This window comes from Bos javanicus, chromosome 11 (genome assembly GCF_032452875.1).
Source record: "Bos javanicus breed banteng chromosome 11, ARS-OSU_banteng_1.0, whole genome shotgun sequence".
Taxonomy (NCBI): domain Eukaryota; kingdom Metazoa; phylum Chordata; class Mammalia; order Artiodactyla; family Bovidae; genus Bos; species Bos javanicus.
In genome coordinates, this window is record NC_083878.1 from 48,196,556 (window position 1) to 48,260,049 (window position 63,494).

The 63,494-nt window shown below is 39.6% G+C and overlaps 1 protein-coding gene and 1 long non-coding RNA gene across 2 annotated transcripts; one reads left to right on the forward strand and one right to left on the reverse strand.

Moving 5' to 3' along the window:
* Positions 1–9,265: 9,265 nt before the first annotated feature.
* Positions 9,266–13,448, reverse strand: LOC133257125 (uncharacterized). The gene is made up of 2 exons (XR_009739419.1): positions 13,057–13,448; positions 9,266–9,454 (listed from the first exon to the last, which is right to left on the reverse strand). It is a non-coding gene; the product is annotated as an uncharacterized LOC133257125 (long non-coding RNA).
* Positions 13,449–13,507: 59 nt separating this feature from the next.
* Positions 13,508–53,716, forward strand: CHMP3 (charged multivesicular body protein 3). The gene is made up of 6 exons (XM_061432628.1): positions 13,508–13,723; positions 27,450–27,510; positions 36,361–36,540; positions 48,076–48,197; positions 51,656–51,770; positions 53,184–53,716. Exons 1-6 carry the CDS (start codon positions 13,679–13,681, stop codon positions 53,327–53,329), a joined length of 669 nt encoding a protein of 222 aa, XP_061288612.1. The 5' UTR covers positions 13,508–13,678; the 3' UTR covers positions 53,330–53,716.
* Positions 53,717–63,494: the final 9,778 nt, after the last annotated feature.

Consider the following 63,494-nt stretch of genomic DNA (forward strand, 5'->3'; position numbering starts at 1 on the left):
TGTTCATGAGGTTCATCTCTATTGTACGGAGCAGTCGTTTGTTCATCATTATTACTGCATAGTATTGATGAACATGCGACAATTTATACATTCCATTATGGGGGACATTTAGCTTATTTCCAGTCTTTTACAAGTATAAATAGTGCTGCTATGAACATCCTTTTATGTGACTTGGGTCACATTTCTGTTGAGGGTGAAATTTCTGGGTTATTGAGTGTCCCTCAGTTCAGTTTTGATAAACACTGACAGTTTTCTAAAGTGGTTCTACCAATTTACACCCTCCCCAGCAGTGTATGAGACTTACAGTCGTTCCACACTCTTGTTAAAATTTGATGTTACAATTTTTTTCATTCTTATAATTAGTGGGTTTTGTTTGCATTTCTCCAATGACAGCTGACACTTGACATATTGTCACGTGTTTATTGGTCATTTGAGTTACCTCTTTTGTGAAGTCCTTCTTCAAATCTTTTCCCCATTTTTCTATTGAGTTACTGTCTCATTGAATTATAGGAGTTATTTATATATTCTGTATGTAAGTCCTTTGTCAAATATACATATTACATATTTTCTCCCTGTCTGTAGCTGTCTCTTTAGGGGGCAGGATGGATTTTTTTTTTTAAAACATTTTTTCCCTTGGAAATTTTTAGCTATACACAAAAGTAAAGAGATTAATATAATAAAATCCCATGTACCCAATTTCAATAATCATCAACTCACAGCCAATCATTTTTCAGCTATATGACTATTAAAAATCATACTTTGTACTGCCTTAACCTGTCCTTTTATTTCCATTATTAATGCTTTAGGCCTTTATTACCTCCTTCAGTGTTCATTTGTTTATCCTTCCTATATTTATTGAAGTTGAACTAATAATAAAACCCAGTGAATGTATTTCTGTACTTACATTACCCGAGTTCTGTGCATACGGTGGCTCTGTTGATCACTCGCTTTTTTTTTGCTTAGCCTTCTCTGGTCCTCCTCTACCTGATTTTCCTTCCATTTCTCCTATCCTTTGTAATTTCCTTTCTGGGACCTCCTTCCTCCTTACCTCCTTCAGAGTTATTCTCCCAGGGTTCTTTTGCACTTCTCAATTCATTTGGGTGATTGCATTGATACTCATGTCCTTAACTCCCACTTATATACTGCTGACTTCTGAGTTTATGTCTCTAGTCCAGAACACTATTCAATACCAGATCTCCATACAGAGCTATCTTATGAGCAGTTCACTTGGGGAACCCACAAACATCCACAGCACACTTGTTGACTGTTGACCTCTTCACACCCTGTCACCAACCTATTCTCCCATTCTCCATTATACTAGAATTCTAGCTGAACAGATATCCAGCTATCAGTATCTCTCAGCTCCCACTGTAGTTAGGTGTGACCAATGTGAGTAATTCCTATCAATGCACTGTAAGCAAAAGCGATGCATGCCACTTCTGGATCTTGACTTAAAATATTGGGTATGTGTAGTATAACTAACTTTCTCCCCTACATCAGCTTGCCAGATATGGTGATGACTTGAAAGTCAGGTGTGACCAGTGCACGGCGCTACCTCACCAGCCTGAGTCCTTGCATGACCTCACAGAGCAGAGCTCCCTGACTATGGAGATTACTAGACCATTCCACAAACAAGTACACTTAATATTTAGATCATTGCGTTTCAGGTCTCTCTGTTATAGTAGACTAGCCTTTAACTATTACAGCATCTCAGTCATCTCATGTCATATCAATTACAGCATCTCAATCATATCGTATCAAAAATTTACTAATCTTCCTTCCACCTAAATATTCTGTGTCTTCGGTTCCAATACAAGTAAAGGCTCTTGCAGTTACGTTATCATTTTCCTCTCTCCATCCCTTCATTGAGTTTTCCTAAGTGCAATTCATATTATTTCTTAATAATGACACAGGACTTCTAGCTATGATGGAGGAATTGGTAATAGACTGGTCTTGCTGTAACTGTAAAGCCAGACCAAACTATATGAGCAATTGCTTTCAGGCAGTGGACAAACAGGCAGCACAAGACTGAAGATCCCTAAGAGAAGGGCAACTAACGGTAAGCTCCACAATTACCTAGCTCACTGCACAGAACAATTTCCTGATTGTAATACAGAGAGCTTGATCTCAGCAGAATACAGTTGTCGCACCAAGATTCAACCATGATGTTGCATGTGTCTGTAGTTCATTTTTTGTATTGCTGATTAGTATGCTATTGTATAAATATACCACAATTTACATATTTATTTGCTGATGGATATCTGTTCCGTTTTTGCTATTATGAATAAATCTGCTTTGAATATCGCTATTCAGTCATCTGATGGACATAAACATGTATGTTGAGTATATAACAAGGGATGGAGTTGCTCTAACATAAAGTTTTTACATCTTTAGCTTTAGTTGATACTGCTAAAGAATTTTCCAAACTAGTTGTACCAATGTACACTCTAGTCAGCTGTAGATATGAATTCTCATTTCGGGACTTCCCTGGCGATCCAGTGGTTAAGACACCACACTTCCACTGTGGGGGCATGGGTTTGATCCCTGGTTAGGGGACTACGATCCCGCATGCTGTGCTGTGCAGCCAAAAATGAGAAAAATTCTTGATTACTCCATATTGTTTTCCTGCACTTGATACTGTCAGTGTTTTTAATATTAATCATTCTTTTTCTCCCACTTTAATTGAGATATGTGATATATGACACTGTTTTAAGGTATACAGCATAATGATTTGACATTTATACATCATTAAATGATTAACACAATAAATTTAGTGAACATCCCTCATTGCATAGATACAAAATTAAAGAAATAAAAATGTCTTCTCTTGTGATAAGAATTCTTAACATGTACTCTCAACTTTCATATATAACACGTAGCAGTGTCAGTTATATTTATCGTGTTGTATATTACATCCCTTTGGAGAAGGCAATGGCACCCCACTCATGGGTGGAGGAGCCTGGTAGGCTGCAGTCCATGGGGTCACTGAGTCGTACACGACTGAGCGACTTCACTTTCACGTTTCACTTTCATGCATTGGAGAAGGAAATGGCAACCCACTCCAGTGTTCTTGCCTGGAGAATCCCAGGGACGGGGGAGCCTGGTGGGCTGCCGTCTATGGGGTCGCACAGAGTCGGACACTACTGAAGTGACTTAGCAGCAGCAGTTAGCGGTATTATTTTTGACTGGAAGTTGGTACCTTTTGAGTACTTGCATACAGTTCCTCCTTCCTCCATATCCTATCTCTGGAAACCACAAATATGATTTCTTTTTCTATGAGTTTGTTTGTTTGTTTTTGAAGTATAATTGATCTACAACACTATGATAATTCAGGGTGTACAACATGGTGATTCGATTTCTTTTTGCCAATTTTAAAAAGTCAAGGTGTAGTAGATACACAATATCATACAAGTTCAGTTCAGTTCAGTCGCTCAGTCATGTCCAACTATTTGCGACCCCATGAATTGCAGCACGCCAGGCCTCCCTGTCCATCACCAACTCCCAGAGTTCACTCAGACTCATGTCCATCGAGTCAGTGATGCCATCCAGCCATCTCATCTTCTGTCATCCCCTTCTCCTCCTGCCCCCAATCCCTCCCAGCATCAGTCTTTTCCAATGAATCAACTCTTCGCATTAGGTGGCCAAAGTACTGGAGTTTGACCTTCAGCATCAGTCCTTCCAAAGAAATCCCAGGGCTGATCTCCTTCAGAATGGACTGGTTGGATCTCCTTGAAGTCCAAGGGACTCTCAAGAGTCTTCTCCAACACCACAGTTCAAAAGCATCAATTCTTCGGCACTCAGCCTTCTTCACAGTCCAACTCTCACATCCATACATGACCACAGGAAAAACCATAGCCTTGACTAGACGGACCTTTGTTGGCAAAGTAATGTCTCTGCTTTTGAATATGCTATCTAGGTTGGTCCTAACTTTTCTTCCAAGGAGTAAGAGTCTTTTAATTTGATGGCTGCAGTCATCATCTGCAGTGATTTTGGAGCCCCAAAAAGTAAAGTCTGACACTGTTTCCCCATCTATTTCCCATGAAGTGATGGGACCAGATGCCATGATCTTTGTTTTCTGATTGTTCATACAAGTTACCGGTGTATGATACAGTGATTCACAATTTTATACTACATTAATATTACTATAAGGAGAAGGCACTGGCAACCCACTCTGGAAAATCCCATGGATGGAGGAGCCTGGTGGGCTGCAGTCCATGGGGTCGCTAAGAGTCAGACACAACTGAGCGACTTCACTTTCACGTTTCACTTTCATGCATTGAAGGAAATGGCAACCCATTCCAGTGTTCTTGCCTGGAGAATCCCAGGGACGGGGGAGCCTGGTGTTGCACAGAGTCGGACATGACTGATGTGACTTACCTGCAATATTACTATAAAACATTGACTATATTCCCTGTGTTGTGCAATATACCATTGTACCTTATTATATATATATAACAGTTTGTATTTCTTAATCCCTGTTCTTTTAATGCCCCTTTCCCCTCCCTCTCCACTGTAATAACCACTAGTTTGTTCTCTATATCTGTGAGTCTGCCTTCTTTTTTGTTATATTCACTAATTTGTTTGTGTTTTAGATTCCACATATAAGTGAGATCATACAGTATTTGTCTTTCTCTGTCTGGCTTATTTCACTTAGCATAATACCTTTCGAGTCCATCCATGTTTTCACAAATGGCAAAATTTTATTCTTTTTATGGTTGAGTGGTAGCCCATGTGTAATCTGCTGTTTAATTCATTCACTGAGGTTTATTCAGTGACTAAGGTTTTTATTTCTGTTGTTATATTTTCTTACGTCTAGAAATTCTTTGGTTCTTTTTCATTTTTATGGTCTCTTGTTTCTTTAAGTCCCTCTTTCATTTCTTTGAACATTTTAAGTATAGTATTTTTATTTTACATTTGAGAATTCTAATATCTGATGTGCTTTGGACTATAATTATGATTTCTTTTAAATTTACTCTTGGCCTCACATATTTGCATTTGGAAAATTTTGTTTATCTTAATATGTATGAGACACAGGTTTGATCCCTGGGTCAGGAAGATCCCTTGGAGTAGGAAATGGCAACCCACTCCAGTATTCCTGCCTGGAAAATTACAGGGACAGAGGAGCATGGTGGGCAACAGTCCATGGGATCACAAAGAGTTGGACATAAGACTGAATGACTAAGTATACAATCTGTAGGAATACTGCAGTGCCTGAATTTGGGGTATATTCTTTCAAAATGAGCTCAGAATGTTCTGACAGGTACTGATGATGCCGTCCACTAAAGAACAGTTTAAATTAATATCTAGGCTTGGGATTTCCAACACTGTGAGAATATAGTATGGCTTTAAATCCATATAAGGGCATATTTATAATGATGCTTTCTTAAGGAAGCCTTCTATTTTTATTTTTCCTTCAGAGCTGTGGCCTAAAACATTTCCTTCTTGGCTGCCTTTGCAAGCAGATAAGACTTTTTTCCTAGCCTATTCCTTCACTGAGGATAAGGTCATCATGGCTCCTAGCTTCGGGGTGGAGGGGTGTCTCAATTTTGCTTCACCATTTTATCCTGCCAAAGGCCTTGCCTTCTGTTCCTCTATCCAGTCATTAAAATCAAGCGTACTATTTGATTCCATTTACACAAAGTTCAAGAAGAGCTGAAACTAAATCTATAGAGATAGAAATCAGACTAATGACTCTCTTTTGGGAATGTTGACTAGAAACAGGGATGATGGAGCCTTCTAAGATTTGGAAATGTTTTAAATATTGATCTATGTAGTGATTCTGTAGGTTTACACATATGTACAAATGCACAGGACATACACTTATTTGAACACTTACTGTCTGTGTCATACTCTTTTTGCAGTACACAAACAGGGTTCTTGGTTTCTGTTATTGGCAGATATTGCTGATTTCCCTTATTTTTCTGAGAGACCAACCATGCACATAAAATAGTGCAGCTGTATGTTATTAAAACTATGTGGTTTGCAGTGAGTTTTTCAGAATTTCCAGTCCCCAAAACGTTGAATGTGTGAGCTGCATGCTCACACTTTCCGATTCTGATACTGTTTCTTGGAGACTTTAGTAAAGTATTGCTTAAAAATTCAGTTTGATTTTTCTTATGGTTTAAAATAGAACTTGTCCAGTTATATTTTTGATCTGCTTTGCTTTTATTTTTAGTTTTTTATTGGAGTATAGTTGATTTATAATGCCACTTTCTGCTATACATAAAAGTGAGTCAGTTATACATATACATATCAGTTCAGTTGTGTTCAACTCTTTGCGACCCTATGGACTGCAGTACACCAGGCTTCCCTGTCCATCACCAACTCCTGGAACTTGCTCAAACTCATGTCCGTAGAGTCAGTAATGCTATCCAACCATCTCATCCTTTGTTGTCCCCTTCTTCTCCAGTCTTTAATCTTTCCCAGCATCAGGGTCTTTTCCAATGAGTCAGTTGTTTGCATCAGGTGGCCAAAGTATACATATATCTACTCTTTTAAAGATTCTTTTCCCATACAGGTTATTACAGAGTATAAGTACAGTTTCCTGTCGTTCGATTTTTTTTTAAGTTCAGGCTTTGTCCCTGCTGCGCTGTGGAGAAATAAGAAAAGGCATGTAGTCTCCCATGAGAGGAGCTTTGGTGATAGAAATGGTGCTCTAGAGGGCAATACAGGGTGGCTGCAGTGATTACTGTGATTTCCCAGGGACGGTACTCGCTTTAAGCCAGAGCCAGTCATCAGATATGTACTTACCCTTCCCAAATGGGAACTACCCCTACTTTGGGGCACGATGGAAGATAGAGGTTTGTTGTTGTTGTTTAAAGAATTCAGCTAACCGGTTTGCCTCCACCCTCTATCACTTTATTTCTTCTTTCAAGTGTAGGACCCATGTGTATATGTGAAGATTGTTGAAGTTGAATTGTGCCCCTTCAAAAGATGACATTCTAAACCCCTAGTACCTCAGAATGTGACCTTATTTGGAAATAGGGTCATTGCAGATATAGTTAAGATGAGGTCATGCTGGATTAGGGTGAACCCTTCATACAGTAGGACTGCTGTGCTTACAAAGAGGAGAGTATCCCTGTGGACTGGATTGTGTCCTCCCCAAATCCATGATACATTGGAGCCCTAACCCCCTGTGTGATGGTATTTGGAGAAGGGTCCTTTGGGAGATGATTAGATTTAGATGAGGCCTTGAGGTGGGGACCTCATGACAGATTAGTACTCTTATAAGAGAAGGCAATAGTTATTAGTACTCTTATAAGAGAAGGCTATGTCTCTACCATGTGAGATCCTAGCAAGAAGGCCAAGCCAGGAAGAGCGCTCTCCCCAGGCTGGCACTTATCTTGGACTTTCAGCCTCTAGAATTACTAGAAAATAAATTTCTGTTCTTTGAGCCACCCAGTCTTTGGTATTTTGTTTTGGCACCCCAAGCTGACTAACACAAACACTACATAGTAACGGAGGCAGAGATTGGAGTGATGCAGTGGCAAGCTGAGGAAAGCCAGTGCTTGATGGCCATCACCAGAACCTGGAAAAGGGCAAGGAATGATCCTCCCCAGAGTCTCAGATGGAGCATGGCCCTATTGAATGGCCCTACTGATACCTTGCTTTTGGATTTCTGGCCCCAGAACTGTGAAAGAATAAATTTATCTTGTTTAAACCACCTGATTTATCATACTTTGTTAAAGTGGCCTCGTAGAATCTAATGAAAGTTGCTCAGTCATGTCCAGCTGTATGTGACCTTATGGACTGTAGCCTGCCAGGCTCCTCTGTCCATGGGATTCTCCAGGCGATACTAGAATGGGTTGCCATTTCCTACTTCAGGGGATCTTCTGAACCCAGGGATCGAACCCAGGTCCCCTGCATTGCAGGCAGATTCTTTACTGTCTGAGCTTGAAGGAAGCCCTAAAATAGGAGTCTTAATACTAGAGTCATTGTAAGGTTGGTGGAGGAAGGTTGGAAATGGGCAGGAGATGATTCAAAGTTTCTCTTTGCCTTATTTCAAGTCATAAACTGTGGTCAGGAGTCCCTCACACTGGAGGTTAGTCAGAAATTAAGAAATCCACTCCAAAATTATTATATAAGGTATGGGAGGGAATTCAGTTTCCCAAAGGTCAGTTTACAGCTAAAATTTTGAGAGTCCATCTGTTGTATAAAACAAGGTATATCTTGTTTTTATTAGGTCAACATTCCTCCTAGGAATTGGATTGTGACTTTCTTGCCCAAAGCATTTCATCAAACTGTCTACCTGGTGTATGAGGAACAGTTGTAAGCCAGGAAGCTCTCTAAGGTAGGAAATCTTACCGAAATAAGCAAGGACAAACTGGGGGAAGGAAGGAAACAGTACTTTCTATTTGTCATTTCAAATTTAGGGAAATTTTAAAGCACTGGGCATTGAGACACCTTTCAGAACATCTGTTTATAATATTTTTCAGGGATCAGGAGGAGAGTGCATATAAAACCTTAAAAATGTGTGTGAATAAATGTCTGTGTGAACATATGGAAGGGAGTGCAATCCTGTTAAACACTTGTGGTGCTTGGCAGGAGTAAAGAGCCAGAATGCCTGCTCACTTAGTTCTTCCCACCCCCTCAGATGTGAGTCTCAGCAGGTGGGAGGATCCGGTGCACGCTTCCTGAGGCCTGTGTAGGAAGGATAAATTACAGCCACAGCCACAGCACTGTTTGAAGTGTTAGTCACTCAATCATGTCCAACTCTTTGCAACTCCACGGTCTGTCCATAGAATTCTCCAGGCAAGAATACTGGAGGGGGTAGCCATTCCCTTCTCCAGGAAATCTTCCCGACCTAGGGATCGAACCCAGGTTTTCTGCATTGCAGGCAGATTCTTTACCATCTGAGCTAACAGGGTTGTCCAATGCCAAGGCAGTATCAGGAGACGAATAGAGAGTATATGTTGCTGTAAGAGTGGAGTCCTGAAAATGTGTGGAGGGTGCACAGTGCCCTTCCAGTCACTGAGTAGCAACCGTATTGATGTATTTTTAAGGCTCTGTCAGTAGCTATGGGTGGCGTATTTCCATAGGCTGCCACACGCCAAATCAAATGTCCTATACACTCTGACCTCTCTGTCCTTGAGGACCAACTTTATTTTTATTTACTTTTATTTCTTTGGCTCTGTTGGGTCTTGGTTGTGGCACATGGGGTCTTTAGTTGCAGCACATGAACTCCCAGATGCAGCATATAGGATCTAGTTTACTGAGCAGGGATTGAAACCAGGGCCCTTGCATTGGGAGTGAAGAGGCGATGACCAACTTTAGACAAGTGCATTTAGTAAATGAAATGCTTGTGATCCCAAACCCCCATCCAGTAACTGGGAAGGCTCTAGGCACATGCTGTTTCTTTTGCACTGGAAACTCTTCATCTCTCCGCTTGCTCATCCGTCAGGGCTCAGCTTATACAGGCATACCTTGGAGTTACTGCGAGTTGATTCCAGACCACCTCGATAAAGCGAATAATGCAAGAAAGCTTGTCACATGAATTTTTTGGTTTCCCAGTGTATATAAAAGTTATGTTTACACTACACTGTAGTCCATTAAATATGCAATGGCATTATGTCTAAAAAATGTACATATAAAAAATACTTTATTGCTAAAAAAGGCTAACCATCATCTGAGGCTTCAATAAGTTGTATTACTTTTGCAATAGTAACATCAAAGTTCACTGATCACAGATCATAACAAATATATAGTAATAGTGAAGAAGTTTGAAATGTTGCTAGAATTACCAAAATGTGACACAGAAACAATGTGAGCAAATGTCATTGAAAAAATGGTGCCAAGAGACTTGGTGATGCAAGGTTGCCACAAACTAACTGTTAAAAAAAAAAAAAGCAGTATCTGTGAGGCACAATAAAGCAAAATAGGCTCAGAGAAGGGTCACTATTCATCATGTGCTTCCTATAGTCAGAATTTTACACATTTGTGGTAATTCACTTGATTTTACTTATCACCATTATTTAGTACTTGTCCTTCTCATCAGATTGTATGGGGTTCTTTTCATTCATTGTTGTTTTCTTAGAGCCTATAGAGTGCTTAATATATAATAAGTATTTGGTAAATATCATTGACTAACTGGAGTCCAGTGTCCCCCCGCCTGAAAAATTGCCGCTTTATAGTTCATGCTCAAAAAAAAAAAAAAAAAGAAGAAGAGGGGTATGGTGAAGGAGACTTCAAAACATTTCCACAGATCTCTTATCTTCAGAGAGCTCCATCATACTAAAAAAAACCAGAAACAAAAAAAAAAAAAAAAGGAAGGGAGACAATTCAATGGAAAATGGGCAAAGGATACAAAGAGGCAATTCACAAAAAAGATTCAAATAGCCAAAAAATATACAAAAAGATGCTCATCTAGACTAGTAATCAGATAAATGAAAATTTAAAACAATATGCCCTTGAATTGGCAAACATATAAGTGATTAATAATATTCATAATATTCATTGTCAGCAAGCATTTAGGGAAAAGAGAACTCTAGTACACTGTTGGTAGCTCAAACTGTGCAACCTATACAGAGTATATAGTTAGTACTTTAAAACTTGTGCTTTAAACTGTGTCTATTGTTAAAGGGGAAAATTGGAACACATTGCGTTATACGATAGGGAAATGGTTAAATAAATAATAGTACATTCCTGCTTTGGAATCCCTTAGCTCTAGATATTAACATCAAAGAAAATCTATGCAAAATTTTTTAAAAACAAGATTGCAAAACAGTATGTAGGAGATGATCCCAAAGAAGTAAAACTATATTAAAAACATATTCTCCAAAGTAAAAGCCACAAAGAATTCACACCAATTATTTAAATAACTATAAATAATTTGAGAACTTTTTCCCTGAGAGAGTGTGGAAGTTCTACTTTTTACAATGAACATGTACTGCTATTTTTTAGAACATTATTGAAGTATGTTGATGTAAAGTGTACAAATTCAAGTGTCTGTTTTTACTGAAGTACAGTTGATTCACAGTGTGTGAGTTTCAGGTGTACAGAAAGTGATTCAGTTATATATCTTTTTCAGATTCTTTTCCATTTTTGGTTATTACAACATATTGAATATAGTCCCGTGTGCTATACAGTAGGTCCTGTTGTTTTATATACAGCAGTGTGTATCTCTTGCCCGTCCTCCTTTCCTTGTGGGAACCATGAGTTTGTTTTCTATGTCTGTGAGACTGTTTATTTTACAAACAAGTTCATTTGATTGTTTTTTAGATTCAGCACGTAAGTGATATTGTATGGTATCTGGCCTCTTCTGTCTGACTTACTTCACTTAGTATAATAATCTCTAGGTCCATCCATGTTGCTACAAATGGCATCATTTCATTCTTTTTTATGGCTCAGTAATACTCCATTGTATTATCCATATCTACAATATCTTCTTTATCCATTCATCTGTTAATGGACATTTAGGCTGGTTCCATGGTGAAGTGTCCAATTTTTAACAAAAGCATATATCTGTGATACTGTTGCCACAAGCAAGATAATGTCCATCACCTCCCCAAATATCCTTTATGTCCCTTTGTAATCTCTCCTTCTTGCCTCTTTTAAAAACAACCCCTGTCCCCTAGCAACCACTGATCTACTAGCACTAGAGTTTGCATTTTCTAGAATGTCATAGAAATGAAATCATACAGAATGTACTTTATTTCCTGGCTTCTTTCACTCAGCATAACTATTTTGAGATTCATCTACGTTGACGCAGATATCAAGTTTGTTCTATTTTTATTATCTACCACAACTGGTTTATCCATTTACTTGTTGATGGACCATTGGATTATTTCCATTTCTCAGCAAATACAAATAAGGATGCCAGTACAAGTCTTTGTAATCACATGTGCTTTTCCTCCTCTTGGATAAATAACTAGCAGTGGAAATGGCATGAGGCAGATATATGTTTATCATTTAAAGAACCTGCCAAAGTATTTTCAGAATGGTTGTACCATTTTACAGTCCCACCAGAGATGGGAGTATGGGGTTGAGGTCGTAAATAAGTGGATTCTTCACCATCATGAGACAAGGTAATGAGAATAACCAGCAGCTCACCAGTGTAGATTCAGAGATTGCCCAGCTAAAATGCAACTACTTCTTTCTAGTCACAGAGTCCTTTGAGAATTTTATTAAGGTTATATGGTTTATGTGGGCTTCCCAGGTAGTGCTAGTGTTAAAGAATCTGCCTACCAATGCAGGAGACATAAGAGACCCGAATTTGATCCCTTAGTCAGGAAGATCCCCTGGAGGAGGGCATGGCAACCAACTCCAGTATTCTTGCCTGGAGAATCCCACGGACAGAGGAGCCTGGCAGGTTATGGTCCATGGGGTCGCAAAGGGTCAGACATTACTGAAGTGACTTAGCACCCCCACGGTCTATGCAGACTGTTGCTGCTGCTAAGTCACTTCAGTCGTGTCCGACTCTGTGCATAGACGGCAGCCCACCAGGCTCCACCGTCCCTGGGATTCTCCAGGCAAGAACACTGGAGTGGGTTGCCATTTCCTTCTCCAGTGCATGAAAGTGAAAATTGAGAGTGAAGTCGCTTAGTCATGTCCGATTCTTCGCGACCCCATGGACTGCAGCCTACCAGGCTCCGCCGTCCCTGGGATTTTCCAGGCAAGAGTACTGGAGTGGGGTGCCATTGCCTTTTCCGATGCAGACTGCAGGACCACACAAACACACGCATACACACAGGCACAAGGCATGTAGGAATTATCCCCGTTGGAAATTGCCATGGCCTGAACAAAAGCTGTGACACTGGAGATGAAAGGGGAGGGCTGGAGTTCCTTAAAAAATTGAAAAGTTACAACTGTTGGGACTTGAAAGGAGAGGGGAGAAAGAATGATGCCCCGGTTTTAGTGACTAGGCCATGGTGGAGACAACAGAGGGGAGGAGCAGCTCTAGCGGGAGGAAGCGGTCGTTTCTGGCTCGCTGCATGTGAGGTGCTTACGATCTTAGGAAAGCGGTTATAAAAGTATCTTGCCTGGGCGGAGATACAGACTTCCGGACAGTAAGGAGATCAAACCAGTCAATCCTAAAGGAAATCAACCCTGAATATTCACCGGAAAGACTGAAGGTGAAGCTCCAATCCTTTCGCCACCTGATGTAAAGATCCGACTCTTTGGAAAAGACCCTGCTGCTGGGAAAGACTGCGGGCAGGAGAAACGGATGACAGTGGATGAGATGGTTGGATGGCATCACCCGACTCAACAGACGTGAGTCTGAGCAAAGTCCGGGAGATGGTGAAGGACAGGGAAGCCTGGCGTGCTGCAGTCCCTGGGGTCACAAAGTCAGACACGACTGAGCGACTGAAAAAACAGACTTCCGGGACAACAAAATACAGATTTAGGTGAGCAGGTGCAGCTGTTATCACCGGGTTCAGTCAGTAAGTTCGCATCCTTCGGAGGAATCACCTCTACGCCTCAGAAAAACACACCTAGCTCCTCACCTGGGTCCACAAGTCCCCTCCCCGAAAGTGCGCGATTGCGTCAACCTTTCTGACAAAACCTCCGCCCCGAGTCTGCGCATGAGTTCGGCGCATGCGCACCAGGCTCCCCGCGGCCGCTCCCTGCTCCTGGCGCCCAGACTCCTTGCCTCTCAGCGGCCCCGCCCAGGCGGCTGCCCGTGACCTGCCACGGCGCGGGGAACGGAAAGCCGGGAGGGGCGAGACGAGGTCAGTTCGCCATGGGGCTGTTTGGAAAAACCCAGGAGAAGCCGCCCAAAGAGCTGGTAAGGGCAGCGGCGGCGGCACCGGAGTGGGTGCGTTTGCGTGGGGATGCGGTGGAGTTGGTAAACGACTGGACACTTCCACCGCGGCTGGCTAGGTGCCGCTCGGCCCCCATTTCCGGGGCCTCCCACTCGACCGAGGGGCCGGAGGAAGTCTTTAAGGAAGCGGCTGTGGGGAAAGAGAACCCCGGAGTCCCATTTCCACAAGGGGGCCGAGGGCCGGGTGAAGGGGTTCCGTGGAATCGGCTAGGGGCGCGGAGGCAGCAGCGCCGGCCCGGCCTCTGGAACCCCTTCCCCGGCGCGCGGTGGTAGGTCCCGCGCGGAACCTTTAGCTGGCGCAGGCCCCGCCCCCTCCCGGCGGTCTGCGGACGGCGGGCGGACCTGCAGGGTCCCTAGCATCTTCCCTAGGAGCCCATCCCGAAGTCGAGAAGGTTCAGGCACCTGTCGTCCCTTCCTCGCAGCCGCGCCTTATTGAGAGGGAGACTCAGGGTCTCTTTCCTCTGCCCTTCAACGTTGACAACCAGACGCACAATGATAGCAGGGACCCTACTTTTGGAAGAGTGGTACCTTAGTAACTACATCTGGTGTAGAATTCTGAATCTCCCTGTCAACTTCCATCACTTCCCGATACTGTGGAGCGCTTTAAGAGTGCCCTGCCGAGTCCGGAGCCTAAGTTCGTATCCAGGTTCCGCACATAATCAGCTTTGTGATCTAGGGAAAGTTCATTTCTGCGTGCCTTAGTCTTGTGTGTTGAGTAGGAATGATAGTGTATCACTTTAGAGTCATAGAAGACGGAAGGACGTTAAGTTTTATTAGCTAGTAGTGTGCTGCTGCTGCTAAGTCGCTTCAGTCGTGTCCGAGTCTGTGCGACCCCATAGACGGCAGCCCACCAGGCATCCCAACTGGGATTTTCCAGGCAAGAATACTGGAGTGGGTTGTCATTTCCTTCTCCAATGCATGCATGCATGCTAAGTCGCTTCAGTCGTGGCCGACTCTGTGCGACCCCATTGACAGCGGCCCACCAGGCTCCTCTGTCCACGGAATTCTCTAGGCAAGAACAGTGGAGTGGGTTGCCATTTCTTTCTCCCAGCTAGTAGTGCTAGTTTCGGTAAATATGTTTGTTTTAGGCCGCCCCATGCGGCTTGCGGGATCTCAGTTCCCTGACCAGGGATCAAACCAAGTCCGTGGCAGTGAAATCCGGAACCCTAATCACCGGACCACCAGGGAACTCCCAGAGTAAATTCTACATCAAGGGTCCCCAACGTCTGGAATCTAATTCTTGATCTGAGGTGGAGCTGACCCACAGTACTCGTATTGCTCTTCATTGGTTCTGAAACCATCCTCATCCTCCTTCAGTGGAAAATTTGTCTCCCACGAAAACAGTCCCTGGTGCCAGAAAGACTGGGGACCGTTTTTGTACCTTACTTTCAAAGTGCAGACCAACAGCATCACCTGGCACCTTGTTAGAAATCTCAAGCCCCATCTGTTGAACCATAATTTGAATTCTGACAAGATCCCCGGTGATAAGTATGCATATTAAAGTTTGAGAAGCATTACAACACCCAGTACATACTTATTCATAATGGGAAAAAAAAAAAAATCTTTCATTTAATAGGTGATCTCACCTGTTCAGCTGTGTGTGTGTGTGTGTGTGTAAGTCGCTCAGTCGTGTCTGACTCTTTGTAACACCATGGACTGTAGCCGGCCAGACTCCTCTGTCCATGGGATTTTCCGGGCAACAATACTGGAGTGGGTTGTTTTTTCCTTCTCCAGGAGGTCTTCCCTTCCCAGAGATTGAATGTCTCCTGCGTTGCAGGCAGATTCTTTACAGTTTGTGCCACCAGGGAAGCCTGTTCAGCCCTAGCAGGCATATTTCAAACCATTGTCATGCATCAGGAGGTTGCTGGCACATCCTGTGTGTGTTGATGTTGATTGTATTCAATAATCATAGGTACTAAAACAGTGTTGTTGTTCAGTTGCCATGTCGTGTCCCACTCTTTGCAACCCCAAGGACTACAACGCCAGGCCTCCCTGTCCCTCACCATCTCCCAAAGTTTGCCTGAGTTAATGTCCATTGCATCGGTGATGCCATCCAGCCATCTCATCCTCTGATGCCCTCTTCTTCTGCCCTCAATCTTTCCCAGCATCAGGGACTTTCCCAATGACTCGGCTGTTCACATCAGGTGAAAGACCCTGATGCTGGGAAAGATTGGAAGGACTGATGCTGAAGCTGAAACTCCAATACTTTGGCCACCTCATGTGAAGAGTTGACTCATTTGAAAAGACCCTGATGCTGGGAAGGATTGGGGGCAGGAGGAGAAGGGGACGACAGAGGATGAGATGGCTGAGGACATCACTGACTCGATGGACGTGAGTCTGAGTGAACTCTGGGAGTTGGTGATGGACAGGGAGGCCTGGTGTGCTGCAATTCATGGGGTCACAAAGAGTCGGACACGACTGAGCGACTGAACTGAACATCAAAAATTCAGTTCTACAACAAGCATCTTAGAATACATACAAGCCACAAAATGTTCATTATATTATGCTATTCAGTTTGCAAAGTAATGTCATACTCTTACTTCATTTAAGCACCCTAGTTTCTGTTTTACCAGCAAGTAAAGCTGAGTAAGTTGCCCTAGGGAACTAATATTTACTGTTCTAGTATCTACTCCAGTCTAGTATCTGCTCTAGTATTTTGGTCAGTTCAGTTCAGTCACTCAGTCGTTTCCGACTCTTTGCGACCCCATGGATTACAGCACGCCAGGCCTCCCTGTCCATCACCAGCTCCCGGAGTTCACCCAAACTCAAGTCCATTGAGTCGGTGATGCCATCCAGCCATCTCATCCTCTGTTGTCCCCTTCTCCTCCTGCCCCCAATCCTTCCCAGCATCAGGGTCTTTTCCAATGAGTCAACTCTTCGCATGAGGTGGCCAAAGTACTGGAGTTTCAGCTTCAGCATCAGTCCTTCCAACGAACACCCAGGACTGATCTTCTTTAGGATGGACTGGTTGGATCTCCTTGCAGTTCAAGGGACTCTCAAGAGTCTTCTCCAACACCACGGTTCAAAAGCATCAATTCTTTGGTGCTCAGTTTCTTCACAGTCCAACTCTCACATCCATACATGACCACTGGAAAAGCCATAGCCTTGACTAGACCGACCTTTGTTGACAAAGTAATGTCTCTGCTTTTCAATATGCTATCTAGGTTGGTCATAACTTTCCTTCCAAGGAGTAAGCGTCTTTTAATTTCATGGTTGCAATCACCATCTGCAGTGATTTTGTTATCTTCAGTGTTTGGCCTTAGTTTTGCTGTTCATAAAATGAGAAGATTCTGGGGAAATAGTCTCATTACCATTTAAACTAGTGCAAACTGTGCAGTGAGATTGATAACTACTGATCTGAGCTGTGGCTGGATGATCTTGATTATTCCCATTTCTCTTACATAACTTTTTCTTTCACAAAATCCCTTTCCATTTTGTAAGTTAATGAAAAAATTTTGATGGGTTTAATGGACCTTTTTCTCTGACATTTAAAGACACATGTATAAAGTTTCTGTAGTTTTTTGATAAGTGTTTCTGATGACTGAATTTTTATGGCTCTTCTTCACAACACATGTTTTATGCAGTTAAATTCAACAGATATTTATCGAGCATTTCCTTTGTGTAAGACATTGCACAAGGATTTAGTGAATAAGAAAAGGTCTTTGACCTTCTAGAGTGTACAGTCTATAATGTGTATGCACATTAATATCACTGTGTTAGTTGTATATAATTATATTAGTTTAATATAATTAACATAGTGATTACAAAAGAGACTCAATGGACATGAGTTTGAGTAAACTCCAGGAGTTGGTGATGGATAGGGAGGCCTGGCGTGCTGCAGTCCATGGGGTTGCAAGAATCGGACACGACTGAGCGACTGGACTGAACTGAACTGATAGGGTTCTGTCTAGTTATACTACAGACGGGTGTAACTTACCCTAGGGGTCACAGAAGGCCTCCCAAAGTAACAATTAAGCTGAGACTTGAAGACCAAATTCAGAAAATATATTCTTTAACTACTTTTCTGACTATTGTTAACATTTGGGGAAAGCAAGATTTTCTGGTACTTGTGTGAAATTGTTGTTCCGTTAGTTGCCACCTTTTACATAGTTATTGAATTGTTCCAATTCATACTTCAATGCTTCTAATTATAGATATACTTTAAGTATAAACAAAGTAGGATTTATCATTTTTGGGTGTTAATAAAATGGACATTGTGCTTAATCAGCATTATTGGGAAGATTTGAATGTAGGGCATCCCAAAACTAGTTACTGTCCATTGTGATAAATATCTATTTGTTACATGATCAGTTGAGTATATTTGTGTGGGTCTAATTCTAGGCACTCTATTCTGTTCCATTGATCTGTGTGTCTATTCTTTAGACAACTACTCTGTCCCAAATATTGTGCCAAGTTGCTCAGTCATGTCTGACTCTTTGCACCCTAATGTGCTGTAGCCCACCAGATTCCTCTGTCCATGGGATTTTTCAGGCAAGAATACTAGAGTGGGTTGCCATTTCCTTCTCCAGGGCATCTTCCTAACCCAGGGGTTGAACCTCCATCTCCTGTGTCTCCTGGATTGCAGGTAGATTCTTGACCTATTGAGCCATCAGGGAAGCTCGAATACTGTAGCTTTATATTAAGTCTTGAAATTGGGTAATAGGGCATCTTCCAGCTTTGTTTCTCTTCACTTTTATCAGGGCATTTGCCTTTCCATATAAACTTTTAAATCAGTTTGTTGATATCTACAAAATAGACTTTGGTGATTTGATTGAGATTGCATTGTATCTACAAATGAAGTTGGAAAGAACTGATATCTTAATGTTCAGTCTTCTAATACATGAACATGGAATATCTCTCCATTTATTTATATGTTTTTTTTTCCTTTCATTAGTGTTTTGTGGTTTTCTACTGGTAGATCCTATACATATTGTTAATTTATACCCAAGTGTTTTATTGTTTTCTTTGGTGCTCTGCTAAATGTTTTTAAATTTTCTGATCACTTATTACTGTGTATTTGAAAGTGGTTAACTTTTGTGTATTAACCTTATGCCCTATGACCCTGCTGTATTTGCTTGTTAGTTCTTGGAGTCCCTGGTGATTTTTTTGGATATATGTATGTGTATGTATATATATATATCCAACCCAAAGAATCAACAGAAAATATCACTTTAATTGTTTTGTCCCAAATTTGTATACCTTTTATTTCCTTTTCTTATTGTGCTAGCTAGGACTTCATTACACATTGAATAGGATTAGACAGAAATTATATCCTTGCCTTGTTCCTGATATTAGCAGGGAAGGCTTCTAATTTCTTGCCCTTGGTTATATTGTTACCTATAGTTTGGGGTGGAGGAAGCTGCAGTTTTTAAAAGTTAAATTGAGGGATTTTCATTTTATTCAGGTTTATAATTCAGTTTAGTCACTCAGTTGTGTCAGACTCTTTGCAATCCCATGGACTGCAGTATGCCAGGCTTCCCTGTCAATCACCAACTCCTGGAGTTTACTCAAACTCCTGTCCATCGAGTTGGTGATGCCATCCAACGATCTCATCCTCTGTCATCCCCTTCTCCTCTGGCCTTCAGTCTTTTCCAGCATCAGGGTCTTTTCAAATGAGTCAGTTCTTCACATCAGGTGGCCAAAGTATTGGAGTTTCAGCTTCAGCATCAGTCCTTCCAATGAGTATTCTGGACTGATTTCCTTTAGGATGGACTGGTTGAATCTCCTTGCTGTCCAAGGGACTCTCAAGAGTCTTCTCCAACACCACAATTCAAAAGCATCAATTCTTCGGTGCTTAGGTTTCTTTATAGCCCAACTCTTACATCCATACATGACTACTGGAAAAACCAAAACTTTGACTAGATGGACCATTGTCAGCAAAGTAATGTTTCTGCTTTTTAAGGTGCTGTCTAGGTTGGTCATAACTTTTCTTTCAAGGAGCAAGCATCTTTTAATTTCATGGCTGCAGTCACTATTGGCAGTGATTTTGGAGCCCCCAAAATAGTCTGTCACTGTTCCCCTTGTTTCCCCATCTATTTGCCATGAAGTGATGGGACCAGATGCCATCATCTTCGTTTTCTGAATGTTGAACTTTAAGCCAGCTTTTCACTCTCTCCTTTCACTTTCTTCAAGACACTCTTTAGTTCTTCTTCACTTCGTGCCATAAGGGTGGTGTCATCTGCATATCTGAGGTTATTGATATTTCTCCCAGCAGTCTTAATTCCAGCTTGTGCTTCATCCAGCCCAGCGTTTCTCATGATGTACTCTGTATATATGTTAAATAAGCAGGATGGCAATATACAGCCTTGATGTACTCCTTTCCCGATTTGGAACCAGTCTGTTGTTCATGTTCAGTTCTAACTGTTGCTTCTTGACCTGCATACAGATTTCTCAGGAGGCAGGTAAGGTGGTCTGGTATTCCCATCTCTTGAAGAATTTTCCAGTTTGTTGTGATCCACACAGTCAAAGGCTTTGGCATAGTCAATAAAGCAGAAGTAGATGTTTTTCTGGAACTCTGTCATTTTTTCAATGATCCAGCAGATGTTGGCAATTTGATATCTGGTTCCTCTGCCTTTTCTAAATCCAGCTTGAACATCTGGAAGTTCACGGTTCACGTACTATTGAAGCCTGTGTTGGAGAATTTTGAGCAGTACTTTGCTAGCATGTGAGATGAGTGCAGTTGTGTGGTAGTTTGAGCATTCTTTGGCATTGCCTTTCTTTGGGATTGGAATGAAAACTGACCTTTTCCAATCCTGTGGCCACTGCTGAGTTTTCCAAATTTGCTGGCATATTGAGTGCAGCACTTTCACAGCATCATCTTTTAGGATTTGAAATAGCTTAACTGGAATTCCATCACCTCCACTAGCTTTGTTTGTAGTGATTCTTCCTAAGGCCCACTTGACTTCACATTCCAGGATGTCTGGCCTTAGGTGAGTGATCACACCATCATGATTATCTGGGTCATGAAGATCTTTTTCGTACAGTTCTTCTGTGTATTCTTGCCACGTCTTCTTAATATCTTCTGCTTTGCATGAAATGTTCCCTTGGTATCACTAATTTTCTTGAAGAAATCTCTAATCTTTCCCCTTCTATTGTTTTCCTCTATTTCTTTGCATTGATCAACGAGGAAGGCTTTCTTATCTCTCCTTGCTATTCTTTGGAACTGTGCATTCAAATGGGTATATCTTTCCTTTTCTCCTTTGCCTTTCACTTCTCTTCTATTCACAGCTATTTGTAAAGCCTCCTCAGACAACCATTTTGCCTTTTTGCATTTCTTTTTATTGGGGATGGTCCTGCCTCCTGTACAGTGTCACAAACATCCGTCCATAATTCTTCAGGGACTCTATCAGATCTAATCCCTTGAATCTGTTTTTCATTTCCAATGTATAATCGTAAGGGATTTGATTTAGGTCATACCTGAATGGTCTAGTGGATTTCCCTACTTTCTTCAGTTTAAGTCTGAATTTGGCAATAAGGAGTTCATGATCTGAGCCACAGTCAATTCCCAGTCTCTTTATAGTTTTTGCTGACTGTATAGAACTTCTCCATTTTTGGCTGCAAAGAATGTAGTCAGTCTGATTTTGGTATTGACCATCTGGTGATGTCCATGTGTAGAGTCTTCTCCTGTGTTATTGGAAGAGGGTGTTTGCTATGAGTGGTGCGTTCTCTTGGCAAAACTCTATTAGTCCTTGCCCTGCTTCATTCTGTACTCCAAGGCCAAATTTGCCTGTTATTCCAGGTAGCTCTTGACTTCTTACTTTTGCATTCCAGTCCCCTATAATGAAAAGGACATCTTTTTTGGGTGTTAGTTCTAGAAGTTCTTGTAGGTCCTCATAGAACCATTGAACTTCAACTTCTTCAGCATTACTCGTCGGGGCATAGACTTGGGTTGCTGTGGTATTGAATGGTTTGCCTTGGAAACAAACAGAGATCATTCACGGAGAGTTTTTATTGTGTATATAGAATATTGTCAAATGGTTTTTTCATGTCAGTGCATATGATTTTTCTTATCTATTGATGTGTAGTGGATTATGGTGGCCAATTTTTGAATGTTGAACCAGCCTTGCCTACCTAGAATAAATCACACTTGGTTATGGTTTATAATTCTTTTTATATAATTTTGCATTCAATTTGCTAACATTTTGTTGAGTATTTTTGCATTCATGATATATACTGGTCTGTAGTTTTCCCTTCTTGTAATGTCTTTATCTCGTTCTGATACTAGGATTATGCTAGCCTCGTAGAATGAGTTAAGAAGTATTCCCTCATATTTTCTTGAAGATTTTGTAGAGAACTGGTATTTCTTCCATAAGTCTGGTAGAATTCAGCAGTGAAACTGTCTGGGCCTGTTACTTTCTTTGTTGGCAAGTTATTAACTACTGATTCAATTGTTTTAATAATGATAGGCCTATTCAGATAATCTACTTCTCATATGGATTTTAGTAGGCTTTCAAGTAGTTGGTCCCTTTCATCTAATTTACTAAACTTGTGAGCATAGAATTGTTCATAATATTCTTTCATTTTTTATTCTCCATGGACTCATTAGCTGATGACCCCTTTTGTACTTCTGATATTGGTAAACTTGTCTTCTCTTTTTTTTTCTTTGTTAGTTTGGCTAAAGGCTTATTTATTTTACTGATCTGTTTAAAGAGCCCAAATTTTTGGCTTCATTGATTTTGTGTTACTCTCCTCTCTTCAATTTCATTGCTTCTCTTAATTTTTTAATTTCTTTTCTTCTGCTTGCTTGATGCTTAAACTTCTATTCTTTCTTTCGTTTCCTAAGGTGGAATCTTAGGTTATTGATGGTTAGATCTCTTGTTTTCTAATACATGCATTTAATGCCATAAATTAATTTCCTAATGCTTTTGCTGCATCCTGTACATTTTCATAAGTAGTATTTATTTTCACTTTCATTTAATTCAAAATGATTTTAGATTTCTATTGAGACTTTTTCCTTGACCCATCTGTTATTTATATTTATGGTGTTTAATCTCCAAATATTTGGGGATTTTTCTGGTACTGATTTCTAGCTTCATTCCATCATGGTCTCATAACACAGTTTGTATGATTTCTGTTTTTTTAAATTGTTGGAGTATGTGCATTATGGCCCAGAAAGAGGTCTGTCTTGAGAAGTGTTTGCCTGAAAGCTTGAGAAGTGTATGCATTCTGTTGTTAGAATATTCTGTAAATGTTAACTAGATCAAGTTGATTGATAGTTCTGATTAGGTCAGCTATATCCTTACTTATTTGCTCTCTGTTCCATCTGTCAAATTATATCAAGAGAGGTTTTGGTATATTGTAAATGTTGTGTTTATATGGAAATGTTGAATTACTCTTTTAAAAGTGTATCACAGTGATTTGATACCTGTCAATGTTCATTTATTTGGAGAAGGAAATGGCAACCCACTCCAGTGTTCTTGCCTGGAGAATCCCAGGGACGGGAGTAACCCCAGTGGGCTGCCGTCCCTGGGGTCACACAGTCGGACACGACTGAAGTGACTTAGCAGGAATGTTCATTTATAATCAGACATTTTTATTTCAGACATTTTTATTTTCTTTCTCCTTGAAAGGGGAATTTCTTTTTTTTTTTTTACATTGTACTTTCTCCCATAGATTTCTCCTAAAGTAATACTTCTATGCTTAAAATAATTTATTATACTTAGAACAAAAGTATGTACATACTTTTTATGATAAAAATACTCAGAAAACTAGGAATAGAAGGAAACTTTCCTAACATGATAAAGGTCATTTATAAAAATTTGCAGCTAACATGATACTTAGTTATACGTTATAAATTGTGAAAGATTGAAAACTTTTCCCATAAGATCAGGAGCAAGACAGAGATACCAGCTTTGCTACTACTAATCAACATTGCATTAGAAGCCCTAGCCAGTGCAGTTGGGCAAGAGAAAAAAATAAAAGGCATCCACACTTATAAGAAGTAAACCTGTTAATTTGTTGATAACATGATTCCACAAATAGAGCACTCTAAAGATTCCTGATGCACCAGAAAATTAGTTGTAGGTGATTCAACAGAGTTGCAGGTTTCAAGGTATTTTAAAAAATCAGTTGTGTTTTTTACACTCACAGTGAAAAATCTAAAAAAGGAAATTTTGAAATTTCATTTACAGTAGTATCCAAAAGGATAAAATACGAGGAATAAATGTAACCAAAGAAGCAAAACATTTATACACTGAAAATTGCAAAAAAGTTGCAAGAAGAAATCCCAAGTTTATAGATTGCAAGACTTAATGTTGTGAAAGTGTCAGTACTTCCAAAAGTGATCTGCAGATTCAGTGCAGTGCCTATCAAAATTCCAAATGTCTTTCTTGGAGAAATGGAGAAGTTGAGCTTCAAATTCATATGGAATACAACAAATTCCAAATAGCCAAAGCCATACTGCAAAAGAAAAACAAATTTGAAGGACTCATAGTTCATAACTACAAAACTTACTATAAAGCTACTGTAATTAAAATAGTGTGCAATTAGCATAAGGTTAGATATATAGATCAATCAGTAGAATAGGATTGAGACTCCAGAAGTAAAACCATACACCTGTGGCCAGTTGATTTTCTGTAAGAGTGCCAGGATCATTCAGTGAAAGATTGTCTCTTCAATAAAAGGTCTGTGACAAGTGGGTATCCACATGTAAAGAAATGAAGCTGAGCTCTTATCTCACTCCATACACAGAGATTAACTCAAAATGGATCAAAGACCTAAATTAAAGTCTTTGACCTAAAACTATAAAACTCTTAGAAAAAAATGTAAGGGTGAGTCTTCATGACCTCATATCTGACAGTGGATTCTTTTGTTATAACACCAGAAGCACAAGCAACAGAAGAAAGACAAATTGGAATTTCTCAGAATTAGTGCCTTTGTGCACCAAAGGACATTATCAAGAAAGTGGAAAAGATGACCTGTGGAATGGGAGAAAATATTTGCAAATTATATGTCCAGTGAGGATCTACTATCAGAATATATAAAAAATTCATACACTCAACAATAAAAAGGCAACTGAACTTAAAAATGGATAGAAGACATTAACAGACATTTCTCCATGGGAGATACATTGAAACAAATGGCCAACAAGCACATGAAAAGGTATTCAGCTTCATTGGTTATTAAGGAAATGCAAATCAAATTCACAGTGAGATACTCTTTCAATAGTTTCAGCCGATTTGCTGTAATTAAACAGTTGAAAAATAACAAGTGTTGACAAGGACATGGAGAAGTAGGAACCTTTGTACATTGCTTGTGGGAATGTAAAATGGTGAAGCCCCTTTGAAAAAGAGTTTTGGAGTTTCTCAAAAATATAAAATAGAATTAACGTTTTTTGTTCAGTCACCCAGTCATGTCCGACTCTTTTGCGACCCCATGGACTGCAGCATGCCAGGCCTCCCTGTTCCTCACCATCTCCAGAAGTTTGTCCAAGTTCATGTCCATTGCATGGGTGATGCCATCCAACCATCTCGTTCTTGGATGCCCTCTTCTCCTTCTGTCCTTGGTCTTCCCCAGCATCAGGGACTTTTCCAGTGAGTCGGCTGTTTGCCTCAGGTGACCAAAATTATCACGTGACCCAGCAATTCCACTCCTATGTGTATACCCAAAAGAATTGAAAATAGTTACTCAAACAAATACTTGTGTTTGTTCATAGCAGCACTATTCACCAGAAAATGAAACCAACCCAAATGTTCATCAGTAGATGAATGGCTAAATAAGTGGTGTTGTATGTACATACCATGCAATATTATTCAGCCATAAAAAGGACTGACGTATTGATACGTGCTACACCATGGAGGAACCTCAAAACCACTATACTAAATGAAAGAAGCCAGACATGAAAGACTGCATATTCTATGATTTATTTTATATTAAATATCCCAAATAAGCATATCAAAAGATTAGAATAGCAAATTAGTAGTCACCAGAGAATGGGAAGGAGGGTGGTCATAGGGGAAGATTATTTATAGGGTATAGTGTGTTCTTCTGACACACTGAAAAAGTTCTGAGACTAGAGGGAGTTGGTTTTCAAATAAAGTGAAGGCACTAAATGCCACTGAATTATACATTTTAAAATGGCTAAGTGTGTGCTATGTGATTTTCACTTTAAAAAACATATAAACCTAACATTAACTTTTTAAATTGTATAACTATGCAGTTTTAAGTTCTTTAATATTTCATTTGGGAATTAGAGTTGTTGTATAATAAATATTTTATAGATTTTGTTAAATAGTGGTTTTAAAGTCATTATAAATAAAATTTATTGACAATTCATCCTAAGGGTATGAATTTTTTAGTGCCGTTTAGTTCATGTATCCATGGATAAGTGCTAAAGGGTTCAGCATCAATTCCATTCCTGTTTTATTTTTATTTTTGACCTTAAATCCCACAACCATTGTTTATTATAAAGGTTAACCCTGATCGTCATGATTGGTAGAATTTCTGGTAGTAATCGTGGGCACCAGGGTCTCCAGACTTTTGAATTTGCAGCTATTAGCAGTGTTCAGTGTCCTCATCTTGGTTGAGGATGTCTTTGATCTTTTTTTTTTTGGAAACCTATCTACATATTTCTGACGGTAAGATCACCAGGGCTTTGAAGGTGAACTGGTAGATTGCAAAAATCTGGGGTATGTGACCACCACCCTTCACATGGACACTGAGGTCCATGCCAGCTAATTGCTCCTTCCCAAGAAGTAGAACCGTTGCTGGGAGCTTGTATTATAGCTGTGCATGGGTGGATCAACTCTGGGGGTAACCCATTCACCTACAGAGACTGTTGCCCTCTTTGCAGTGTGCCGTGACTATGGCCATCTTCTTGTGTCTGAAGATCTGTGCCAGGTGCCAGGGGCCCTTGGATGACATGACACTGGTGTAGACAAGAGATCTTCATTGTGAGGTGCCTCAACTAGAAGAAAGTCCTATTTTATGTTTTATTAGACATGAACGTTGGGAAACATTGTTAATATTAATAAGTAGATGGTAGTGGAAAGGATTTTGTACATCAGCATCACATAGTTCTTTGAACTTCTGGATCATATGCCAGAAAGCACATATTGATTTAATGTAAAGTTTAGTTTTAATGATTTATCAACTGATAAATGATTTTCCTTCATTTTTGAAATTGAAGGACTAGGGAAAAATGCGTAAAAATGTGGCAATCATGAGTCATTCACTACTTTCTCAACACCTACACCAGTATTTCTAGTTGGCTCTATGTTAAGTGCTTCAGAGGTTTTTGCCTCTCAGGGAAATCTATCATAGTAAAAGACTTGGAGGCTGGAGAAATATTTCTTCTGTAAAATGAAGTGGTGTAATTGTTAAAGGGAAGAAAGAAAAGGTGAACTTTTATGACACAGGTACAGCAGTTTTTAAAATAATTATGTATAGAAATAAAAAAATCTGTTGCCCATAAAACCTTTCTATCCCCATGTACCTCTTGAAAAATTGTATATACCTGCAGGGTGTTGAACTCTCTCAGAGATTTTGTACAAAGTGCTTCATACTGCCTTCAGAATAGGAATCTTTGAATAGTCTGAGATTTCTATGTACTATGAATAAAAAGACTAAAAAAAAATAGAATTTGGCCCCAAGGCAGTTTCTTTCAAAATAAGCTTATTTTGTTTCTAGATTGTGTCAGGATTAAATGTAAAATTGGCTTCTCTTATAATTCCTTTTCTAAAATTTTTCCCAGGTCAATGAATGGTCATTGAAGATAAGAAAGGAAATGAGAGTTGTTGACAGGCAAATAAGAGGTAAATTACTATTTTATGTCTCTTATCCTGTTGCTGTATTTTGCATTAGTTCATAAAAATAAGCTGAATCTACATGCAGAAAACATAGTTTATATTATTTATAGCTCTAATTATTTGCTTTCTAATTATAAGAAAAATAAGATATAATCAACTCAAAGAAACTTTACATTTTAAAAGAAGTAAATCTTTCCTGGAGCCTGAAATTCAGCTATTCAAGGGGAAGGGACCATGTTCATTCAGCTCTGATATCCTAGAGTCTAGGTTCGTGTTGGAAACAAAGCAGGTGCTCACGTTCTATGATAGAATAATGGCCTCCCAAAGATGTCCATGTCCTAATACCCAGAACCTGTGAATATGTTACCTTACATGGCAAAAAGGAACTTGCACATTTGATTAGAGATCTTGAGATGGGGAGATTATCCTGGGTTCTCTGGGTGGGCCCATTGTAATCACAAGAGTCCTTATAAAAGGGAAGCAGTATGTTGATGAAAGGAGTTGTGACCACAGAACCAGATGGTGGAATGGTTTGCTTTGAAGATGAAGGAAGAAGACATAAGCTAAGGAATGCATTTGACCTCTAGAAACTAGAAAAGGCAAGGAAATGGATTCTTTCTTGAAGCTTCCAGAAGAAATGCAGCTTTTCCAACACCTTGATTTTATTATATATTTATTTGTGGTTGCTCTGGGTCTTTGTTGCTGGGCGTGGGCTTTCTCTAGTTGTCGTGAGCAGGCTTCTCTGCAGTGGTTTCTCTTGTGCAGCACAGGCTCTGGGCGCATGGACTTCAGTAATTGTGGCAGGCGGGCTCAGCAGTTGCCGAGTGTGGGCTCTAGATCATGCAGGCTTCATTAGCTGTGGCACACTGACTCAGTAGTTATGGCTCATGGGCCCTAGGGTGAGCTCAGTAGTTGTTGTGAACAGGCTTTAGTTGCTCTGTGGCATGTGAAATCTTCCTGGACCATGGGTCAAACCCATGTCCCCTGCACTGGCGGGTGGGTTCTTATTCACTATACCATCAGGGAAGTCCAACAATACTTTGATTTTAGACTTCTGTTCACCAGAATTAAAGAATAAATTTTTGTTGTTTTAAGCGTTTAAAAAAAAACACCTAAATAAACTTCTTCCTATTATAAAGAAATGGTTTTATGGAAGTCAGATTAAATAAATTGTACACTCATGTTCATAACAGCATAATTCTCAATAGCAGAAGGTATAAATAACCCAAATTTCTACTGACAGATGAATACATAAACAAAATGAAGTATATACATACAATGGGATATTTATTCAGTCTTTAAAAAGAAGGAAATTCTGATACATGCTAGCACATAAATGAGTCATGAAAGCATTATGAAGTAAAATAAGCCAGACACAATGGGACAAATACTCTGATTACACTGAGTCTAATTTATAGAGAAGAAAGCAGAATAGTGATTACCAGGGAATGTGAAGAAGGAAAAATGGAGAGTCACTGTTAATGTGAACAGAGTTTCAACATGAGATGGAGGGAAAGTTCAGGACATAGTGGTGATGGCTGTACAACAGTGTAAGTGTACTTGATATCAATGAACTGTATATTTTTAAATGGTTTGCATTCATCAGTTTATGTACATAGGATATCAGTTATATGTGGAATGTAAGCTATGATACAAATGAACATAACTATGAGACAGAAACAGACTCAGAGATAGAGAACAGACTTGTGGTTGCTGGGTGGTGAGGAAGGTTTAGGAGAGGGAAGGATTGGTCACATGGTAATTAATTCTGTATTTAAATAAATTTTGGGGGGGGGTGGTGGGCATTAGGAGAGGGAAAGATTGGTCAAGTGGTAATTAATTCTGTATTTAATTTTAGATACTAATTTTAGCCATGATAGCATTTTCCACAGCACTGTACCATTTTACATCCCTGACATCAAGGACTAAGACAATCAGAAACAACCACAGGGACTTCCCTGGTGGTCCAGTGGCTTAGACACTGTACTTCCACTGCAGAGGGCCTGGGTTTGATCTCTGGTCATGGAAGTAGATCCCACATGCCACCACTAAGACTTGGTATGGCCAAATAAATAAAATATTTTAAAAATAACAAAGAGAAGCAACCACATGTACTGAGGAATATAGGTGGTCACTGTGCATGCCCAGGGAAATACACAGGTTCTGAAAAGACCTGAAAAGGCTAAGTTTACATCTCAGGATGAACTCAGTACAGAGATACCCTACAGCAATAAAACCAAACAAAAAAGCCTGTCAAACCCTGGGGAAGTAGGAAAATCTAATTTCCAGAGTTATCATCTTAAAAAGCTTAAATGTCCAGTTTTCAAAATAGCAACAAGATCACAAGGTATCAAAAAAAAACAGGGAAGTATGGACCATTGAAAGGAATGAACAGAAAACTTCCCTGAAAAAGACCAGATTGACAGATTTACTAAACAAGACTTTAAAACAACCATCTTAAAGACATGCAAAGAACTAAAGTAAGGTGGAACAAAGTCAAGAAAATGATAATAAGCAAAATGGAAGTATCAGTAAAGAGACAGAAAACATGAACAAGAAGCAAAAAGAAATTATGCACTTGGAAAATATAATATTCAATGAAAAAATTTCTAGAGTTATTCAGAAGCAGAGTTGAGCAGGCAGAAGAATTAATGAACTTGAAAATAGTACAGTTGAAAGGGTCAAGCCTGAGGAACAGAAGGAAAAAAAAAATGAAGCAAACAGAGCCTAAGGGACCTGTTGGAAACCATTAGTTGGGGCAGCATACACATTGTGGATGTCCCAGAAGAAAAGGAAAGAGAGAAGGTGCAAAGAGATTATTTGAGGAAATAAAGATAAAAACTTAACATATTTCATGAAAAATGTGAATATAACCACCCAAGAAGCTCCACACACTCTAAGGTGGAATAAACTCAAGAGGCCCATGCCAAGGCATATTATAATCAAACTATAGAAAGACAAGGGGTGAATGTTTAAAGCAGCAAGAAATGGCTTGTCACATACAAGGGATCCTGAATAAGACTTTCAACAGATTTCTCATCAGAAATATTGAGCTCCAGAAGGAAGTGAGTTTATATATTTAAAGTGCTGGAAGAAGATACCTGTATATCAAGAATCCTATATCCAGCAAAACAAAGGAGTGACCGTCCTACTTAAACGAAAGCTCATTGGGTTTGTTATCACTAGACCTGCCTGGCAAGAAATGCTAAAGCATGTCCTTCAGGTTGATAGATAGTAACAAACTGTTACTGTAGATAGTTACAATAGATAGTAACTTGAAGCTATAATGAAAAAATAAATATCTCCATTAAAGATAAATACATGGGCAATTTTGAGAGCTAATATTTTTGTAACTTTGGTTTGTAACTTCATTTTTTGTTTTCACATGATTTAGGAAACTTGTGCATTTAAAAATATGTTAGGCTTTATTTTGTAACATATAGTGCAGAAAGATGTACTTTTGTGACATTAGTAACTGAATGGGGGTGCAGACAAAACTGTAAAGAAGTAAAGTTTTTGTATAATATTAAAGTTAAGCTCATATAAATTCAAATTAGTGTTATCACATTAGTATATTAAGTGCATTTACCATGATAATCACAAAGAAAGTAGCTGTAAATTATACTCAAAAGCAAATGAAAAGGAACTTGAAATAAGACACATAAGCACAGAAGAAGATAATGTAGGAAATCAAAGTTAAAAAACTATAAGACCTACAGACAAAAGAGGCAAAATGGAAGAATTAAGCTCCTGCTCATCAGTAATTACTTTTTTTAAATTAATTTTTGTTGGCATATAGTTGCTTTACAATGTTGTGTTAGTTTTTGCTGTACAGAAACTAACACAACATTGTATACATATATGTATACAATGTATACATATTGTATATTATGTATATTATATGTATACATATATCTCCTCTTTTTTAAAGATTTCCTTCCCATATTAATTACTTTAAATGTAAATAAATTAAATTCTCCAATCAAAAATAGATCTTGGCAGAATGGGAGAAAATGACCCTAGTGTGTCCTGTATATAAGAGATTCACTTTAGATCCAAAGATACAAATAGGTTTTGAAAGTGAAAGAAAGGAAAAAAGATATGCCATGGAAATAGTAACTTAAAGGATGGAGGTTGCTGTACTAATATAAGATAAACTTTAAATCAGAAAAGATTATAAGAGTCAAAGAAGGACATTATATTTTAACACAATAAGATGTAACAGTTACGTACATCTATGCACCTAATGACACATGGTTAAAATATATGAAGGAAAGTAGATTCTACAACAGTAGTTGAAGACTTTAATATAACTCATTTCCAAAAGTGAATATATAACAATCAGACAAATTAGTAAGGATCAAAGATGACTTGAACAACACAACAATCAACTAGATCCAAGAGACATATATAGAATATTCAATGCAACAACAACAGAATATACATTCTTAAGTGCACAAGGTACATTATCCAGGATAGATTTTCAAATTGTGGATGAAGAAGTTAAATTATCTGTTTGCCAGTAATGTGATCTTACATGTATAAAACCCTAAAGATTTCACAACCCAACTATTAGAACTAGTAAATGAATTTAGCAAAGTAGCAAGATACAAAACAAAAATCAGTTGTATTATTCTGTATGCTAGTAGCTGGAAAAGAAAATTAAGAAAACAGTGCCATTTATAATAGTACCAAAAATAAAATACTTAGGAATTACCTTAACCTAGGAGGTGAAAGGCTTATGATGAAAGCTATAAGATATTGCTGAAAGAAATTAAAGGCATAAATACATGGGAAGACATCCTATATTCATGGATTAGAATAATTAACTGTTAAGATGTCGTAGCACTCAGTGTGATCTATAGAGTCAATGCAATCCTTATCAAAATCCCAATAAAGTTTTTTGAAGAAATGGAAAAAGATCTGTCCTAAACTTCATATGGGATCTCAAGGGATTCCAGAGAGCAAAAAAAATAAACATTGAAAAAGAACAAAATTGGAAATTCACACCTCTTTATTTCAAACCCTATTGGATATTTACAGAACATTCCATCCAAAAGCAGCAGAATACATATTCTTTTCAGGTACACATGGAACATTCTCCAGGATAAATCACACAGTGGACCACAAAACAAGATCAAAAGACTATCAACCATCTTTTCTAACTACAATGCTATGAGACTGCAATACTGTGAGAAATCAACTACAAAGGGGAAAAAAACTGCAAACACAAACTCATAGAGACTAAACAGTATGCTACCCAAAAGCCAGTGGGTTACTGAAGAACTCAAAGAGGAAACCAAAAAATACTTAGAGTCAGGGAACTCCCTGGCAGTCCAGTGTTTTGGACTCTGTACTCTTCCCGCCTAGGGCCCAGGTTTGATCCCTGGTTGAGGAAGTAAGATCCCACAAGCCATGCAGTGCAGCAAAAGAAAAGAAAAAAATAATTATGTGGAGTCAAGTGAAAATGGAAACACAGCAATCCAGAATCTATGGCATACAGCAAAAGCAGTTCTGAGGGAAGTTTATAGCAATATAAGCCTACCACAGGAAATAAGAAAAAAATTTCAAATAAAGGAACTAGGATAAATAACTTGCAAACCCAGTTAGTAGGAGGAATGAATAAAGAAGATCAGAGAAAAAATAAATGAAATAGAAAAAGTTAAAGAACATTAGAAAGGATCAGTGGAAGTAAAAGGTGGTTCTTTGAGAAGATAAACAAAATTTAAAAGTCCATAGCTAGACTCGTCAAGAAAAAGAGAGGGCCTAGTAGATAAAATAAAATCAGAAAGGAAAAAGTAGAACTTAAAATTGACACTAGAGAAATACAAAGAATTATAGGAGATTACTATGGACAGATTACTAGAAGAAATGGGTGAATTTTTAGAAATAGAGTCTTCCAAGATTGAATCAAGAAGAAATAAAAAATATGAATAGACCTATTACCAGTAATGAAATTAAATCAGCAAGAAAACAACTCCCAAGAAACAGAAGTTGAGGACCAAATGGTCTCATGGGTGAATTCTACCAAATATTTAAAGAAGAGTTTACATCTGTCCTCAAACTATTCCAAAAATTTGAATAGGAAAGAAAACTTCCAAACTCATTCTTTGAGGCCAGCGTCACCCTGATGTCAAAACCAGACAAAGATATCACACACAAAATAGAAAAATACAGGCCAGTATCACTGATGAACATAGATGCAAAAATTCCCAACAAAATATTAGCAACCAAATTAACCAGTACATTGAAAAGGATTATACTCCATGATCAAGTGGCATTTTATCCCAAGGACGCAAGGATGGTTCAGTTTATGCAAATTATACGTTGTGATATACCACGTTAATAAACTGAAGAATAAAAATCATACAGTCCTCTCAATAAATACAGAAAAAACTTTTGACATAATTCAACATCCATTTATGATGTAAAACTCAACAAAGGGACTAGAGAAGGTACATCACTCAACATAATAAAGGCTATATGACAAGCCTACAGCCAACGTCATATTCAAGAGTGAAAAGCTGAAAGAAGGCATTTCCTCTAAGATCAGGAACAAGACAAGGGTGGCCCACTTTTGCGCTCTTTATATAACATAGCCTTGGAAGTCCTAGGCACACAATCAGACAAGAAAAAGATATAAAATGATCCAAACTGGCAAGGAAGAAGAACTGTTACTTTTTGAAGATGACATGATACTATGTATAGAAAACCCTAAAGACACCACCAAATAACTATTAGAAGTAATAAATGAATTCAATAAAGTTGTAGGATACAAAATTAATATAGAGAAATCTTATGTTTTTTTACAACAAACCATCAGAAAGAGAAGTTAAGAAAACAATTCCATTTACAATTGCATCAAAGAGAATAAAGTGCCTAGGAGTAAATCAAATGAAGGAGGTAAAAAACTTGTATTCAGAATACTGTAAGATGTTGATGAAATAAACTGAAAATGACACAAACAACTATACCATGTGAATGAGTTTGAAGAATTAATATTGTTAAAATAACCATACTACTCAAAGTCATCTATAGATTGATTTCAGTACCTATTAGAATTCCAGTGGCATTTTTCACTGAACAAATAATCTCAAAGTTATATAGAAACATAAAAAACCTCAAATAGGCAATAAAACTGATTTTAAAAATGGGCAGAGAACCTGAATAGGCATTTTTCCAAAGAAGACATACAGATGGCCAACAAACAAATGAAAAGATGCTCAGCATCACTAATCATCAGGAAAATGCAAATCAAAACCAGAGTGAGACACTATCTCACACCTGTGAAAAATGGCTATTATTAAAACGACAACAAATAAAAATTGTTGGATTGGGATGGGGAGAATGGGGAACCCTTGTGCAATATTGATGGAAACGTAAATTGGTGTAGCAACTGGAAAACAGCACGGAGGTTCTTCAAAAAACTAGAACTACCATATAATGCAGCAGTTACATGTCTGGGTATTTTCCCAAAGGAAACAAAGACACTAATTTGGAATGATATATTCATCCCTATGTTTACTGCAGCATTACTCACAGAAGCCAAGATATGAAAGCAACCTCAGTACCCATGATAGATGAATAGCTAATGATGTTGTATGTGTATACATATATATGCTAGAATATTACTCAGCCATAAAAAGGAATGAAATCTTGTTGTTTGTGACAGCATGATGGACCTCAAGGGAATTATGCTAAGTGAAATGAGACAAAGAAAACACTGTATGATTTCACATATATGTGGAATCTAAAAGACAACAAATGAACAAACATAGCAAAACAGAAACAGTTATTGAAGCAGAGAGCAAATGGTGGTCAGAGGGAGGGGTGCAGGGGAATGAGTGAAACAGATAAGGGAGATCACGAGGTACAAACTTCCAGTTACAAAATAAATGAATCACAGGGATGAAATGTACAGAGTGGGAAATATAATCAATAATAATAATATATCTTTTATGATGATGGGTGGTAACTAGACTTGTGGTGATCATTTTGTAATGTACAGAAACACCAAATCACTCTGCTGTGCACCAGGACCTATCATAGTACTATAGGTCACTTATAGTTCAAAAAACCACAAACAAGCAAATTCATAGAAAAAGAGATAAGATCTGTGGTCACCAGAGGTCGAGTTTGCAGGGAGTGAGAATTGGATGAAGGTGGTCAAAAGGTACCAACTTCCAGTATAAGATAAATAAGCACTAGGGATGTCATGTATGACAGGATAAATATAATTAATACTGCTGTATGTTATATATGAAAGCTGTTAAGAGAGTAAATCCTGAGTTCTTATCACAAGGAAGAAATGTTTTTCTGTGTTTTGTATCTGTATGAGATGATGGATGTTAACTAAACTTACCATGATCATTTCATGATGTATGTCAGTAAGTCATCACGCTGTTTTGTAATACTTTCAGCATGTTCAGGCTTTCCTTAAGTTGCAGGTTCCTTAATACCAGTACCAACAGATGTTAGAATGGGCTTGCAAAAGCAGTCTTGAAATTTTGTCTGGTGTAATAGGATTTATTTTTCTGTTTAACTTATATTGCTTTAATGTGATATTGGAAATAATATTAGAAATAATTTATTATTTTTATTTGGTTTATATCCTCCTGTTTCCTACTTGACACATTTAGATCACAATGAGAACAGATTTCAGTGCTAGTAAATCTCCTTGTTCTTCAGTCACTAAGTCATGTCCAACTCCTTGCAACCCCATGGAATGCTGCACGCCAGGCTTCGCTGTCCTTCAGTATCTCCCCAAGTTTGCTCAAACTCATCCATTGAGTCAGTGATGCCATCTCCTGGTTTACCCTTAATCTTTTGGTGTTTTGTGTTCTGTTCTAAATTTAGATATCCAAAGAGAAGAAGAAAAAGTGAAACGATCTGTGAAAGATGCTGCCAAGAAGGGTCAGAAGGATGTCTGTGTGGTTCTGGCCAAGGAGATGATCAGGTCAAGGAAGGCCGTGAGCAAGCTCTATGCATCCAAAGCGCACATGAACTCCGTGCTCATGGGGATGAAGAACCAGCTGGGTAAGACAGCAGTTCTTACAACCACCTCATTAACTGAGGCTCTTGCCATATCCTAACACTAGTTTCCTTGAATAGGAAGAACAGTCTCAGTTCTGGCATTTACTCTTTATATTGTCTTAGGTGGGGAGTTACACGAATGCAAAATAATACTTACTATTTTCATTTTTTATTTTACTGTTATTGATTTTCTTTTGCCAGTGTTGTTGAAGTAATGGGAACGTCTACAGCTTAACCTGCTTCATTTAGAATTTAGACTATTTCCTCATGTGAACAGTGTTGAAAAATGACCTGAAGGTTGAGTCCTAGGAATAAGAAGTGGGCCCAGGCCTTAGAGAGAGGACAAAGAAAGAGCTTCCTCTGTCCTGGACCCAGAGCTGCCTCAAGTAGGATTTTAAATAGTCTAAGCTTGGCTTTGGCTTTTACTCCCCTCCTTCTCTTCCTCATCTCTGGCTCTCAGCCTGAGGCTTTCTTACATCTTAGGAACCTGCTGGCCTTGTGTTAGGTATTCAGCATACATATGGACTTAATTTTTTTTTTTAACTCATAATATTTAAGAAGAAACCTACTAATCTACTTAGCTTTCAGGATCCAGTATAATATGGTTTGCCATCTTTCACAGGCATCTGTCTCCAGGTCACTGACAGCTTGAGGCATAGGTTACATTTTACATCCAGTTGGTTTCTTTTCTTACTTAATTTTGGCTAAATGAAGAAATCCTAACCCAGAACTAGAGTTCTTTGAGAATGAATGGCAGCAAATGACTGTCAGATAATTTGACAGAGTACAGACTCTGAAATTACAGGGAAATTTTTCCACTAAAGAATATCTTCAGGGAATTCCCTGGTGGTCCAATGGTTAGGACCTCATGCTTTCACTGCCAGGGCCAAGTTCAAGCCTTGGTCTCGGAAACTAAGATCTCACAAGCTGTATGGCGTGGCCAGAAAAAAAAACAAACAGCATCTTCAACTCTGTCAGTTACTATTCTGATGAGTACATCACATTCAAGAATTAGAAGACTTGAATGTTTCAGTGTAGAGGCTGGTGCCACATGAGTGCCTGATTCATTATTTGGTTGTATTTGGCTCTGAAAGTATTTCTTTATGTTCAATTTTAACATTTGGATGTGGGTTTTTATTTTTACTATGCCTAATAGTGAATATATCAGTTTCTTTCTCCAGATACTGAAGAAATAATCTATGAATTGAGAAAGAGTTTAAAAAAAATGAGCTATTTATACTGTAGCTTCTTAAGTTTTAAAAACTGTGTTATTTCAGCCCTAAAGTGATGTATTTAGGCTGTTTAAATATTGGATAAATAACCTACATATATGCCTTTTGGACAAGCCAGGTATTCAGTACCAGAGAGAAACAGTGTAATCTTACTGTTATTTTGAAAACTAAATACACTTTACAGCCATCAGTGAAATCTTCATATTCACTTCTGTTTTTTTCTGCAGCCAGCTGAAAAGGTACGTGTTCAATTGACTATAATAAGATTATTTAAAATTTTTTCAGCATTTGCTCTAGTGGATCAACATCAGAAAATGTTTAGCTTATTTTGCGTTTTCTCTTCCTATGAATAAGGCCCTAGAAGGCAATGGCACCCCACTCCAGTACTCTTGCCTGGAAAATCCCATAGATGGAGGAGCCTGGTAGGCTGCAGTCCATGGGGTCGCTAAGAGTCAGACACAACTGAGCAGCTTCACTTTCACTTTTCACTTTCATGCGTTGGAGAAGGAAATGGCAACCCACTCCAGTGTTCTTGCCTGGAGAATCCCAGGGATGGGGGAGCCTGGTAGGCTACCGTCTATGGGGTCACACAGAGTCGGACACGACTGAAGTGACTTAGCATAGCATAGCATAGCATACATAGACTCTTCTCCTCAGTTGCAAAGATAATATATTGGATGCTTATGTACCTAACAAGGGCTTCCCTTGTAGCTCAGCTGGTAAAGAATCCACTTGCAATGCAGGAGACCCTGCTTCGATTCCTGGGTCAGGCAGATCCACTGGAGAAGGGATAGGCCACGCACTCCAGTATTCTTGGGCTTCCCTGGTGGCTCAGCTGGTAAAGAATCCACTTGCAATGTGGGAGACCTGGGTTCGATCCCTGGGTTGGGAAGATCCTGTGGAGAAGGGAACAGCTATTCACTCCAGTATTCTGGCCTGGAGAATTCCATGGACTGTATATCCATGGGGCCGCAAAGGTCGGATAGACTGAGTGACTTTCACATGTACCTAACACCCAGAACCAATAAAATTTGACATTTTATTATATTTGCTTCAGTTTTTATATTAGAAAGCAGTATTACTAAACTTGAAGCTTCTCTGATATATCTTTCCAACCCCATTCCTTTCTCTTTCAGTCTCCCCAGAGGTAACCATTATCATAACTATTAAAATATATAAAAATGGTATTATATTTTGTGTTTCATTCTGCATTGTTTGCCATTTATCATTGTAAGGTTGAAATATACCCATATAATAATATATTTTGGTATAATATTTACCATACCAACTTAATGATGAGTATGTTTTGAGATGATAAATACATATTTTTAAGTCCTAGGTCGTATTGCATCCTTTGAATGTATCACATTTTATTTTTCTTTTCCCTATTGATGGACACTTAAGCTTTTCTCAGTTTTTACTATTACTAACAGTGCTGCTATGAATGTCTTCACTTTTGCACATGTGTTTCTTTAGGACAGTTATATCCTCAGAAGTGGAATTGCTGCATTAAAAATAGCTGGGTTTAAATTTTACTAGAACTGCAAAATTGCTCTCCAAAGAGGCTAATTTGTGTTCCCACCAGCAGCGGATGAGGGTTCTTTTTTTGAACCTTTTCATCAGTCCTTGTCAGACTTTTTAATTTTTTTTTTTTTTAGACTTTTTAATTTTTGAGAAATGTTATAACATGTCTCTGGGAACTAGTGGGCTTGATCATGCTCTTCTGTTCACCTTTTCTTCCTATATACTGAATCCAAAATATCTTTTCAAGGAATTACAGCTCACAAATATTCACTAATCTATATGAAAAAAATCTCTTGTAGCATGTACTTCCAATAGTGAACATAACACACAAACAGCGTAGTTAAGAGCCTATTATTCTTTTTTTTTTTTTTTTAACTTTACAATATTGTATTGGTTTTGCCATATATCAACATGAATCCGCCACAGGTATACACGTGTTCCCCATCCTGAACCCTCCTCCCTCCTCCCTCCCCTTACCATCCCTCTGGGTCATCCCAGTGCACCAGCCCCAAGCATCCAGTATCGTGCATCAAACCTGGACTGGCAACTCGTTTCATATATGATATTATATGTTTCAATGCCATTCTCCCAAATCATCCCACCCTCTCCCTCTTCCACAGAGTCCAAAAGACTGTTCTATACATCAGTGTCTCTTTTGCTGTCTCGTATACAGGGTTATTGTTATTCTTTAAATATACACCCATAACAACATATATTGTTGTTTCAAATATATAGTCTTTGTGGCTTTATCACACCTGCAAAGTAAAATATTTGCTATTTGATACTTATGTTAAAATACTCTTTTCTAGCTCCTCTCCTCTTTTCCATCTTTCCTTTCTCCCTGTAGGTGAGCTCATCTAACCTCGTGCCTTTAAACGCCATTGATTTCCAGATTTTTATCTTCAGGCCTGACTTGTAGGGTATAGCTGGCATCTCCACTCATTCTTAATGGGTATGTCAAAACTAATATGCCCATCCAAGCATCTTGGCTAGCCTTACTTCATCCATATCCCCGACTTCGCCCTATGTTCCCCCCTGAGAATCCAAGACTTCATGTAGTTTCTTCTGCACATGTTTCCACACGGGTTTCTAAAAGACAAAGAGTTCCATCCTTTGTGTTCCTTGGTCTTTCAAGTCTTGGGTATGTTAATGTGATCATTTCATTTCCACTGTATTTTCTGTTTCTTTCTGATAGGAAAAGATTTTAGTCAAATGCTAGATTTCCTGGGCTGATCCTTTATAATTTTTTTTTTTAATCTTTCCTGTTTTCACTTTGGAAATAATAATAGTACCTTCCTTATAGGGTAGTTGTGAGGCTTAATTCAGTGCCTGGCCCTTGGTAATTGCTATATGTGTGGGCTCTAAATATAATTTTTGTTACCATCATCAATTTTGTCTTTGTGTTCTGCCTTCTGAACACACTTCCTAAATTTTCTCTATTTTTTATTTCTTTTCTTGAATTTATCTATCTTAATTTTAATTTTTGGAAAAGAGTTCTCTGATCTTTATTTGAAAAATATCATTTTATTCTTATTTCCTGAATATAATATTTCTTATTGATAGTCTTAAAATATGCATTCTTTTTTATTATGGTTTACCCAGGACATTGAATATCGCTCCCTGTGCCATATGGTAGTAGGACCTTGTTTTCCATCTATTCTGTATGTAATAGTTTGCATCTACTAACCCTAACTCCTAGTCCATTCCTTCTCTACCTCCTTAATAGCTTAAAAAAATTTTTTTTATGTTCCTTGCATTGTTTCTCAGAGTGCCTTCTTCCCACCACCCTTTTCTTCCTTATCTCTTTCCTCTTTTTACGAGAGAGGGAGGGAAGAGAGTGGAGAGGTTGGATTAAGTATGAGTTTCATAAGAAGCTTCTGCAGTCTTCTCAGGTAGGTAGCTTAAGCTACAAAGAGAAAAATTATAATTCATGTAATAAATCCATTTCTTTTAGCCACTATTATATGCCAGATATATTTGGGGGCACCAGACATAAAATAATGAACTGTAAAGACAGTCATTGGCCTCTAGTTTTGGAGTAAAAAGCAAAAATACATAAATTTAATAAAAAGAAGCATACCTAATAAAATAATAAACTTAATAAGTAAATGGGTATTTATAAATGCACATTGTAATGAGCACTAGGAGACTATAAAAGGGAAATGCACTCAAGGGTGGCTCCTTTCAGTCTCTGATGATATCTGAAGGATGAGTAATTAAGGGGGGACTTATTCCAACCAGAGTGTCAGTGACCTGTGTGAAGGCCTTAGGGCCAAAAGAACTATGTATTTGAACCCTGAAGGAAGTAGTTCTGGGAGATTGGGGTACCTGGGCGCAAGGGAGAAGGATGGCTGAAAAGGATGAGCAGGGAGGTGAAGAAGACAGTTGGGACAGCTGTAAGAAGAGCAGGGCTTTTCAGATTCCAGTGTGGAGGCCCTGCAGATCAGCTGCAGTGGGGGTGCAGAAGCAGAGCTCTGAGGGAGAACTAGAGGCGTCCGGGTAGAGGAGTGGGGGCCCGGAGGCACAGGGGAAGTAGTTCAGACTGTGCTCAGCAAAGCCCTTGATTCAGTGTGACACGAGTGCTTGACAGGGGAGTGGGAGGTGGGGCTGGAAAGGTAATCTGCAGTCAGAGTTTGGAGCGCTCAGCTGAGGGTGGTGACTTCATCTCCTAAACAGGAGAGAGCCTCATCGAGTACTGTGAGCACAACTGCAGGTGCAGCCAGGCAGGAGGCCAGGGGACCTGAGAGGGGATGGTCAGGGCCCAGCTGGGTTAGTCTGGTAGGATGAGTGGGAGAGAGGACATTGGAGAACTGCTCTGGATGCCAAGTAAGTGAACGTGGTGAAGGTAGAAATAAGCCTAAGGTGCTCCAAACCCTGAACCCAGAAAGAGCACAGGGCATTTAAAGACTCTGGAAACCCAGAAGGAGGGAGAAGCAGGCCTAAGAGAGACAGAAGACTCTACTTGGGGATGTCAGACTGGCTCCGTGCAGGTCGCCCTGCTTCCCCAGCACCTCAGCACAGTGCCTGGCCGGAGGAATCCCCAGGGAGGGTTGTTGAGGGGGTTTATAGTTGGATGTTGTCTGTTGGCAAATTAAATACAACAGAGAAGGTAACTGATAATAGAACCCAGGATAGAGAGGGAGAGGGACGTCTACATTTTGGGAGTGAGAAAAGAGAAAACTAGAAATACTGTGACATGAGTTCCCATGTCCCCATCCCACCCTGAGCCTGTTATTGTTTGAAAAGTCACCGTTTGATGAAGTCATTTCTTCTCCTTAAGATGTTTCTCTTTTCAAATGTAGATGTCCCTGGGAGGGGTGGTGTATTAAGTCCTGTCAGCTATTAATACATTGTCATGATTAGATGTTTTCCAAGTGTTACTTTCTGACAGCAGCTTCTTGCAGAACAAGACAGATGATGAGTATGTTTTGGTTGGGAGAGAAAGTTAAGAGAAGCTAAGAAGGTGGGGCGGGAAACAAAATTATCATATGGTCCAGAAATTCCACTTCTGGATAAGTAAGAATTGAAAGCAGGGACTCCAAACAGATGTTTTTACATCCATGTTTATAGCAGCATTATTCATAACAGGCAAAAGGTAAAGACAATTCAGTTGTCCACTGAAGGATGAGTGGATAAACAAAACATGGTATATATAGTTCAGTGGACTATTGTTCAGCCTTAAAAAGGAAGGAGGTTTTGGGGACTTCCCTGGGTTTGATCTCTGGGTTGGGAAGACCCCCTGGAGAAGGGAAAGGCTATCCACTCCAGTATTCTGGCCTGGAGAATTCCATGGACTATATATATGTATAGCCCATGGGGTCACAAAGAGTCAGACACAACGGAGGAACTTTCACTTTCACTGGTGGTCCAGTAGTTAATACTCTGCCTTCCGATGCAGGGGGCGATGGTTCAATTCCTGTTCAGGAAACTAATATCTCACATGCTGCAGGGTGCAGCCAAATATTTAAAATATAAAAAAGAAGGAGGAAGTTCTGACACATTACAACTTTGGGTACCTTGAAGGCTAAGGTTATGCTAAGTGCAGTATGCTTGTCACCAAAGGCCAGATGCCATGAGATTCCACTTCTGTGAGGTATGGAGAATAGTCAGAATCATAGAGAAAGTGGGATGGTGGTTGCCAAGAGGTGGAGGGAGAGGGGAATGGGGAGTTAAGAGTTTAATGGGGACGAAACTTTATAAATTCAAATTCTGTAGTGCTTCATCATTTTCATATGAAATATTTTTCCTTTGCACAAACAAAATACAATATAAACAGAAAAATTTTAAAGGGTAAAAAACATCTCCTTTGTGAATTGATTGTCTCCATTTGTTTTATAGTTGATTTTTGTCATTATTCGTACGAATACTTACTTTACTCAGCTGTAGGTGTAGTGTGAGCGCCCATGGTTGGCATTAGGTGAGAGTGGCTGGAGGTAATCAGCCCTCTGGAATCTTAAGCCTTATCTATCCCTGTAGTGGGCTTCCCTGGTGACTCAGCTGGTAAAGAATCCTGCAGTGTGGGAGACCTGGGTTCAATCCCTGGGTTGCAAAGATCCCCTGGAGAAGGGAAAGGCTACCTACTCTAGTATTCTGGCCTGGAGAATTCCATGGATTGTATGGTCCATGGGGTCAGAAAGAGTTGGACACTTTGTGACTTTAACTTAATTTTATGAAACTTTATTGTAAGACTCCATATTTTCTTATAACTATTCATTCTGCTTATAATGGCCATGTTTAAGATGGCTTTTGTGAATGTGTTGCTCCCCTGGGCCCTTGCTCTCAGGGAATTGCATTTCGCTATTGATGCCATTTTTAATATTTTTTTCTTATTTATTTAAATTTAGCTATAATTGCCACAAGAACCTATGATAAGTGGAAACAACTTTGTAATTTTGTTGCTTTAATTATTGAAATCAGACTCAGAATATTCCCATTGGTCTTTGTATCTATGATTATGAAGCTAAATCTGTATTTAGCTGCTTTGTTTCCATATTTGGTTATTGTTATAATTTATAGCAGAACTTGTATTTGTGTGTGTGTTTCATTTGTATCTCTAGCAGGCATGGTAACATAATGTTGCTTTGTTTTTATATACTCTTTTCTGAGGGTTTTTTAAAATTAAGCTTTTTGAGAGAATTGTAGATTCACATACATGGAGTTGTAAGAAATAATACAGAGAGATTCTGTGTATACCCCTTACCCATTTTCCCCCAGTGGTAACATTTTGCAGAGTTAAAGTAAGTATTATACCCAGGAGGTCGGCATTGATACAGTCAAGCTTTAGAATTCTTCCAGTTTCCATCTTTACAGGGATATCTCATGCTGCACATCTGTAACCACACCCACTTCCCTCCCATCCCCACCCCCTCTTTATATCTGGCAATCATTAGTCTGTTTTTTTTTTTCTAACTTTTTATTTTGTATTGGCATATAGCAGGTTAACAAAAAATAGTTTCAGGTGAACAGCTAAGGGGCTTAGCCATACATATACATATATCCATTCTCCCCCAAACTCCCCTCCCCTCCTGGCTGCCACATTAATTTTATAATTTTACTATTTCAAAAATGTTATATAAATGGAATCAGCCCATATGTAAGTAACCTCTTAGGATTGGCTTTTTTTCTTTTTTATTGAAGTGTAATCAACATACACTATTATACTAGTTTCAGATGTACAGAATAGTGATTTGACATTTATATACTTTATAACTTGATCACCTCAGTAAATCTAATAACTTATCCTACAAAGTTATTGCATTATTACTGACTATAATTCCCTGTGCTGTACATTACATTCCCATGACTTATTTTATATTAAATACTATACTTATTTTATATTAAATTACTAGAAGCTGCCTGGAAAATCCCATGGACAGAGGAGCCTGGTGGGCAGCAGTCCATGGGGTCGCTCAGAGTCAGACATGACTGAGCGACTTCACTTCACTTCATGGGCACCTTGTCTTTGACAAAGGAGGCAAGAATATACAGCAGAGAAAAGACAGCCTCTTTAGTATGTTGGTGCTGGGAAAACTGGACAGCTGCATGTAAAGGAATGAAACTAGAACATCTCCTAACACCATACACAAAAATAAACTCAAAATGGATTAAAGACTTAAATGTAAGGCCAAAAACTATAAAGCTCTTAGAGGAAATCATAGGCAGTACACTTCTTGACATAAATCACAGCAAGATCCTCTGTGACCGACCTCCTAGAGTAATAGAAATAAAAACAAAAATAAACAGGTAGGACCTAATTAAACTTAAAAGCTTTTGCACAGCAAAGGAAACTATAAACAAGGTGAAAAGACAGCCCTCAGAATAGGAGAAAGTAATAGCAAGTGAAAAGTATTAATCTCCAAAATATACAAGCAGCTCATGCAGCTCAATACCAGAAAAACAACCCAATCAAAAAGTGGGCAAAAGATCTAAACAGACATTTCTCCAAAGAAGACATACAGATGGCTGATAAACACAGGGAAAGATGCTCAGCATGGCTTATTATTAGAGAAATACAAATCAAAACTACATTGAGGTATCACCTCGCACCAGTCAGAATAGCCATCATCCAAAGCACAGAGCGCTCTAAGCATGAAGTGCTCCTGTGCTTCACAAGCCCCTCTGTGTGACTGTGACCTTTCTCAGTTTAAATGTCAGCTAGCTTTTATCATGCTAGCTCTATGTTTTCTGTAGAATACTAACCTTTTTATTTTTGGAGATTCTTATTTTACTGTGAAATGTATACAGCTGAAAATTTTCTGTGCTCTGCCTTTCATCCCTCCCACCTTTAACTCCTGGCAATCACTGATCTTTTTACTGTCTCCATAATTTTCCCTTTTTTGAGAATGTCATATATATACTTGGAATCATACTGTATGTAGCCTTTTAGATTTTCTTTTTTAAAAAAATATTTATTTAATCTTCGGCTGTGCTAGGTCTCCATTGCTGCGCATGGGCTTTCTCTCATTGCCGCTAGTGGGGGTACTCTCTCACTGTAGTGCACAGACTTCTCGTTGCAGTGGCTTCTCTGGTTGTGGAGTACAGGCTCTAGGCCACATGGGTTCAGTAGTTGTAGTGCATGGGCTTATTAGTTGCTCCATGGCATATGAAATCTTCCCAGACTAGAGATTGAACCCATGTCCCCTGCATTGGCAGGTGAATTTTTAACCACTGGACCACCAGGGAATTCCTAGATTGACTTCCTTCACTTAGTGATATACATAAAAGGTTTCCTCCATGTTTTTTCAAGAAAGCTCATTTGTTTTTAATGTTGATTAATAGTCACTGTGTTGATGTCCCACACTCTGTTATCCATTATTGTTCACTTGCAAGGCACATCTTGGTTGATTCTGAGTTTTGGCAATTATGAATAAAGTTCTTGTAAACATTCACATGCAAGTTTTTGTGTGGACATAAGTTTTTAACTTCTTTGAGTAAATACCAAGGAGGGCTATTGTCGGATCATATGTTAAGAGTGTATTTAGTTTTGTAAGGAGCTGACAAACTGTCTTCTGAAGTGGCTGTACCATTTTGCATTCCCACCAGCAATGATTGAGAGTTCCTATTGCTCCACATCCTCACCAGCATTTGATATCAGTGTTTTGGGTTTTGTCCAGTCTAATAGGTGTGTACTGGTACCTCGTTGTTGTTTCAATTTGCATTTCCCTAATGACGTAGGATGTTGAACGTCTTTTTATGTGCACTTTTTTTGCCATCTGTATGTCTTCTCTGAGTTGCTTGTTTAGGTATCCTGCCTATTTTTAATTGGGTTGTTCATTTCCTTATTGATGATAAATATAGATACTTAGATAATAAATATGACATAGATGATATTTATCATTGATGGTAAATATGACACTTTAAAAGCTTTAAGAGTTCTGTCTATATGTTAGACCACAATCTTTTTCATCATAAATGGCTGATGAAAATCTTTTCTTCCAGCTTTTGGCTTGTTTTCTCATTCTGTTGTGGGGATAACTGTGTTTACTTATAAAATAATTTTTTTCTGACACGTGCTTTTTTTCCTTGTGTAACATAATTTGTATCTACCATGATTTCTTTTAAAGAATATAGGGATTTCCCTGAAGGTCCAGGGGTTAAGAATCCACCTTCCGGTGCAGGGGATGTAGTTTTGATCCCTGGTTGGGGAACTGAGATCCCACACGCCTCAGGGCAACTAAGCCTGCATGCTGCACAAAAGATCTTGTGTGCCTCAACTAAGACTCCACACAGTCAAATAAATAAATATTGAAAAGAAGAATATATAGTATGTGTATGGTCTTGGACTACAGAGAATGTTTTCTAACTGTCACCACCTTACACTGACACACATTTTCTCTTATTTTCCTGTTGACCAGTGGCAGGTCCCTCCCAGAGCAGCTGCGATCCATCAACTGGTGTGTGGGAAGTGTTGCTTGCGTTGCCTAAAGCCTCTTTTCCAGTCTGGCCCTGGCAAGGCCTAGAGACATTCTTCTGTGTGTGACTTGTCCTGGTGTCACAGTTGTTCCTAGCTAGCTTCGTTCCCTCAGGGTCAGACTCCGGCCTTCAGGTGTGAGTCTTGGTGTGCCTGAAGAATTTGTACCTATTGGAGCCAGAGTAGCACCCAGTTTAGCAAAGTCTGCTTCGGTCAGCCAGCACAGTCATGCAGTCCACAAGCACATGAATAGCCCTGGGAGCCCGCCCACTCCCGCTGACCTTTATTAGAGCAGCCTGTGATTTGCCTGTCTGTCTTTATTCCATCCTGTGCTGCATTGTGTTGAGCGATCCTGTCATCTTTGCCTTTCAGCGGTTTTGCGAGTGGCTGGTTCCCTGCAGAAGAGCACAGAAGTGATGAAGGCCATGCAGAGTCTTGTGAAGATCCCGGAAATCCAGGCCACCATGCGGGAGCTGTCCAAAGAGATGATGAAGGTGACCTGGGGCTGACCCTGTGTCCTCTTCCAGAGCACTAGGAGTCAGCCAGCGGCAGAGCCTGGGCCAGTGTGCACGGGAGCAGACAGGTCATTGTGTTGTGGCCCGGCAGAAATGATTTTGAGGATAGAAGCTGTGGGTTTTTTTTTTTTTTTTTTAACACCAGGACAAAATACAAAACAAAACAAAAATTGTATTGGTATATATATGTATTGGCCAATTAACAATGTTGTGATAGTTTCAGGTGAAGTGAAGGGACTCAGCCATTCTTATACATATATCCATTCTATGCCACACCCGCCTCCCATCCACGCTGGCACATAACATTGAGCAGAGTTCCATGTGCTATACAATAGGTTTTTGTTTGTTATCCATTTTAAATATAGCAGTGTGTACATGACATTCCCCCCAACAACCATGAGTTCCTTTTCTTAGTCTGTTAGTCTCTCTGTGTTTTGTGAGAAAGTTCATTTGGGTCATTTCTTTTTAGATTCCACACATAAGGGATGTCATATGATATTTCTCCTTCTCTCTCTGACTGACTTCACTCAATATGACACTCTCTAGGTCCATCCATGTTACTGCAAATGGCCTTATTTCATTCTTTTAATGGCTGAGTAATATTCCATTGTATTTATGTACCACATCGTCTTTATCCAGTCCTCTGGAGGACAGAGGCTGTTAACACTGAAATTGTCTGAGCCGAGCATGGCAGAGGCTGGGTCAGATTGCCATTTTGCCTTAGAAGAAGCAATGGTATGTCTAGATCTCCAGGGGAGGTGGGTGACCCAGGAAGCAACTGTCTGTAGAGTTTGGGGAGCTCAGGATTATGGGCTCTGAGGTGAACAAGGAAACAGAAGAAAACCCAGGTTCCTCTGTTTGTACCAGAGGAGTGTTAGTGAAACAGGTGGTTCAAGACCAGGGGTTGGCAAAGTTTTTTTGTAAAGGGCTGGATAGTAAATGTATTTTTTATTTCCTGGGCCATAGGTCTCTGTTGTAACTACTCAACTCTACTTTGTAGTTTAAAAGTAGCTGTAGATAATATGTAAACAAATGAGCATGACTGTGTTCTCATAAAACATTATTTCTAAAAGTCGGCAGTGGATTGGGTTTGGCCTGTAGCTGGCTAACCCCTGTCTTAGACCAGAAAGTGAAAGTTTCTCAGTTGTGTTAGACTCTTTGTGACCCCATGGACTTAGCCCACCAGGCTCCCCTGTCCATGGGATTCTCCAGGCAAGAATACTGAAGTGGGTTGCCATTCCTTCTCCAGGGGATCTTCCCAACCCAGGGATCAAACCTAGGTCTCCTGCATTACAGGTGGATTCTTTACCATCTGAGCCACCAGGGAAGCCCAGATAAAGGAACTGAGAACCAAATAGAAAGCAGTAAACTGCTGCTGCCCCAGGACCAGGGCCTGGCAGGGACCTGCACCAGTGGCCTTTGGGTGGGGGACAGGGCTTAGGAGGGTGCTGTTACTGAGCCCCCAGCTGCCTGTGGTGCAGCACACACGCTCTCCTGGAGAGTTCTCCCGGTCACCTTGAGATGTTGGTATTTTTTTCCCCTATTTTACACAGGAGTAGGAAACTGAGTCTTCAAGTTGCCAGGTGACTTGCCTGAGTGGCCTTGGTAGGAGAGGACAGGTCTGGGGTTGGAGCACAAAGGCCTGAGCTGCACCAGAGGACTTGGTGCTAGGCAGGCCCCACCAGTGCTGCCTCACAGCTGTGAGCATGTGGCCTGAGAATCCTCGTGTGTGGCTGTGCAGAGAAGCTGCCTCCCTTCCTCCCAGGGGATTTGATGTATGAACTTGGGTTGTAAACAGGGCTCCTGGGCCCAGGAGAGGGGAACAGGAGAAGAAAGTTGATAGAAAAGAAAGGCAGCATCAAAAGCCCAGAACCCAGGTCTTTGGAAGGAGAAATCCCTGAGCAGTGATCAGGATGGAACCAGGTTAGTGGGATGTATCCTCTGAGAGTGATACGTGGGTGTCTCACCTCACATTGTGATGTCTGTCTATCTAGAGCTGGGTAACACAGTCATTCTTCGAGTGACTTCATGCCTGCTCACTGACCCATAAGCCACTGAGATCTGAGGGTGGGGTCTTGATTATAGAATCTGGAATCTCTTCCACAAAAGTTTCTAAGCACTGAAAATAATATAGCTTTGGAGGAAGGCATATATGTAGTGGATAATATTTCCTGAATTCATACAAGGATGCCTCTCCAGGTGCAAACGGAAGCCTCTGCTGGGGTCCCAGCACATCAAGGGCAAAGACACAGTCTTACTCATTCCATGAGTCCCCAGACCCAGGGCTATCTGTGGCACAAAGCAGACATTTGGTGAATGAATGGTTGCTAGCTGGATGGATGAGTAAATGAATGGCCACTTACTCCTCCAGGATGTGGAAGGCTGTTAAGAGTCAGGTTCCCCTGGGCTCTTTTAACCGAGTTAGTATGTATTGATCCAGCAGTAAGATCCATTCTCCTAGGCCAGAGGGCTCCACTTGTAACCTTGAATGTGAATTTGTTGGTTCATTTTGGTTGGGAGGAAAAGGGTCTGAGCATGGGCAGAATACAGAACTAGCTAGATTCATACATTAAGAATCACCTGAGTGGTCTGACAGCAGGACAGAGGGCTTGCTTTAAATCTGATGCCGTCAGCATGGTCGGTGAGGGTCATGCCCTGCCTGAGTGTGGTGGAGCAAGGGCTGGAGCTGCCGCACGTGATCTCATGCTCGCGTGACATTGCTCAGCGAGGGGGACCGTTGTCCGGTGTTAGAGAGCAGTTTTCTTGTGTCTGTAGTGGGGCTGTGCTCTTGAGAATGAAGTAGGTTAATTGGCTGGCGTCAGGCTGCTGGGCATGGGGCTCACTGTAGGGAGTGTGGGCACTGCCTTGTTGGGTCCAGAAATGTTGACTTATCAGTTCTCTCAGGTTTTGGTGAATTGACTGATCCTTACCAGACCCGTCAGGCTGACTCCGGGCCAGCAGCTATCACTTGGACCTGCTGAAGTACAGGCCTTTTCTGGGTTCTATGGAGCCCCACCCTGCTCTTGGTATTTGTTATCATAGTGTCTTCTGTGACTCCAGCCTACTTTGATACTGTGTCTCAACTCCTGCACTCATAGATTTGCGACATCAGGGCAAATACTTCCTGAGACAGCACCCTCTTGTCTCAGCAGGTTGTTCCCCACATGCTGCATTATCGTCCGAGTTACTCTGTGAAACTCTGCTGATAGAGGCCCCCTTCCAACCTTAGTACTAAATTTGGAGAGCAGTTTCCTTTTGGCTTTTTGCTTCCTCCAGAGAGGGCAGATGGCATGTGGTGTTTCCTGTGGCTTAGATCTGGGAAGGGTGGACTGGACTCACAGACACCAGATCTCAGTTGTTGCGCTGGGCCCTCAGGGACATCTGTGAGGAATGGATTTAACAGTTGTGGGAAGTGACATGGTTTATTCTATATTTAGGCTGGGATCATAGAAGAGATGTTAGAGGACACTTTTGAAAGCATGGACGATCAAGAAGAAATGGAAGAAGCAGCAGAAATGGAAATTGACAGAATTCTGTTTGAAATCACCGCAGGTATGACCCAAGATCCTCCCTCTTTCTCCTCTCCTTTTATGGCCATCCTTCCTGCATTCACAAGATTAACTAGTAGCTTTTTCTTCAGATTCTAACTCCCTTCCACATTTCTTACTTTATTTTTAAAATTTTCATTTATTTTATATTTAGCTGTGCTTGGTTTTTGTTGATGCCCACAGGCTTTTCTCTAGTTGCGGCAAGCACGGGGCCTCTCTAGTTGTGGTGTGTGGGCTTCTCATTGTGGTGGCTTCTCTTGTGGAGCATGGGCTCTAGGGCACACAGGCTGTAGTAGTTGTGGCACAAGAGCTCGGTGGTTGTGGCTTCTGGGCCCTAGAGCACAGGCTCAGTAGTTGTGGTGCACAGGCTTAGTTGCTCTGCAGCATGTGGGATCCTCCTAGACCTGTGTCTCCTTGATTGGCAGTCAGATTCTTTACCAGATTTCTTTACTGAGCCACCTGGGAAGCCCCTACATTTCTTACTTTAGATTATGCAAGTTATTACTTGAAAAACAAGTATAATATCTATAACCATATTTTATAAAATACAAAGATAAAGAAGTTTTTGGTCCTGTATTCTGCTGTCAGGCGCTTAATCTAGTATAGACTTTCTTGAAAGCAGTTTGGCAGTAGCAAAGCTCTTTAACTCACAGATTGGCTTCTGGGAACTTATTCTAGTAATTTAAGATTTAGCTCAAGGATGTCTGTAGTATTATTGATAATATTGAAAAGTTTGAAACAAGCTAAGTGCCTAATAATAGAATATTGGTTAAGCCCATTGTGTTACATCTACGGTAATGGAATATGTCATAGTTGTTACACAGAGATGTATTTATTGACATGGAAAGATGTTCATAATATGCGAAGAGAGCACTGTTACTGAAATACACTATTGTTTAAAAAAACACATCTATTGAAAAAGTCTAGCAGGGGGATAAATAAAAATAATAGTTATCTATGAGGGATGGTTCATAAGCTTTTAAACTGTATTTTCACTTCTAGACTTTCTGAGTTTTATGTTTAATAACAAAACTCACTAGATTTAATTTTTATTTGTTTTCAACTATTGGGGGAATGAAGGCTACAAGAAAATGTTTTGTAATGATTTAGAAACAATTTAGTTTTACTGAGAGAGAATATTTAACATCTTCATGAATCTTGAAAATTAAGTATGCACTAGTGTTTAGGGATTTAGATCAAGAGGTTCAGAATCAAAATTCTTAAAATCTTTAGTTACTGTGACTTTGATATTAGAAGTTGGTGTTTGTGCACATTTGTCATAGTAGCCCCACCAAAACAGCTGTTTTGTTGCTCCTATTCTGTTCTTGTCAAAATGAACCAGGTATGAAGGACAGAGAAAATGAGGGACCGCTGCTTAAGCTGATGTTGTGTTGACCTGTGTACTGTTTCTTTACAGGGGCCTTAGGCAAAGCACCTAGTAAGGTGACGGACGCCCTCCCGGAGCCTGAACCTTTAGGAGCGATGGCTGCATCAGAAGATGAGGAGGAGGAGGAAGAGGCCCTTGAGGCCATGCAGTCCCGTCTGGCCACACTCCGCAGCTAGGGCACCCTAGCCGGCCGCAGGCTTTCCTCCTGGCCCCGTCACCGGGCGCACACTCCTTGAAGCCTCTGCCATTTCTGTGTCTCTTGCACTACACCTCTGGGTGAGACACTGCGTTCTGGAGAAGGTTCTCTGCTACTCTCTCTTCTCTCTCTGCAGAGGCTTGGGATTCAGTGAGATAGTTCTTGAGAGGTGGTGTAATAAATGCATCATTTTCAGGAGTATAAATAGAAGTTATCTTTTTAGGGGATGAGGGCAAAGAAGTCTTGTCTTCTCACAATGCACTTCAGAGAATAGAATTGATTGCTTGAATGTTGAGGACTCTGTACTTTCTTTTTTTGGTCTGCAAAACACTATATAAATGGATTTTAATAAATTTCTGCTTTAACACTTGGTCTTATCATAGATTGTCAGGTGCAGTGAACTTGCAAGGTGTCTCTTAGCCCAAATTATGTCCTGTGTCGGCCATGAAAAGAGGTGTTACAGCAGGGCATGTGGGACTCGGAAGCTCAGTGGAAGGCACTTCTGCTCAGTGGACGCTGCTCCTCAGCCTCCACAAGGTGCTGTGCCAGCTACTCTTCCTGTGTTTGTCAGCTTTGTATAAGCAAAAGGATGCCTGGGAATTGTGACCCCTTGTTTTGGGGGCTGGGTGGCTATATTACATTGACCTGAGGCAGGTGTATGTGTCTGCAGCTTTTTCCTTCCCACTGCAGATTGTGGACAGCAGTGGGGTTAGGCCTCTCTCACCCTCTGATTGCCTTCTCCTGTGTTAAGCTGGTTGTCTTGGATGTGTGGGATATGAGCATACATATCAGTGCTTTCTCAAAGCCAGGAGCTGACCAATGAGAAGGGCATGGTGCAGTTATGCAGTGTAAACGATTCACACATTTCTAAGTGACGTTTTTAAATCATTCAGCAGTAGCGACTTATATTTGTGTGGGCCTGACAGTTTACAAAGCTGTTGAACATATGTGATCATTCAGTCTTCACAAATTAGGAAAACACCTCAGCTTGCTGAAGTGACATACTCTAAATCATAAAATGGCAGAACTGGGGTTCAACCCAAATCCCTCTGGCCCATGTCTGATGTGCCCTACACAGGTAAGGAAAAAAACCCAGCCACTGTCCCCCCAGGTCAGTTTCCGTAGGTTGTGTGGAGAAATGCGAATGTATTGGACGTGCTGCAGTGAGGACCTTTTCCTCTCATCCTGCGAAATGGGACTCTCCAATCCAAGGCACTGTCCTCTTACTCTTGATCTCATCTTCAGGATGCAGTTCAGTTTTTAAGTAAACTTCTTTTGAAAGAAGTTTTAGATTCAGAGCAAAATTGAGCAGAAAAGAGAGTTCCCATAAATACCTCTTGCCCTGACACATGTAGTCTCCCACTTATATGTGTATATATACACATCCCAGAAGTATGTGTATTCCTGGAATCCTACAGTATGTAGCCCTTTAAGATTGCCTTCTTACATTTAGTAATATGCATGTAAGTTTCCTCCATGTCTTTTTCATGGCTTGATAGGTCCTTTTTAGTGCTGAATTATATTTCATTGCTCACAGGTACTACACTATACATTCACCTGTGGAAGGACATTTTGGTCGCTCCAAAGTTTTAGCAGCTGTGAATAAAGCCATACATGTCTGTGTGCGGTCTTTGTGTAGACATACATTTCACTCATTTAGGTGAATAACAAGGAGCACAATTGCTGGATCATATGGTAAGAGTATGTCTGGTTCTGTAAAAAGCTGACAGTTCCAAAGTGGCGGTATTGTTTTGCATTCCCACCAGCAGTGATGAGAGTTCCTACTGCTCCACGTCCTCACCAGCATTTGATGTTGTGTTTTGCATTTTGACTGTCCTAGTAAGTGTGAAACAGAATCTTGTTTTAATTTGCATTTACCTGAAGATATATGATGTTGAACATCTTTTTATACACTTTTTTGCCATATGTATATATTCTTTGGTGAGATATTTGTTTAGAACTTTTGTCCATTTTTAATTGGGTTGTTCATTTTCTTATTGCTGAGGTTTAAGAGTTCTTTGTATACTATGGATAATAGTCCTTTATCAGAAATATCCTTTGCAAATGTTTTCTCCCAGTCTGTGGCTTGTTTTCTAATTCTCTTCATGCTTTTCTCACCGAGCAGTTTTTAGTATTAATGAAGTCCGTCTTACCGGTTATTTCATGATAGTGCCTTTGATGTTGGATCTTAAAAGTCACTGCCATACCCAAGGTCACTTAGATTTTCTGTGTTATTTTATTAGTAGTCTTACAGTTTTGTATTTTACATTTGGGGTTCCCAGGTGGCTCATTGGTGAAGAATCTGCCTGCCAATGCAGGAGACACAGGTTTGATCCCTGGGTTGGGCAGATCTCCCAAAGGAGGAAATGGCAACCCACTGCAGTATGCTTGCTGGGATAATCCCATGGACAAAGGAGCCTGGTGGGCTATAGTACATGGGGTCGCAAAGAGTTGGACATGACTGAATGACTGAGCATGCATGCACTATGATCTGTGATTAATTCTTATAAAGCATGTAAGGTCTGTGTCTAGATTTATTTCTTTGCATGTCCAGTTATTCCAGCCCTGTTTATTGAAAAGATGGTCTTTGCTGCAGTGTACTACCCTCACTACTTCATCAGAGATCCATTGACTGCATTTATGGGGGCCTATTGCAGGGCTCTCTGTTCTGTTCCATTGATACATTTGCCTATTATTTTGCCAGTACCACACTGTCTTGATTACTGTAGCTTTATAAGTAAGTCATGAGGTCAGGTAGCATCAGTCCTCCAACTTTGTTCTTCAGCATTGTATTGTCTGTTCTGGGTCTCTTGCCTCTCTAAACAAACTTTAGAATTCATGTGTCAATATGCACAAAATAACTTGCTGGGATTTTGATTAGGATTGCTTTGAATCTACAAGTGAAGTCGAGAGGAACCAACACATTGGCAGGATAGTTTTATGACTGCATTTATCTGGCTGATTTATTCACGGAGTGATTTTGGAACTAAGGAATGCTCATAATCTCTTGAGCACTTTTGTTCTTATGTGGATAATCAGAGTTTATCCAGGTGCATGGATGGATAGAATAATGACAACCACTCTTTCAGCGATTCAAATAAAATGATCTAAATATAGGGTTGGTTTGTTTTAATTGTTTGAGGGTTTTACTCCATTCCTATTTTCAGGCTAAGGAGAAAGCACTGTTGGCTCATTATTAGGCCACACATCCCATTTTCCCCCAGTACTCTGTTGGGTATCAGATATTCTTCTGGCCCGTCAAAGTCAACACCTGCAATAAAAGTTTTCCTCTAAACCTCAAGCCCTTGACTTAGTTCCAGCACCAGCTCCTACTTGCCCCACCCTAAACACAGATGATTCTACTTGGTGCCCCCCCCCAAAAAAATTTCAAGGGTACTCAGAATAGCATTCTACACCACCAATTCATTTGTTTTGTTTTCTTCTCAAACACAGCTTACTCTTTAAAAATCACTGTCCAGCTTGTGGTGATCACCCAGCAGTTCACTCGAGGCAGATTATAACTTGACTTTCTCTGTCCCTGCCCATTCTCCCTATATTGTCTGCCAGAGACGACTTCCTGAGCGCCCTTGCCAGTTGTACAGCTCACATGGCCTTAGGCCCTCTTTCTTGTCTGATATATTTACAGGTATGTCTTAGAACTCCTGGAGAGAAGGGGTCATGACTTCTCTTTGTTCCAAAAGAGTACTAGTCTTGTCTGCCTCTGCACCTCTCCCCAAAATCCAGCCCCATAACTGTATTTATGGAAGCAACTGTGAAAAATCAAAGCTTTAAAAAATTGGACCATTTTTCTTGTCCTACCCTGGTGACAAATGCCCTTCAAAAGCTATTCTGTATTACCAGTAAGAAAGATTCTTAAGTGAAAATAAACTTGGGAAATGCTTGGTTGAAATAAATATAAAGTAGGCTTTAACTTTTCTTAGCCTTTCATGTGCTTTTACCAAATTTATTTAACCAAGCACTTTTCTTTTGAGATGCCAGAATGAACACTGCTTGGCCACTGAGCCATTTCAGAAATTCAAGTCTAAACCACAGTAGGGAAATACCTTTTCTTAAGCTATGGGAGTTCTCATTTACAAATAATTATATTTATGTAATATATGTACAGAATTATGTCAGCAAAATGGAGGAGTAGACAGTTTCAAACCCATATCCTTCCAAAGAAACATTGAAAAAGGCCCAGAAACTGTCAGAACTCGAAAACGAAGGTTTACAACAACCAACAAAATATTAAGGAAAAAGAAAAAACAGAAAGCTTTGTGGCATTTTTATTTGCCCTTGGCAAAACTCTGTCACAGTTTGGCAGCATCTTGAAGACAGCAGCCCACGTTTTCAAATGTGAGACCCTGGCCCCTAGTTCCAGAAAAAGAGAAGAGGACCTTATTCACAAATTACTGTGTTTGGCCCAATCTAAGGGCCACCCTGAAGGAATAACACAAGGTGCCGATCTCTGGTTTGCCTATCTTGGAATTTATCCAGGGTGGAAGAGCATCAAGTATTGTTTGAAAAAATGTTATGGGTTTTTTTTTTTTTTGTTTTGATTTTAATGTGCAGTCACCTGGGGCAAAATTTTTCAGCTGAAACGTACAAGAGACTGCTCAAAACCTGGGAGGAAAAGCCAGGGAGACGTTTTTTGTTGTTGGTTGTTTGTTTTTTTTTTATATTAGTGCATTCAACAACAACTGGGTATACTGGGGAATTTAGAAAGCCAGGATAGGAATTATGCTCAGAAAAGACCTGAAAAGACCCCTAGGTCTAGGCTTGGTGCATTCAGAAAGTGAAGGTTGAGTTAGAACCATAAATGGTCTGGCTAAGTGGTAAAGAGTATCCAAGCACACAGCCAATCCATAGAAGACCCGAACAGGTATTTTTGTTTGTTTTTTAAGTTTCTGGCATTCAAGGAGATCTCTGTTAAAATACTGGCTGAACACAGCTAAGCCTTCAGAAACTCAGAACAGAAAATCCTGGGGAAGTGAAAGATTCTGATTTTCAGTATTATTCAGGAATATTTAAATGTCCTGTTTTGAACAATAAAATTATAATGCATACAAAGAAATTTGGAAGTATGGCTCATTCAAAGGAAAAAAAAAATTTACACAAACCATCCCCGAGGAAGCCCAGACATCACACTAGACAAAGACTTTAAACCAACTGTCTCAGGTATGCTCAAGCAGTAAAGAAAACCAGGAAAATAATATATGAACAAAATGAGAATATCAATAGAGAAATTATAAAAAGGAACCACATAGAAATTCTGGAGCTGAAAAGCACAATAACATGAAAAAATACACTAAAGGGGTTCAGCATATTTGAGGAAGCAGAAGAAAAGTAAACTTGAATATAAAAAAACTGAAATAATCCAGTCTGAGAAGCAGAAAGAAAAATGAAGTGCACACAGCTCAAGGGATTTGTGGGAGACCATCAACTCACCAACATGTGCATTATAGGAGAACCAGAAGGATAAGAGAGAGAGGAGCAAAAAGAATATTTGAAGAAATGATGACTTAAAACCTCCCATATCTGAATTAATCTGTACATGCAAATAGCTCAACAAATTCCAAGTAAGACAAAAATCAAAGGGATCCACACTAAAACATTATAGTCCAGTTGTTGAACAATAAAGACAGAATCGTAAAAGCAGCATAAGAGAAGCAACTCCTCACATACTAGAGATCTTCAATAAGATTAACAGCCAGTTTCTCATTGGATACCAGGGAAGCCAGAAACAGTTGAGTGACATATTTAACATACGGAAAGCAAAAATTGTCAATGAAGAGTATCATAAAAAGCAAACTTTAAGAATGAAGGAGGAAATAAGATATGCCCTGCTTTAAAACATAAAAAGCTAAAGGGGTTCATTACTAGTAGAACTGCCCTACATGAAATGCTAAAGAAAGTTTTTCTGGCTGTAATGAAGACACTAGATAGTAACTTAAAGCCATAAGCAAAAAAATAACACCAGTAAAGGAAACTACATTGGTAAAAGCCAGTACTGTACTTTTGGGTTTGTAATTCCTCTTTTTTCTTATAAAGGTTAAAAGCAGATGCATACAAATATACATTCATGTTAAGGGACACACAATGTATAGAATCTGTGTCAAAACAATATAAAGAGGGAGTGACTGAGATGTATAAGAGTAGAGATTTTGTATACTATTGAAACAAAATTGATATTATTCAAACTTGGTCATTGTAACTTTAAGATGTTAATTATAATCACTAAGGTAACTACTGAGATTAAAAGAAAAGGAAAGAAAATTTCAACTAAATGTGAAAAAAGGCAATAATGGAAAAACTAAACAAAAAATATATACAAAAACAAACAGGTAAACAGCTAAGTCCTTCCTTATTAGTAATATAAATGGATTAAAAGGAGATCAGTCCTGGGTGTTCATTGGAAGGACTGATGCTGAAGCTGAAACTCCAATACTTTGGCCACCTGATGCGAAGAGTTGACTCATTGGAAAAGACCTTGATGCTGGGAGGGATTGGGGGCAGGAGGAGAAGGGGACGACAGAGGATAAGATGGCGGGATGGCATCATCGACTCTATGGACATGAGTCTGAGTGAACTCCGGGAGTTGGTGATGGACAGGGAGGCCTGGAGTGCTGCAATTCATGGGGTCGCAAAGAGTCGGACACGACTGAGCAACTGAACTGAACTGAACTGAAACCCCAAGTAAAAGGCAAGAGATTGGAAGAACAAATAACATAATCCATCTATATGCTGATTCATTTTAGGTACTGTACAAAGATACAAAATATTGAAAGTAAAAAGATGGGAAAAGATATCGCATAGGAATAGTAATTGAAAAAGAAGTAGGATGTCTATGTTTATCAGATGGGCTTCCCTTGTGGCTCAGCTGGTAAAGAATCTGCTTGCAATATGGGAGACCTGGGTTGGGAAGATCCTCGGGAGAAAGGAAAGGCTATCTACTCCAGTATTCTGGCCTGGAGAATTCCAGGGACTGTATAGTCCATGGAGTTGCAAAGAGTTGGACATGACTGAGCAACTTTCACTTTCATGTTTATCAGATAAAATAGATTTTAAGTTTAAAAAGATTACAAGATACAAAGGAGAACCTTAAATATTGACAAAAGGGTCAATCTGTCAAGAGGATATAACAATTACATGTGCACCTAATAATAGAGCCCCAAGATACATGAAGCAAAGATTGCCAGAAATGAAGAGAGCAATAGACAATTCTGCAATAGTAGAACTTTCAATAATGAACAGAACATCCAAGCATAAAATCAATAAGGAAACAGAAGAACTGAAAACACTATGTACCAATTTGATATATACAGAATACTATACCCCAAAACAGCAGAATACACATTGTTCTCAAATGGAATATTCTCCAGGAAAAACCCATATGTAAGGCCACAAAACAAGTCTCAAGAAATTTTAAATTATACTAAATTTAAACTGAAATTATACTAAATATCTTTTCTGACAACAAAAGATGAAACTAGAAATCAGTAACAGAGGGAAACTAGAAAACTCACCAATAAGTGAAAATGAAAATCAAAAAATTAAAAGAACTACTACTTGATCCAGCGCTTATATTTCTGGGTATTTATCTGAAGAAAAGGGAAACACTAATGCAACAATATATGCATGCCCAAGTTCACTGCAGCATTATTTACAATAATCAAGATACAGAAACAACCAAAAAAGAAAAAGGTCACAAAAAAGACAAGGACACTTCCTTTTGCTATTTTTATTCAACATGGAACTAGAAGTTCTAGCCAGAGCAATTAGGCAAGAAAAAGAATTTAAAGGCACCCAGATTGAAAAGGAAGATGTAAAATTGTCCCTATTCATAGATGACACGATCTTATATGTAGAAAACTCAAGATTACACACACACACACACACACACACACACACTGTTAGATACAAATCTGGCAAATCATAGTTTAGCCTTACCTACCTTGAATGTGCTCAGAACACATTAAACCAGAGTTAAGCAAAATCATCTAACCTAAGCCTATTTTATAATAAAGTATTGAAGGCTGAGCACTGAAGAATTGATGCTTTTGAACTGTGGTGCTGGAGAAGACTCTTGAGAGTCCACTGGACAGCAAGGAGATCAAACCAGTCAATCCTAAAGGAAATCAATCCTGAATATTTGTTGGAAGGACTGATGTTGAACCTGAAGCTCCAATAGTTTGTTCACTTAATGTGACAGCCAACTCACTGGAAAAAGACCCTGATGCTAGGAAAAATTGAGGGCAGGAGGAGAAGGGATGACAGAGGATGAGATAGTTGGATGGCATCATTGACTCAATGGACATGAGTTTGAGCAAACTCTGCAAGAGAGTGAAGGACAGGGAAGCCCGGCATGCTGCAGTCCATGGGGTTGCAAGGAGTAGGAACACAACTGAGCAACTGAACAACAATTGAATCTTATATAACTAATTGAACACTGTACTGAAAGTGAAAAGCAGAATGGCTGTATGGGTAACACCGTTAGTGCTCACAGCTGAAAGCACACTGGGTCTGAAGAATGTTCAAAGCATCAAACTAAAATTAATTGCTGGATGATGATGCTACAGGGTCATCAGTCTTTCTATGAGGCTTGAGAATAGCTGGAAGGAGGAACTGGGGTACAGACCCTTGGTTTAGCAGATACAGTGTTCTTCAGGAAGATAAGTAGCTTTGCAGTTTTTCTTCTCTATGGCAAGCAAGAGCTTCCTGAACCTACCTGCCAGGTCTTGCCAATCTCTTATAATTAACAACCATTTCTAACATCTGTACACCACTGGTGATAGTAGCAAACACCTCTGCTAAGTTTCTTTGCTGTGAACTTTTTTGGCGTCTCAGATAGAACTGTTCTTCCTCACCTCAACTTCTTTCTCCAGTTCAATCAGCTCTTCAGTGGAAGGCTCTTCAGCCTCAATGCCAATGGTACTGCAAGTTTTCTTATTATGGTGATAATGGGAAGTGTATTCTTATTCAGATTTCTGAATGCTCTAGGGTTTCTTAAATGGTACATTAGGAAAGACTTTAATTTGAACCCTGCAACATTTCCACCCAAAAACTTAAATGGTCTCTGAATGCCTTGAATACGGGCATTGTATTGAACTCTTGAATGTATGTATGTCCTGACATACAGTTCTTGAATAAGCTTGTTTCATCAATATTAACTTTTTCTTCTGGCAATTTTTAAAAAAATATTTATTTATTTGGCTGCAAGGGGTCTCAGTTGCAGCCATGGGATGTTCACTGCGTCACTCAGGATCTTTTGTTGCAGCACAAGGACTCTCTAGTTGTGTGTGGACTCAGTAGTTGTGGTCTGTGGACTTAGTTGCTCCGTGAGATGTGGGATAAGTTCCCCAACCAGGGATTGAACCTGCGTCCCTGGCATTGCAATGTGGATTCTGAACTGCTGGACCACCAGGGAAGTCTCTCTGGTGAGTATTTCTCACCCATAATTGTCCTATATAGCTCTTCCTTCAAATCATCAGCATCTTTTAGCGTCAGTGCTGCATCACTGCTGAATTTCACACTATGAAAATCATGATGCCCTTTGAAGCTCTGAAACCTAGCACAAGTTGCTATAAACACTTAGGTATAAAGAGTGAATCGAAAAGCCTTCTTACCTTAGCCTAGGGCATCGTTGGCTAAGTGGTATAGCACGTGACAATTTTTCAGTATCATCATTAGACCAGCTCTTTTGTGATGACAGTGTGTTTAATTGATGCTATTCACTGCATCAGATTCACTTCTTAACCTTTAAAATAGTTGAGATCATCAATGGAAATTCCTAACTCATGTGCAGTGACCATTACTGACTGGCTTGCTGCCTTTGTGCTGGGCAATTATCCTGAGTTTTATCTCAAGAGTAATTGCCTTCTTCTTTTTCCCACTAGAAGCAGCAGATGCAGATGGGCATTTTGTAGACATCACAGGATGCAAAAACACAAACCAAGGTACATTTTAAAAAACGCCAGCAACACAGTACACTGAAGAGTATTGGTTGTTTACCCTTGAGGTCATATGGCTGACAGGGAGCTGTCAACATCCATTTCTAATGAAAGCTCTCAAAAGTGAATGTAGAGGGAATGTACCTGAATATATATCGTGTCACATATTACAAGGCCAGAGCTAACATAAAACAT

Bases quoted from the DNA above. Each gene is read 5' to 3' on its own strand.
- CHMP3 (XM_061432628.1), top strand. From the start codon at position 13,679: ATGGGGCTGTTTGGAAAAACCCAGGAGAAGCCGCCCAAAGAGCTG. The intron at 36,541-48,075 runs GTAAGACAGCAG...TTTGCCTTTCAG, and splicing joins GGGGATGAAGAACCAGCTGG to CGGTTTTGCGAGTGGCTGGT. The intron at 48,198-51,655 runs GTGACCTGGGGC...TTCTATATTTAG, and splicing joins TGTCCAAAGAGATGATGAAG to GCTGGGATCATAGAAGAGAT.